The sequence below is a fragment of the Scyliorhinus canicula genome, chromosome 4 (genome assembly GCF_902713615.1).
Source record: "Scyliorhinus canicula chromosome 4, sScyCan1.1, whole genome shotgun sequence".
Lineage (NCBI taxonomy): Eukaryota > Metazoa > Chordata > Chondrichthyes > Carcharhiniformes > Scyliorhinidae > Scyliorhinus > Scyliorhinus canicula.
This window is the reverse complement of record NC_052149.1, coordinates 237,906,196-237,978,284: the sequence shown is the minus strand read 5'-3', so window position 1 is coordinate 237,978,284 and position 72,089 is coordinate 237,906,196. Positions and strand designations below refer to the sequence as shown.

The following is a 72,089-nucleotide window of genomic DNA, read 5'->3' as shown; positions in this document are numbered from 1 at the left end:
GGCGTGTTTGGTTGGGTATATCTCAATGGCTGCAATGGCGACATCACGACCCGTATTTGATGGCATTAGTGCCTGCAAAGAGCCCCCACGAGCTTCTTGTCATTACTGATGTCTCGCCGTCTGATTTGCCAGACTGGTGTCTCAGCATCTTGCCGCTAATGAGGGGGAGCTGCTTTTATACGTTCCCTCCCTGCTCCCTCCCAGTCACCACATTGGATGCTTGTACACCTTGGACCGTCGCTGGTGTCCCCCTCTGGGTTCCTCCTTGGCCTGAGGGGTGGCCGGGTCTTCAGGGTGTATTGCAGCCTCCTGCTCATGGGGTGCCACCTCCAGCCTGCATTGATGCCATTGCAACCTTCTCTGCGTCTGGCCGCCTGGGTTGCCACCAGCACCAAAGGAGCTTCCTCTGTGGGGCTGACTAACCAGCCATATTTTGTACATCTGTAAGGAACTGGAGAAGGAGATAGACCCCAAACCACCTCCACACTTCCGTGTCCTGCCCCACAGAGTGCCATCCACCAAGTTAGTTGTGCTGGAGAACCTCGCTCTGTGCACTGACCCCTGGCCACAGCAGGAGCCCCTAGACCACAGAACTCTGCTGGGAACATTGGAAAGGTTGTTCCCAGGTTCCCACCCCTGATCCACACACCTAGAACACGTCAAGCTTCCAGGTTTGATTGGAATATAATGCAATAATCATTGTCTGAGACGTGGCATGTGTACCCACGTGAATCCACTTGAGAATATTTTGTTTACTAAACGGTCAAAAGTATCTTTATACAAAAAGATAAAAATGAACTACTTAACAGTCCATACATCTCACGAACCATTAACTAGCAGGGAAAAGGCATGGTGTCATAAACATAAGCACCTTTTTGTTACAGAATATTGGTACAAACACAAAGATGCAGCAGTTCGTGGCAGCAAGGGCAGCACGGTAGCACAGTGGTTAGCACAAATGCTTCACAGCTCCAGGGTCCCAGGTTCGATTCCCGGCTTGGGTCACTGCCTGTGCGGAGTCTGCACGTTCTCCCCAAGTCTGCGTGGGTTTCCTCCGGGTGCTCCGGTTTCCTCACAGAGTCCAAAAATATGCAGGTTAGGCGGATTGGCCATGCTAAATTGCCCTTAGTGTCTAAAATTGCCTTTAGTGTTGGGTGGTGTTGCTGGGTTATGGGGATAGGGTGGAGATGTGGGCCTGGGTAGGGTGCTCTTTCCAAGGGTCGGTGCAGACTCGATGGACTGAATGGCCTCCTTCTGTACTGTAAATTCTATGATTCATATAAACATTCAACAGTACGATAGAATCACCAGCAATCTACAAAACCATTTCTTCAACACCTTCATCAACCCACTGTCACTGTCACTCTCTCTCGCTACATCTATCCCCCCCCCCCCCCCCCCCCCCCGCCACAGCTCTCAACAGTAGATTCTCAACAGTGGAAGTCGCTTGGGAGTGTGTAATTACCACGGGAAAGCCACACCCATGCATAGCGCATCAGGAGAGAGAAAGACCTCTCCCCTCCACTTCTCCAGCACTGGCAGCAGGCCATCTTCCATCCTCCCATTCCTTACTCCAGGCCGTAAAGGCAAAGGGGCAGCAGCAAACAAACACACAGCCTCCAGGCAGCTGCAGCTGCACTTGGATCAATTTACATCTTTCTCCAGCTCCCAGCAGTAGACTCTCAACGGTGGAAGCTGCAGCGGAAAGTCACACCAACAGAGAGCACACCAGAGGGGAGAAATAGCACCCCTTCCCCACTCAAGCACACGTGGCAATTCATCTTGCATCCTCTCTTTCCTTACTCCAGGCAACAAAAGCAAAGGTAGTGGCAGCAAACAAACATACAGCCTTCAGGCATTTGCAGCTACCAGAAGGAGAAATTAGCAAACACACTATGCAGCAGCATCTGAGAGCTGTGAGGTGCTCACACAATTAACAAGGCTAATTCCTCATTTGCAATAGCCTTCAGCTGTGAAGCTAGAGGCTGATCACACAATGCTTAAAGATGACTTTACGGCCTCACAGTCGAAATGCCCTTCCCTCCTCCATCAGCCCAGGGACGATCCCTGACCTGGAACTCTTCAGTCACCTGACCAAACCTGACCTGAGTGGTTCCCCACCATCTGCTGCCCCCGAGCACTGGGGCAGCATCTCCTTGCCCTTGAGCTGCATTCCGGACTGGCTACTGACCTCCTCAGGAGCCATTGTGCCAGCTTCACGTCAGTAAAAGGAGTACTAAACCACACCTGCGCAGATTTTCGCTGGGGAGCCCGGCTAATTTCCGGGAACCTGTTGCATTTGACTTGAATCTCGCTAATGAGATGGAAATTTACGCAAATGAGGGTTAATTATATGCGCGCCATGTTTGGGCGTGAACCCATCATCAGGAGCGGGCCAGTTCGACAGCAAACGAATCGTGAGTTTGGCCTTTCCCAGCAGTTAACTGGCACGCTCAGATCCGTGTTGGGCACATCGTGATGGTTAAACCGCACCTACAATGTTTTGGCTTCAACTACTTCCTGCGGTTACGAATTCCACAGGCCGACCACTCTCTGGGTGAAGAAATTTCTCCCCATCTCTGTCCTAAATGGTTTACCCCGAATCCTCTGTCTGTGATCCCTGGTTGTGGACACGCCCACCGTCGGGAACATCCTTCCTGCATCTACCCTGTCCAGTCCTGTTAGAATTTTATCGCTGTTTATCCACCTCATTCTTCTGAGCTTTGTTGAATACAATCCTAACCCGTTCAATCTCTCCTCATACTCCAGTCCTGCCACCACAGGCAGTTTCGAGGAAATTCACTGGGTTGATTCCGGTGGTTGAAGAGGTTGTCTTATGTGGAAAGATTGGGCAGAATTACCATCTATTTGTTGATGTTGAGAAGAACCATTTAATATGGAGATGAGGAGGAAGGAAATTCTTCTCTCAAAGGGACCTTTGGAATCCTCAACCCCAGAGAACAGTGGAGGATGGGTCATTGAATATATTCAAGGTCGTGGTCGACAGATTTCAAAACTATCTGGTAGTCGAGAATCATGGCAACGGGCAGGAAAGCTGAGTTCAGGCCACTATCGGAACAGCCTTGATCTGACTGAATGTTGGAGCAGGCTCGAGTGGCTGAATGGTCTACTCTGCTTCTGTTTCTCATGGGGAGAGTTGGTGGGGGTTGGGATATATGAGTGGGGGGTGCCAGGAATTGGGAGAGGGCTGAGCTTGTGCCTGGTAGAGTCTTTACAGTTGTGCTGGAGGTGGACAAAGTGCCCCTGTTCAATCAGATCTATTCTGCAGCATGTTGCAGCTGTACGAGTCTCCAGTAATACTACAATTGGTTTAATGTCACTGGATGAGAGAGGGAGGGTGACATTTTCCTCCCACTATTTTTGTGAGAAAAGTGAGAAAGGGGCTGGTTTAGCACAATGGGCTAAGACAGCTGGCTTGTAATGCAGAACAAGACCAGCAGTGTGGGTTCAATTCCTGTTCCAGCCTCCCTGAACAGGTGCTGGAATGTGGTGACTCGGGCTTTTCACAGTAACTTCATTGAAGCCTACTTGTGACACTGAGCTATTACTATTGCAATGAATTGGAACAGGATTGATGCAAGTTAACCATATTAATATTAATTATATTATTATTAATGTGGAGGATAACCAGGTGGAGAGTAGCAACTGAATATCAAGCACATATAAAGAAGGAACGACGTTTCCAGCCAGGTGTCCTTGGAGAGGGAATGCACAGTATCCACTGGCATGCGTGATTGGCCTTCCGTGATTGGTGGGCACCTCAGGTGTTGGGAAGCATCATCACCCGGGAATAGCATTTTGGTTGAGTTAGTTAATTTCCTTTGCTGTTCTGTTTCAGCTACAGCGCCTCACCAGGGGTTGTCACCACGTCATTTTTATTTAATGTATTGATATTTTTGTTCTGTTTCAAAAAAAGAATATAAAAAGGGATGGCTGAGAGAGATACTGAATGGGTGAGTAAAAAAAGAGTTGCCATAGTCGCAGATGACCATAGGCTGCTTTCCCCTTTGTCCGGGAGAGCTGACTGGTGGTGATTTAACCTGGGGGTCACCACACCTCAGGCAAGGCCTCAATGAATAATCTCAGCTGGTATGGGAATTGAACCCACGGTGCTGGCCTGCGCGTTTCATCATAAACCGACTGATCTAAACCAGCCCTGAGTCAGTGAGTAGGTGGGAGGCCGATATATGTAACTCCGTGTTCTGCAAATGAGTTAACGATCAAGGTTAAGGGCAGCAGGGTAGCATGGTGGTTAGCATAAATGCTTCACAGCTCCAGGGTCCCAGGTTCGATTCCCGGCTGGGTCACTGTCTGTGTGGAGTCTGCACGTCCTCCCCCTGTGTGCGTGGGTTTCCTCCGGGTGCTCCGGTTTCCTCCCACAGTCCAAAGATGTGCAGGTTAGGTGGATTGGCCATGCTAAATTGCCCGTAGTGTCCTAATAAAAGTAGGGTTAAGGGGGAGGTTGTTGGGTTACGGGTATAGGGTGGATACGTGGGTTTGAGTAGGGTGATCATGGCTCGGCACAACATTGAGGGCCGAAGGGCCTGTTCTGTGCTGTACTGTTCTATGTTGTATGTTTGTGTCTCATTTTGTGTCTCACCAGCTGCCTCGGGATTCATTGATCAAACCAGTCTGTCGACATTTCCTGACTGGGCTGACAAGAGAGGAATGACCACTGTCATATCACGGCTGGAGGAGCAACGCTCGAGTATCCAGGTGAGGGCCTGTCCGGGAGGAGGGCGGGCGAGGGACGATACTCTGCAATGCATGAACAATGCTGGTTTGAATCTAGACACAAACTCAGAGGAGTTGTGATGGACTAGCTCGGGAGAAAGATTTTCCCACGGGTAGGTGGGTTGGCAACCAGAGGATACGGATTTAAGATTGAGTGCAATAGAGTCAAGGGGGAGATGAAGATTATTTTTCAACACGGACTTGTTTCACCCACAAAGCAGGTCTGTGCTCACCTTGCAAATGGAATTGAATAAGTACTCGAAATATTCAAGGCTATGGGAAAAGGCTAGGGATGTTGGACTAATTGGATCGGTCTTTAAATGAGCTGGCAGAGGCACAATGAATGGGCTGATTGGCCTCCTACTGTGCTAAACAATGTTCCAGCTTGCCTTCTCATATCTGGAATCGGAGACTGCAGCGATTCTGATAGCTCTGGGTAGCACTGACAGTGTGAGCTTGTGTGAGCTTGTGTATATTTATTGTGTGTGTGTGTGTGTGTGTGTGTTCCCCAGGGATTAATTTCCTTAAAGAACTTACTCAAGTCCCGTGCTGCTGCTTAGCGAGGAGATAATGACAGCAGAATGGTGACTCTGACAGGCCTCACAATGAAAGCCCAGGGTAATAAATTCACCTGTCAAGGTGCACAGTGTCTCTTTGCATTTCCTCCCCTCCCAGTTGGACCACAGTCACAGCAGAGGCAGCCATCATGAACACTGAGATGGTGTTAGCTGACTTAAGCTTTGCAGGCTAATTGAAGCTAAACTGCTTGCTTCGCAGGTAGCTGAAATTAATTCTGCGCTGCATTTAATTTAACTGAGGCAGGGTATTGTTTATTAAAAAAATAAACACACGGCCAATGCCTCTTCAGAAACTCATCACAATTGGACAAGATTAACAAATAAAGAAAAGGGATTTAAAATAATTTGCATGATATGACAGCACGCACCTCGTGTCTCAGACTTTCTTTTACAATCAGTTCGTTATTGGCGTGTGCTGTCTGCTGCTGCAACAGCTATTTTGCTACAAAGTCAAACATTCACATTGAGCAAGACACAGGATGACCTACCTCCTTTCAGACTCTTCTTTAAAGCCTACCTGTTCGATCACCTGTCATCATTTCCACATGTGGCCTGGGGACAAGCATTGTTTGATAACGCTCAGCAACTTTGGACATTTTAGTATCTTAAAGGCACGGTATAAATATAAGTTGTTGCTTTTCATCCGAACAGGAGGAAAGTGCCTTAGTTTGAAGCCTCATGCGGCAGACAGCAGCCCTCAGAACACTCCCTCATTAAAATAATGGTGGTCTGATGTTGCGGTCAAACTTCATAACATCCTAATCAGCCAAATTGGACCTGCGGCAGGCAGTGAGAGAATCAGATGGGATTACCAACTGTTCTTTAATCTCACCATTTACTTGTCACAGATGTGTCCGTCCGTGATTGTATTGGTTGACGTGACTACCACACAGTGCTTGCTGAGACAATGGGCGGGGTTCTCCGGTCACCCACACCTTCGGTGATCGACCGTAGAATCCACATTGGCACTGAAATCGGGGGCAGCGCCGCCTTTGCGATGCTCCTCTCTCTCCAAAACAGCGTAGGCCATTTTGGAGAGAGCGGAACATTGCATACGTTCCCGAGTTCCCCACGACGTGAGTCTCTCACGCTATTTTATGTCGGGAACTTGGCATGGCGGCGGCGGACTGAGTCCAGCAGCGCCACAGTCGGGGGGGGGGGAGAGCCGATCCGCGGACAGGAGGGGCTTTGGCAGGGGATGGGGGCATTGTTGGGGGGTGGCCCAGGGGTGGCGAGCCTGGCCAAAATGGGCACTGGTGGTGAGCCTGGCCGGCGCCATGTTGCACGGCGTGACTGCTGCAGGCCACTGCCGAGCGCACGTGCAGCCACGGAACCGGCAATTCTCCAGCCGTATCTGCAGCTAGAGCTGCCTGCCAGCCCCCCACCAGAGGGAGGATCGGTGGCTGTTTTGGGCCGTTTTGTTTGGTCGTAAAAGGCCACTGTTCCCACACCAGCGTCAGCACTTAGTCTCAGAATCAGAGAATCCAGCTCAACGCTTTTCCTCCAGTGGACAATGTCATCATGTTGTGCGCTACCATCAAAACGGAATCGATTCGGAACAATCCCGCACAGCCAAGGCGGTTTTGTGAAAGGGAAATTGTGATCCAAAAAGTTTCTTCTTTGAGGAAGCAATGAGGAGAGTGGATTAAAGGGGAACCCGTGGATGTTGTGTATTTGGATTTCAAAAAGGCATTCAGTAGGAAGTCACATTAAAGTTGCCGCACAGGATAAGAGCTCGTGGTATTGGTTATTTTTAGGGAAGGTTCCAGCCTCCCTGATTACAGCTCCACAGGACAAAGAAATTCTTAATCTTTCAAGGTCCCCAGCTGCAGACAGGACATATCCTTGTGTTAGTCTTGAATGCCTTTTGCATGAAGTTAGGGGCGGGTAAGACAACACCAACTTTCACCATATATATGTGATAACTGGGATGCTAAGAAAATTGATTGACTGCATGTAATGAATTGTGACGCGAATATAGTTGATTGATTGTGTGTAAATGAAAATGCAACTAATTCCGCCCCTTGAATCTGTATATTAACCCAATGCGAACCTTAGCTCAAGTGCGAAAGTGTGCTGTCTAAGGCTGCGGAGCTCCAGGCCTTTCTCCCAGAGCTCTGATATAATAAACTGCTTCTTTACTCATCCAAAAAGGCCTACGTGTGAATATTTTCACCTCTAACACAGAAGGAGACAGGAAAGTAATTTTTGAGGAATTTCAAAGGGCAGGATTCACCAGGCCTGACACTGAAAGGCATTGTCAGGGGTGGGTTGGGAAAATTTGGAGATCTGTAAAAAGCCAAAGGCTCTCCGAATATTCCCGTTCTGCCCGAGGCAATGGCCGCTGGTGTCAGGGCCAGTATATCCCACCCAGAGAGTCTGCAAAGAGATACAGATAGGTTGAGTGGGCCAAACTTTGCCAGATGGACTATGATGTAGAAAGATGTGAGGTTGACCACCTTGGTGGAAAGAATAGAAAAGCAGAATACTATTTAAATTGAGAAAGACTGCAGAAGGTTGCAGTACAGGTGAGGGATCTGGGCGTCCTGGTATATGAATCCCAAAATGTTAGCATGCAGGTACGGCAAGAAATCAGGAATGCAAATGGACCGCTGGCCTTTATTGTGAGGAAATGGAATACAAAAGTTGGGAAATCTTGCCATAACTGTACCGGGCTTTAGTGATACCACACGTCGAGTACTGAATCCTGGTTCATCTCATTGCTTCAGCAGAGAAATACTTACAATGGAGGCAATTCAGAAGAGGGTCAGTGGGTTTATTTCTTGCATGCAGGGGTTAACTTATGAGAAAAGTTTGAGCAGGTTTGACCTGTACTTAATGTTGTTTAAAAGAATGAGAGGTAATCTTATTGAAACAAATAGGATTATGAGGGTTAATAGACAGGGTAGATGCTTGAGAGGATTACCCGCACAGAGGAATCTAGAACAAGAGAGCATCATTTCAAATTCAAGGCTTGCCGATTTAAGTTGAAGATGAAGAGTATTGAGGGTTGTCAAACTTTGGAATTCTCTTACACATGGAGGTTGGGTCATTGAGAATATTCAAGCATGAGTTAGATCGGGGCTTCCCACACTGACATGGTTGGACATGCTCATTTTCTTGTCTAATCAAAGGCGGGATAAGCTGGGTGCAGCACAAAACTCAAATCTCAATGTCAGGACAGTGGAGTGATGGGAACAACGGGCATCCAATCGAATCACTGAGTGGGGTTTTGGAGCAGTCCTTGGAGATGGGGAACTGTAGTGGTCTCGCAGCATAGAGCAGATCAAGGGGCCAGGGCGTCCTTGGATCGTGTGTCGGAATGGGAGGTTGGAATGGAGTCAGAGCGGTTCTCAGGCTGGTGTCTGAGTGGGCCTCGGAACGAAGCGCCAGAGCAGACCTTTGTGCAGGCCTCAGAGTGGGTCTTGGAGTTGGGGGTGGCAACAGGACTCAGAGTGAGGGGAGCTGGAGTGGGCCTCGAGCACGCCTCACAACAGGGATAGAGCTAGAGCTGGTCTCAAAGTGGGGGAGCTGGAGCAGGCCTCGGGCTAGGGCACAAAGCTAGTCTCAGAGGCGGGGCGGGAGGTGCGCAACAGGCCTCGGAGTGAGCCTCAGAGAAGGCCTCAGAGTGGGCAGGACTGGAGCGGACATTGTAGCGGGGTGGGGTGGGAGGGGGTGGTGGGAGAGGATTGTGGAGGCTGTAGTGGACCTCTGAGTGTCAGCACAAATAGGCGGGGCCAGAGTGGGCATTGCTGTCAAAGCAGACCGCAGAGCAAGTGCTGCCAGACCGGTCCTTAAAGCAGGCCTCAAAAGCCAAAGCGAGCCCCGGTAGGCCCCAGAGCTTTGGAGAGAGAGATGTGTCTGAGGGAGAAAGAGTCGTGTGTGAGAGGGCTAGAGTTACATTCGTCCAATATGAGTAATAACTTGCCAACATCACTCCTCCCATAAAGGAAAGACAAACATTCTTTGAAATAAGAAAAATTCTTCGGTTACCCTGAAGTTGGTCCTCGGGTTAATGTTAAAGGTGTCTGGGGGGTCTGGGGGGGGGGGGGGGCTGGGGCTGGGGCTGGGGCTGGGCCAGGGCTTAATGTGAGGGGGCCTTGTGGCTGGCGAATATATTTGTGACTCTCTGCCTGTTCCTAATCCCGAATATTTACCTAGATGTAGCTGGAGAAGACTTGTTTACATTCAATTTCTGTGTTTCCCACAAATTTTGGCAAAATAAGGGCGTTGAGATGATGAGAATGCTGCCGTTCCCTGTTGCTCTTGAGAGATCACGCGGGGCTCCGCAGCTTGAAAACTTTGGGAAACCTTGAATTAGACAAAATGGCCGGGATTCTCCCACAGTCGGCGGGGCGGCCCGTACCAGCGCCAAAGAGCGGCGTCAACCACTCCGGCATCAGGCCGCCCGGAAGGTGCGGAATCCTCTGCACTTCCAGAAACTAGGGCGACGCTGGAAGGTTTGGCGCTGCGCCAACCGGCGCCGAAGGGCCTTCACCGGCCGGCGCGAGTTGGCGCATGCGCAGAGCCGCTGGCGCGTTTCCTGCGCATGCGCAGGGGATTTCTTCTCCACGCCGGCCATGGCGGAGCTGTGCAGTGACCGGCACGCAGGGAAAGAGTGCCCCCACGGCACAGGCCTGTACACAGTTCGGTGGGCCCTGATCGCGGGCCAGGCCACCGTGGGGGCCCCCACCCCAGGGCCAGATCTATCCCCGCTCCTCCCCCCCCCTCCGAGGACTCCGTTACCGTCGTCCTAGCCAGGTCCCGCCAGTATGGACCTTGTCAATTTCACGCCGGTGGGACTGGCTGAAAACGGGAAGCCGCTCGGCCCATCTGGGCCCGGTGAATTGCCGGGGTGGGGTCGGGGGGGGGGGGGGCTGCCAATGTCCCCTGACCGGCGCGATTCCTGCCCCCGCCAAAAAAACGGCGCCGGGGTACTCGGCAGACGGCGTCGGAGCGGCGGGGCGGGATTCACACCGCCACCCCCAGCGATTCTCCGACCCGGCGGGGGGAGTCAGAGAATCCCACCCAATATCTATAATACGGCAGATCAAGGGTTTAGCAAACAGGCAAGAAAATAAAGTGAAGGCAATATCAGATTATCCATAGAATCCTTATAGTGCAGAAAGAGGTCGTTTGGACCATTCCCTCGATTCTGGAACTTTCTGTTCTTTCATTTCCGAGGCTTGCTTTGTGTCCTTGTTCTGCTTGTACTGGCAGCGTCTTTGGAAAGTTTATACCCTTTGCGTTGCCTGGTCCTAATTGACTCTAACTACGTCTGATTTCTCAGTGAAGGCCTCTAGTTGCTAAACAACAGCATCGTATTTTTAAAAGTCTGTAATTGCTTTTATGTTGCAAAATGTTAATTACAATGCAGGTTAAAGTTTAAATGAAACTAAATCTACAGACTTCTACACATCTCGGAATAGAATCGTAGAATCCCGACAGTGCAGAAGGAGGCCATTTGGCCCATCAAGGTCTGCATCGACCCTCTGATAGACCTTGCTTGATCTGGCTTGATCCCTTTAACCCCATTTTACCTGCACATCTTTGGACACTAAAATGGAATTTTAGCATGGCCAATCCACATAACCTTCACATCTTTCAACTGTGGGAGGAAACCGGAGGGGATAACATGCAAACTCTAGACAAACAGTAACCCAAGTCCGGGATCGAACTTGGTCTCTGGTGCTGTGAGTCAGCAGTGCTAACCACTGTGCCACCGTGCCACACACCTTTGTATGACATGAAACTAAACTGAAGTTTTAAAATGAAAATCAACATATTCCCTGAGGATTGCCCCTTCTGAGAGAGAGCTGACCAATGGGGATTTGACCTGAGGGTCAACACACCTCAGGCGAGGGGCAAGGTCAAGAAGGCGGGGCCTTCACGAATAATCTCAGCTGGTGCGGGAATTGAAATCCTCCAGTAACCTATTTTTTCGAGATTGGGCATAAATTGCGACATGATTCAGGACCTCACAGAAGTCCTGACACACACATTTACGCTGGAATTGCTTGGGAAGTGTAAACTTCCAATGGGCTGATTTGCCCTGCCCGAGACCCTCCCTGAACATTTGCGTCACTGAGCTGTCAGACATGGGCCAGGCATGGGGGACTGAGCTGTACCCTGACCCAAGAAATGTTACACTGTTAACATCTGGTCTAACTCAATGAGTAGCCAATGTAACTGAACTGAGCACATTGACACCCCTCCACCCAGCCGCCAAATCATCTGCCCCACACCCAAACTGATTACCTTTCCGCAATTCGACCCAATCCAACCCAACTCCGCCCCCCCCAAACAACTAGACCTCTGACCCGCCTAAACTAAGTATCTCCCTGCTGATCCAAGTCAGCGTCCTTCCCCGTCATGACCACCCACTGACCCGACTGAGCTTAACCACCCCCCCCACATGACTAATGCTCCCACCTCCCAACCCAACAAGTCCACCCCCCCCCCCCCCAACCACCAGGTATCCCTCTGGCCCGGATCTCCAGGTTACCCTCACCATCCAACTACCCCTCTGATCCAACCCAACCTATTCGGTCTCCCAATTACTTCCCTGACCAGACCTGATTGCCCTGTGTCTGACTACCTCCCGGTCTGATGCAACCACTCACTCACTCACTCACTCATTCACTAACTCACTCACTCACACTCACTCACTCATTCACTAACTCACTCACTACTCTGCAGGCCCTCTGAGAGGAAGGTTGTCAACATTAATGTGGAAAAGCACAGTAGTCCAAAGGTAGATTTTCCCCACGTCATTGGGATAGAACAGAGGAAGTGTCACACCTAAAGAATCTCCATCTCACCTCTGAGTGTCAGACGCCAAAGTTAAGAACAAGGCAGGGACAGAATATTAGCAAATCATGGAACATTTTGGCAAGCCATTTCCTATCAGTGGTTGAGACAATGTGAGAGGAATGTGTGAAACCTCTACCTCAAGTGTGCGAACAATAAAGATTTGATTCTCTATTCAACCATTTTTTGAAAGTACCTGAGCTCCGCAGATAAAAGAAAATAGGTCGGGTCAGATTTCCAATTGTATGTTCCCAATGGGAAATCAGCATCCAGGAAGCTCATGATTGAAAAACGTAACCATTGTGAACCCGGAGACATCCTTCATTTGGAGATGTTTAACATGCTTCTATCATGTTTTAACGGGTCGCATGGTAGCATGGTGGTTAGCATAAATGCTTCACAGCTCCAGGGTCCCAGGTTCAGTTCCCGGCTGGGTCACTGTCTGTGCGGAGTCTGCACGTCCTCCCCGTGTGTGCGTGGGTTTCCTCCGGGTGCTCCGGTTTCCTCCCACAGTCCAAAGATGTGCGGGTTAGGTGGATTGGCCATGCTAAATTGCCCGTAGTGTCCTAAAAAGTAAGGTTAAGGGGGGTGGGGGTTGTTGGGTTACGGGTATAGGGTGGATACGTGGGTTTGAGTAGGGTGATCATTGCTCGGCACAACATCGAGGGCGGAAGGGCCTGTTCTGTGCTGTACTGTTCTATGTTGTATGTTCTTATGATTTACATTCTAATGGGGCCCATTGAGGAATGGGTAATGAATTCCTGCCTTCTGCCTGTGTTCCATGAATGAATAAGAAAATAATGCTAACCTATTTGTTTTGAATGTAACAAAATGGCTGACAAAGTACTGACTTACCAATATCTAAGCATTTAGGAGCCAACAGCACATTCTAGGCAATGTAATTGTTAGTTGAGGATATTCAGGGATACAGAGCCAAAGAGCCAAAATGTAGATGGAGTGGAAATGCAGACCAACAGTGATCTGAATGATAGAACAGACTCCAGGGGGCTGAATTTCCAATGACTGTTCATATTTCCTGATCAGGCAGAGGTAAGAGTAACCTATCAGGGAGAATTTACATCCTACTGAATTACTCTTTTGCATTGTAAGTCGAGTGAGGCACAGGGAAGAGATATAAACCTTGCAGCCAAACCTACTCAGTTGAGAAATGAAATATGTCAGCATTAATTTGTCCCTGGTGCTTCTTGTCACCGTCCTTTCCATGTCCTGGCTGTCTCTTCCCCAGGTCTCTTTAATCCAGATTTATTTCAATATAATATGAGTTGTTTGCAGGGTCGAAGAATGCATTATTTTCCAGGAAGCCCTTTTTCATCCACGCAGGATTTGGAATGATTCACCGCCAAACCTCTTCAATCCTAAACAACAGCAGCATGAAGAGAATGATATTGAAGCTCAGCGTTTTTCAGGCACAGAAGGGTGCGGTGGTATTAACTGCGAGCAGACTGACTTCTGATCGGGCAACTTCCAGCTGTCAGTGGAGATGGAGAGTGCGAGCTTCATGAAAGAGGAAAATAGAGCATGGTGATGCTCGAGGCAAGTGGGACAAAAGCAGAGCAATGTGAACTGGGTTCATAAGAGGGACAGTAACAACAAAAAAGGCAGGACGGATTGTTTATTGTCACAAGTCGGCTTACATTAACACTGCAGTGAAGTTGCTGTGAAAAGCCCCCAGTCGTCACACTCCAGTGCCTGTTCGGGTACACAGAGGGAGAATTCAGAGTGTCCAAATTACCCAACAGCACGTCTTTCAGGACTTGTGCGGAGCGCCCGGAGGAAGCCCACGCAGACACGGGGGGGAACGTGCAGAGTCCGCATAGACAGTGACCCAAGCCGGGAATCGAACCTGAGACCCTGGCGCTATGAAGCAACAGTGCTAACCACTGTGCTACCGTGCCGCCCGTATTTAAACCACACAACCCCAGCAAGTCCCAAAGCACTTTATAACATCTAGAGTAATTCTGAAGCACATTGAGTAGAGATCAAAGTGACGGCCGATCATGCATCTGAAGCGGAAGATGTCCTGAAAAATTGAAGAATGATTTGAACGTGCTGTTCTGCAACCAACGCAGTGAGCCCAGTAGGAATGAGCTACGCCGTTGGAGAGCTTTAGAAATTAGATTCCACTCTGAAAAGACTGAAAGAAATTGCATTAATATAGCGCCTTTTACAATCTCAGAATGCCCCCAAAGTTCTTTCTGTCTGCTTCATTACTGTTCACGTTGGCAGGCACTGCAGGAAGTACAACTGGTGCATGCCCAGCTCTTCAAAACCAGCAATAAAATAATGGCCAAGTTATCGATTTTAGTGAACAGCAAGCAGAATACTGCGGCTGCAGAAATCCGAAATGGAAACAAACAATAGCTTGAAATCCTCACGGCACAGGACTCTGCAGTAATAGTCAGCTCACCAACACCTTCTCAAGCTCAATTAGGGATAGGCAATAAGTGCCACCGCAGCGAGCGACAGCCAAATCCTGCAGAAGAAAGCATTTGTGGAGAGAAAAATAATACACCTGAGGTCAAAACGACCTTTCATCGGATTTTAATAATGATGATTGATAGATTGAGAGGGGCAGCACAGTAGCATTGTGGAAAGCACAATTGCTTCACAGCTCCAGGGTCCCAGGTTCGATTCTGGCTTGGGTCACTGTCTGTGCGAAGTCTGCACATCCTCCCCGTGTCTGCATGGGTTTCCTCCGGGTGCTCCGGTTTCCTCCCACAGTCCAAAGATGTGCAGGTTAGGTGGATTGGCCATGATAAATTGCCCTTAGTGTCCAAAATTGCCCTTAGTGTTGTGTGGGGTTACTGGGTTATGGGGATAGGGTGGAGGTGTTGACCTTGGGTAGGGTGCTCTTTCCAAGAGCTGGTGCAGACTCGATGGGCCGAATGGCCTCCTTCTGCACTGTAAATTCTATGATTCTATGATATTGGGCAGGATAGCAGGGAAACTTCTCCGCTCTTCTTTGAAACAGGGCCATGAGATCCTTTGCCTGCAGCCCAGAAAGCAGACAGAGCCTCAGTTTAACATAGCTACTCACAGAATGCAATACTTCTTTGAGGAGTGTTAGCCTGAGTTTCTTACTGTCGGCTCTGGGGGACCCACGTCCGTCTGATTCAGAGACAAGAGTACTTGCTACTGAGCTACAGCTGACACCAGATAGTAGATGTGAAAGAGTCAAATGTGTTAAATATGTTCAGGAAATGCAAAGTAGATTCCTCTAATGGCTCACGGGGATCAAGGCTGTCGCATGCAGTACCGGGTTATATAGATGGGGAAAATTCTTAGGTTTTCAGTCTATCCAGGCTGTTTCTTGATCTTCAAACTTTAATTAGTTGCAATTGTCTTCTGGGACCTTGGTGAGAGAGGGAGAGAAATCAAGCTAGTTTCCTGCCTGGCCAGTTTACACACATAGTTGGGCAGCGTGCAGAGATGGTGATCAGACAGCGTAAATCCAGCGTAATTACTCACCAAGCTGTTAAAGTAATGAATAGACAAAGTATTGTTCGATATGAGAAACTGTTCCCTGCAAATACCTTACTCTCTGCATGCTGCCGTTGCCTTACACTCAGGCAGTACAGATCCGGTTCGGCTGCAAGAATATTTTCTTTGGCGATCCCTCGCTAGCGAGTGTGATTGTCCATCTATGAAACTCCGTGTTACTGGTCATGGGTTCTGTCGATCCTCACATGGATGATGAATCCCATCCTAGAGCCGCACTTCCGACTGCACACTCGGCAGGTGTTTCCGGGAGGTGGGATGAATCCTTGGGACCGAGATCGCTGGTATTGCTTTCTCAGCCTCCTTTTCAAGGCCTCTCCCTGTCATCAGTTGTCCTCGAAGAATTGTGTCCCCTCAATAAGGAGATTCCTCCAAGCAAGTAAGTGTCTTGTGAGCAAGGGTCTCCCGGGAATTGATGTCTATGTTTCATTTCTTGAGGTGAGACTATTTTGTGAAGGCTGTATGAAATTGTGAAGGTTATTCAAAATTTAGAATCTCTTTAAAATTATGAAAGATTTTGATGGAGGAGACACAGAGGGAGTATTTCACCCTGTGGGCAATTGCTAAACTGGAGGTGATCATTCTAAGATAGTTTCTACAAAGGTAGAAGATTCAGAAGAAACACTTTTGCTAAGAGCGTGGTTAGAATGTGGAACTTGGTACGGCCTGGAATGATTGAGATAAATGTTGTGGATGCAGGGGAAGCTAGTTAAATACATGAGGGAGATGGGAGTAGAGGGTCACGCTGATAGAGTTAGATGAGAAAGAATGAGGCAAGGCTCAGGGGGTGCAAGGGCACGGGTTGGTTTTAATGGTTTGTCTCTGCGTTGTCTTTTCTACCCTGCCAAATGTGAAATTATCCAGAACAGAGAGCAGGAGAATGTCCTTTACTCGGTGAGCTGCAAAGCTGTGAGATTTGCTTTTGGTGTTCGTAGTTGAAGCAGAAACAATAGCAGGAGTCAAAGTTAGTTTGGAAAGCAGATGAAGGATTAAAGGGGTTAAGGGAACATGGTGGATAAATGCAATTAAATTACATGTGTTGATGGAGGTTGAATGCAGACAGGGATGTGATGGGCTAAATGGCTTAAGTCAATGCATTATTATGTGATGTTGATGTTCTAATCTAGTATGGAAGCCCCATCATTGTAAATTCCTTCAACCCAACAATTACTCCGTTCAAACTCTCTGTTGCACTGATGTGATGATAGAAACATAGGAATATATGAACTAGGAGCAGAAGTAGGCAATTCAGCCCTTCGAGCCTACTCCGCCATTCGATCAGATCATGACTGATTTTTGGAGGTAGTTTTTTAAAATATTTTTTAGGCAACAGTGGAGGCATTCTGTCAAGGAGGCCGTGCGTGTGTGTGTGTGTTTCCCATGATTAATTAAGCTGGGGGAAGGTTAATAGAGACAGCTGGTCTGTGAGAGCTAAGAGATGAATGTGCAAGATGCTAGGTGTATGCTTTCACAATAAGAGGCTCTGGCGGGGTTGGATTTACAAGTAAATATGTCGGGTGAAAATTGTGCATTGGGAGATAGGTGGAATTTGTTTTTACAGCTGTTCGATTTCAACGGGAATTGAGAAGTGTCAAGGGAATTTTACAACATTGTGGAGCTGGAGGTTAGCTGGTCTTTTATCTTTCTACTTAAAATGTAGCATTCAGCGGCACAACTGCCACTAAATAGTTCAATAAAGCGAACACAATTCAGGCTCCACAAATTCCAGTGAGGCCAGGTTTTCTGAGAAGGAGCATTCTGCCACTTACAATTAAATATCTGTCATGGCTTGGGACACTTAAAATCTTGGCGGTTATATAATGAAGGGAAGCCAAAGGATCTCAAAAATAAGATTTCCGATTCCCAGTCACTGCTGAATCATAAATGATCTGCTCCATTATAGTTCGATAATAAATGTTTTGGGTTAATCAAATTCTATTGCATAACTTAATAAATTCCACATTGGTTGGGAATAATAAGTTATCCATGAAGTATTCATTTGAGTTCTTTTTTCTTTGATTATTTTAAGTTCAGGAGAGAATGAGGGATCGGTGATCATTGCCTGCTTTTCAATCTAGCTGTATAATAACTTTAATCCGATCATTATTTGGTTGTCTTAATCCCATTTATGGCATCTTCTCTTATTCATTTCATTGAAATCCAGCATTTCTTGCTGAATGTTCTCCTTTTCTCCTTCACTAGGCTTGTGGCAATATGTCTTTAAAATAATAATAATATCTTTATTATCGTCACAAGTAGGTTTACATTATCACTGCAATGAAGTTGCTGTGAAAATCCCCCAGTCGCCACATTCTGGCACCTGTTCGGGTACACGGAGGGAGAATTCAGAATTTCCAATTCACCTAACAGCACGTCTTTCAGGACTTGTGGGAGGAAATTGGAGCACCTGGAGGAAACCCACGCAGACAAGGGGAGAATGTGCAGACTGCGCACAGACAGTGACCCAAGTGGGGGTCAAACGCAGGATCCTAGAGCTGTGAAGCAACAGTGCTAACCATTGTGCTAGAGGGAAAACAGCATGAAAGAACTGGAAGTGTATCATGTGATACAGTCTGAGTTTCACTTTTGCCTTTGAGAAGAGCACACACACAGCTCTGCTGCTGCTGTCTTCAAGCTTTTTACCTATTTATAATTGCTTTTATGTGTCTAGTCTAAATAAATGAACCTACAACATGTTTGTGCAGTCCCATATGAGCAATTGTGCTTGTTTCATTATAACCACATGTCATGGTGTTCAGCTATGGTCAGACAGCATGGCAGCAAGATTAAGTATAAGTATGTCCATTCTCAAAATCCTCAGATCATGCTACATGGCATAAGGTGAACCTTGATATTTTGATCAGACTGTAATGATGTGCAGCGTTGGAGAACATTGAAAACACAGCGTGATGACTGCGCACACCACCGGGATAGGGCTCAACTAAAGAGCTGGCAAGCAGACAGAACCATGTGAAAAGATTGCAGCTCACATTCTGTCACCAGCCTCCGTCACCACCATTCCCGTACCAGCCTCCCCGGACAGGCACCGGAATGTGGCGACTAGGGGCTTTTCACAGTAACTTCGTTGAAGCCTACTCGTGACAATAAGCGATTTTCATTTTCATTTTCATTTTCTTCATGAAAACCGCCAGCCTGAGTGCAGGTTGGGGAAGGAGAACCTTCGGAGAGTGGAGGAGTGTTGAAATTGTTCTGTAACAAACCTTGTTTGTCAATTTCTCCTGTCGTCTATGCGTTCTGCTTACCACGGATTCAACATATTTGAAAAAAGTTTAAACAGCTGTCATGAAATAAAGCTAGTTTTAAGTAATTTATATTTGTGTTTGTGGATGTTAGAAATGAGGTATAGCTGTAAGAAAGCTTGATTTTGTATTTCGGTATTCCTGTGTTAAGAAAGGGTTAACAGCTTCAGTTTGGTTCAGGTGCCTGCACGATTGTAATTAGAGTTTTAGGACATTAAAGCAAATAGGTTTGAAAGAAACACTCAAAGGTTGCTTTGAAACCACAACAGAAGCATTGTCGTCAGTTGTAAACTGATGCCAAGAGGGGATGGACACAGGACAGGGAACTGTAGAGAGCAGATTCTCCAAAAGAACAATAGGAAGTCTTAGAAGGCAGGGAGTGGAGACAAAAGAATGTCCCAGGAAAAGGTTAAGTCAAAGAACAAGAACCGGAGTCTGAGCAAGGTCTGGTTCAATAAAGTTAAAGAGCAGACAAAAGGGTTCTGAATGAAAGAGACAGCTGCAGGAACCAGATTTAAAGCCAGCTTGCGAAAAGCCAGGTATCAGAGGTAATCAGAAGATTGGTGACTCTTTATTGCGGGCCTGAGAAGCATCGATGTCCTGTTGGCATGGCTGGGTATCTGAGAACCTGTGGGAGGTGAAGCTAAAATGTACGTGGCGATCCAGGCCAAAGGTATACCGGAAGGAGAGTTTGAAACCCTGGAGGTGGATCCTTGGTGAAAAATCTTGGAAAAAGCATCACTTGGGAGAAAATTGCAAGACTCTCTTCCTTTGAGTGTGAAGTTCGGAAACCCTTGTGTTTTCGCCAGAGTTCTAGTGAGACCAGTTGACTCACATCATTACAAGAATCTGGAGGGGATTTGATGAGAAATCCATGGAAGTTGTATTGGCTGGCAACTGCCACTTGGTTTCAGAGTGTGGTGTATCTGACCACATTTCATTGGTTGGTTTATATGGATTGTATACATATTAAGAACATTAGAGTATAAAAGTTTATAACTTGTGTTATCCTTATATACTTATATTATATAAATCTGTAAAAGTATAGCTGGGCTGAAGGATTAGTGTATTGATCTTTTCTAGGTTAATAAATGTTTTATTTGTTACAAGTTTATCGGCAGTCCTGGGGCTCTATTCATCCATATATCTAAGTTTTAAAAATATGTAGTTAGGGTCTATCAAGCCAGGCTCCATCCTGGGAATGTGCTTGTCTAATAGTAACATCAACTGGGATGGTAACACAGTGTACAGGGCTATAGTTTCTTGATTCAATTGTATATGAACCAGCCAAGTAAGCCACAAAACATTGTGTATCAATTGGGATTGAAAGTCTACACAGGCTGAACATGTCAGGATTAACAACGGAAAAGCTAAATGTCTCCAAAATATATGGACTACGTTGGAAAACCAGTTTGGAACTAAGTTAAACTTCCATATTCATCAACTGGAGTTCAAATCATTTCAACACCAGCCCAGAAAATCCACAGACCAGTTTGTCAGCAGATACAAAGGAAATATTATGTACTATTATTTTTCAAACACCGAGCTAGCAGACAGAATTATTGCCTTGGTGAACACATTCACTCGCATTGAAGGATTCCAGAAGAATCTGCTAGGCAAGCCCAACACGTATCGCATTGAAGAACTTCTCATTGATTGACATAAATATGAAGGTCAATGAAGCTTGAGTACAATGCCAATTGTTGATGCATTCACGAGAACACCCAAACCCTGGGGGACATGTGGAATGTGTGGCGCTCTGTCTGCACCAAGGAAATGCTCAGCGATTCATCAATTCTGTAAGGCACGTGGCAGACAGTGTCATTGGCAGAGGCAACGGACCAGAGAAAAGGCAGCATTGAAAATTCGCACACTGATCCTAATTGACTGTACATATTGGTTACTTTCAAGCAATGAGAATGACCATCTGTTATCCCAGCAGAAACATAAAGTAAAGTCGCCATAGTCCCAGATGACTATCGGCTGTTTTCCCCTTTGAAGGGGAGAGCTGACTGGGGGTGATTTAACTTCACGATCACCGCACCTCAGGTGAGGTTGAGAAGGTGGGCCCTTTATGAATTTGAACCTGTGCTGCTGGCCTTGCTCTGCATCGCAAACCAGCTGTCTAGCCAAATGAGCTAAACCGGCCCCTGGTGTCAGAAACGCATTCATGATGTGAAAATGCTGATGGTGTACACAGTGAGAAGAAGAACAGTAAACACCTATTTCACACCATAAATCTTGTGGAAAACCGAGCCACCATTACACAATTTACTTGTGTTGTGACCTAACGCCAGTGACAATCCATGGAACTAGTTGGAAATCACAAGACGGATCAACCTCTGAAGCTATTTCTATCACATCAGTTCAAATCCTAACACTCTGTGTTTCGACAAAATTGATAGTTTCACATGAACTGCATCATTACGCTTGTGGGAGAATGCATGTCCATCGATTAATCTGGTACATTTTGCATAATGCAAATGCCAGAAGGTACAAGAAGAAACGGAGAAAGATTCCAGGACAAAAACCGTGGAAAGCAATTATCGTAGGAGGGCCCGGTTCAGTTCAGCATTCCCAACAACACTTGAGACCATTTCTGCCTTATCAGGATGGACAAGGCATCTATCTCCTGGGGAGTCATGTTTTAAAGGCAGACAGGTTATAATAATAATAATCTTTATTAGTACCACAAGTAGTATTAAACTGCAATGGTGTTACTGGGAAAGTCCCCTACTTGCCACACTCCGGCGCCTGTTCGGGTACACTGAGGAAGAATTCAGAATGTCCAATTCACATAACAAGCACGTCTATCGGGACTTGAGGGCGGAAACCGGAGCACCTGGAGGAAACCCACGCAGACACAGGGAGAACGTGTAGACTCTACACAGACAGTGACCCAAACCGGGAATCGAACTGGGACCCTGGCACTGTGAAGCAACGGTGCTAACCACTGTGCTAACGTGCCGCCGGAACCTTTGCAACCTGATATTCTTCAATAACTGCGTCGCGTCACTTGCACATGGGCATAGATCAGACGAGAAGACTCCCAATAGAGATAGTCTATTGGCAGGGCATGAACAATGACATTGAAGTCATCATCAGGAGTACAAGGCTTGCCGAGAGCATATGTTGAGTTAGCAGAAAGAATTTCCACATGAGGTTCGTACCCATCCTTATTACAAAATCACATCTGACCTTTTGCATGTTCACGGCACTGATTTCACCATTATCATCTTACCAAGTATCCCATTACCTGACAGTTGCAGAACATGTTGAGCACAACTGCTGTGCACATTCGAAGTGCTGTTTTCAGTTTATTTGGTCTGCTGAGCGGGATCATCATGGATAACAGTCCGAGATCTGTTGGTAAAGCATTCCAGGATATGTGAGGGAAGTGGAACATTGATCACACAACTTATTCTCCTCATTACCCGAGGTATAACTGCCTTGCTGAATGAATGATTCACCGTGTGAAATCCCTAAAACTCAAATGTAGACAGACCAAACAAGATCTGCACGTTGCAATGTTATATCTGGGAGTAACACCTTTTAAGTAGAACAATTCCATCAGCAGCAGGGCTCATGTTTGGCAGACCAGTGTGTATCAATTTTCCCACTCTTACCCATTCTCCTCTCTCTGAAATTAGAGAGAAACCTGGATGGGAAATGACCAATGTGCACGATAAAATGTAGGTGCAGAATGGCCATGCTTACAGTTTGGGACAACATCTTCGCATCCAGGATCCCAGAGAAGATACATGGCAACCAGTAGAGGTGACCAGAAATGTCTCGGAACTAAGGTCCTATGAAGCCATTGGACACAAAGGTGCAACAATGAGAGATGACCGAGGACAAAAACCGATCCATTCCAGCTCCTTAACCACTGAACAGCCCTATTGTATCCAAGACAAGATCCCAAAGCCAACAGAAACAACATTCAATAATGGCAACACCGCAGACCACTGTGAATAATTAAAGAAACCTCCAGACAAGGCTACCATCACAAGATCTAGCCAGGAGATTACCTTTACACTTTAGAGACTCCTGGATTTGTCAGTTCTATATACTTACATAATAGTAAATAAACATGACCAGGCATTATACGTTTTGGAAGGGAGTAAGTATCTTTGGAAAGGAAAGGTGGATGCTGTAATATGCCTTTAAGGGATATTAGCATGCCAGCACCAGAAGGGAGGTGTGTCATGTGATCTAGTCTCAGTTGCATTTTTGCCCTTGAGGAGAGCACACGCTCACACAGCTCTGCTGATGATCAGACAATTTACAGTGCAGAAGGAGGCCATTCAGCCCACCGGCTCTTGGAAAGAGCACCCCACCCAAGCCCACACCCCCACCCTATCTCCATAACCCAGCAACCCCACCCAACACTAAGAGCAATTTTGGACGCTAAGGGCAATTTTAGCATGGCCAATCCACCTAACCTGCACATCTTTGGACTATCGGAGGAAACCGGAGCACCCGGAGGAAACCGGCGCACACAGGGAGAATGTGCAGACTCTGCACAGACAGCGACCCAAGCCGGGAATCGAACCCGGGACCCTGGAGCTGTGAAGCAATTGTGCTAACCACTATGCTACCGTGATGTCTTCAAGTTTTCTACCTTTTGTACACATGTTCCCATGTGCCTCTTCTAAACAAATGAACCCACAATGTGTTTACCTTATGAGTGATTGGGGCTTATATCATTATAACAACACATGATGGAGCAGATTCTAATTGCACCCAGAGGCAAACCTGATCACAGATTGTGGGTAATGTCACTTTCTGTGTCAAATTATGGCTATCAAAGAATATATGAGCTGCAGAGAGATGTATATTTTTTAATTGAAAATGTCTTGATGAAAGCTCAAGACAATTGTGTTTGGTGCTAAAACAGAAGAGGGTTGCAAGTGTATAATTTATCAGTGCCTGTAAAGAGAATACAGCAGGTTAATGTTTTAGTGAATCAAATGCCTACATTCGAAATGTTAACCTGCGCTTTTTAAGTTTCCGTAAGACGATACGGGTGAACTGCTGCATATTCCCAGCTCTTGAATTTCCACCATTTTAGAGAAGCATTTTATTTTTAACCTTTTCTTTACATTTGTGGCTTGTTGGAAGACTGCAATAATAGCCCCAGAGCTCTCGTGCAGAACAGCCCAGAATGAGGGAGAAAATGAGGCAGATTGCGAAGTATTAGACTGGTGATATTAAGCTTTAAGCTTGAGTGCGATTGCTCATCTACACAGCGTAGTTGGTGCGATCTGGAATCCACTGACTGAAGGGGTGGAATTCGATTTATACTTTGAAAGAGAAAACATTTGGCAAGGCTATTTGACAAAGGGAAGGAAGGAGTGAAGTAGTCAATATTCCTTTCAAAGGGCCGAACTTCCTCGTTCTGTGCTGTCGGATCTTATTCACCTGAATGGTGGGTGAGACGGGCCCTCGGCCTCTTCTGTTCAATTCCTGGTATGTGCTTCCTTTGCACAAAGTTCAAAGCCACTAATCTGCGAAGTCATAAAATATAGTCAGCACAGTTTTCCTTCAAACAATGATATTTCACAGAATGTTTTCATTTGGTACCTGTAGGCTGATAGTGTGAAATGCTGTTCCTCTGATTGCATAATATTCACAAAGCGATGGATTTTTCTTCATGTGTGACTGGTAATTTTGTGGCCAGCGGGGATTTTCTTTTGAATTAAAAACTTTATTGAATTTTAATAATGAAGAAATATATAGTTCTGTTTCAACACTTACAGCCATCTTATAAACACTGGAAGTGACAATCCCTGTGGAAATATAGATTGCCTTAAATTGTTATCAATATAATTATTTTTTTCTCTTTAATTAAATCCAGCGGAACTAATCTAACTCAAATCTACCCTTACCGTAATTTGACAGGCTGTTCGAGCAGAGAATTTCAGAGCACACTAAACATACACATTGCCGTGACTCCAATTTAAAAAATTTTCTTCATGGGATGTGGGCATCGCTGGATGGGCCAGCATTTATTGCCCATCCTCGAAGAGATTTCAGCATTTATTGCCCATCCTCGAAGAGATTTCAGAGCCAACCACATCGCTGTGGGTCTGGAGTCACATGTAGGCCAGACCGGGTAAGGACGGCAGATTTTCTCGACATTAGTGAACCAGATGGGTTAATACGACAATCGACGATGATTTCATGGTCCCCTTTAGACTTTTAAATCCAGATTTTCTTTTTAATCAAATTCAAATTTCACCATCTGCCCTGGTGGGATTCGAACCTGATTCGAACCATGGGCGCAATTCTCCCAACGGGAGACTAAGTCCTGACTCCGGAGTGAAAACCGGAGTTTCACTCCGGCGTCGGAGGCCGCTCCCTGTCCCCTATTCTCCCACCCCCAGGGGGGTTAGCAGCGGCACCGCGTCATTTAAGCCTGCCTGGCCTTGGCGCCGTGTAAATCACGTCACCCGCGCATGCGCGGTTGCCGTCCTCCCCGCGGCCGCCATGCAAGAAATGTCGGATGGATCTTGCGGGGCGGAGGAGGAAAAGAGGTCATCCTTCAGAGAGGCCGGCCCGCCGATCGGTTGTCACCGATCGCGGGCCAGACCCCTTTTGAGGCCCCCCCCCCCCCCCCCGGTGCAGGATCCCCCCCCCCCCCCCACAGGCCGCCCACCTAACGTTTCCGCGCTGTTCACGCTAGCAGCGACCAGGTGTGGACGGCGCCGGCGGGAACCTGTCGTGTTGGGCAGGCCGCTCGGCCCATCCGGGCTGAAGAATTGCTGCTCGCCTGTTACAATCGGCAAGCGGCGATTCTCCCAGCAGCCAGCCGTGAATCTCCCCGCGCCGTTTTGGGGGGGGGGGGGTGGGAGAATCGCATGCGGTTGCCGGGGTGGTGTGGCGGGACTCACTCGGCGTCCCGGCGACTCTCCCACCCGGCGTGGGGGGGGGGGGGGAGAATTCCGCACATGACTCTGGGTCTCTGGATTATTGTCCAGTGACAATGCCACTACGCTACTGTCCATAAACTCCACCCAGTGCTTCAGGAATGGCTCAGTGAGGAAGACTCTCGAGTCGGTTTCAGACAGTCAGGAGTGCCACTCCACACAGACGGAGCACGTAATCTGGGCTGGCCTAGGGAAGGGGCTGTAACAATATGTATAGTGTAGAGAAGACCAACAGTTAATAATTTGATGTCAATACTTTTCACCACCAGATGGAGAAAAGGAGCAGTCATATAAATATCATGTGACTCCTGGGATTATGGGAGAAGGTGTTTAGCCATGAGATAGATTTGTTGCATAGTTGACAGATCTGTAGTTAGAGACATCATATAGTTTAATTTAATAACTTTAACCTTGGAACTTGTTTGAATCTTATTTAAGTAGTGTAAATAAATCAGCGTTCTTCTTTTACTTAGCTTGATTTTCATTGTTCTACACTACGTACCCAAGGCATCTTGATTAACAAAACAAAACAGAACATCACGGGGTGCGTCATTGTTAGAGGTGCCACCTTTCAGATGCGATGGTGAACCGAATCCGCCCTCTCAGATAGACGGAGAAAAACCCCACAACACTCTATTGAAAAATAATTCTTTCCAGCACCTGGGTCACTACGTACCCCTCAGCAAACATCACCACAGCAGAGTGTCTGGTCCCCATGAGGCGGGACTTTCCGCCCCACCTCCCCACCCCATGGTGTGCTTTGCAGAGGCGGCTGGCCATTTGTCTGTACCAGCCTCCCCGAGTAGGCGCCGGAATGTGGCGACTAGGGGCTTTTCACAGTAACTTCATTGAAGCCTACTCGTGACAATAAGCAATTTTAAAAAAACATTTTTTGTCAGTGCCGCGATCTTCTGGTCCCTACCCTGTCGACGGCTTTTACTGTCGTTCACACCCATTGCTGTGGGGAGACCCGAGATGGGTGGTCGCTCTCGGCGGAACAGGAAGATCCCACCAACAAGAACAGCTGGAAACTTACAGCCATTACTGTTGTGAGAGTTATCTTTGCTCAAATTGGTTACATCCTTAGGTTGTGAAAGGTACAATATAAATGTTCGCCTTGTCAGCTTGGCATCTAATTTTTAACCTGAAGGCCTTTAAGGGGGTTCAAGGCTGTTGCTGATCTGTAGTGAGATTGTTCAAGATATTACAAAGTGGCACCTTCATATCATTGTCCAACTGAAAGATCCCCTTCCATTTCAAACTGCACAACATGTAGCTCCGGTTGCTATGATATCAGTTCAATACATTTGGTCGGATTATTCTTGGTAGTTGATCAGATTCCAAGTTTGACTGAAGCTGATCATTCTCTCTCATCTGTCTGCACTTGACGTTGTTGGCTGCCTTGTTTCCGCACAGACAGGTGTTCAATTTTTATGAGGTTTAAGTTAACTCTTCTCCTATAAAGGTTGAATTGTGAAGAAAATATTGGCAGATTTCCAATAACCGCCCCGCACGTCTCCGTGGAAATCACTGAATACAACACCCCTGGCAGTGCAAACAGCTGGAATTGTGCGACACAACAACAACTGTGGTAAAATGTCTCAGGCATCAGCATAATCAGACACAGGTGGAACCAACGAGGGAGGCAAACGGGCATAATTGGTCAAATAAGTAGGTTTCCAACAGAGTTTGAGAGAAGGTGAAAGGGGGTGGAGAGGCCGAGCAGTTTAAGGAGGAATTTTCAGAACTCGGGGCCGAGTCACCTGAAGGCACAATCGCATCCTAAGGGTCGAAGGAAGTTGGAGATGCGCAAGATGGGGCAGCACGGTAGCATTGTGGATAGCACAATCGCTTCACAGCCCCAGAGTCCCAGGTTCGATTGCCTACTGGGTCACTGTCTGTGCAGAGTCTGCAAATCCTCCCCGTGTGTGCGTGGGTTTCCTCCGGGTGCTCCGGTTTCCTCCAACAGTCCAAAGATGTGCAGGTTAGGTGGATTGGCCATGATAAATTGCCCTTAGTGTCCATAATTGCCCTTCGTGTTGGGTAGGGTTACTGGGTTATGAGGATAGGATGGAGGTGTTAACCTTGGGTAGGGTGCTCTTTCCAGGAGCCGGTACAGACTCGATGGACCGAATGGCCTCCTTCTGCACTGTAAATTCTATGTAAAGAGGCCAGAGCACAAAAGAGAAAATCATCTTCTCGCTTACAAATTTCAGCCGTTCAGTCACGTTGGCTGCACTCTGCAGCCATATCATTCCAAATCTTGTTGACTTCTTCCTTCACCTTTAAACCTTAATCGACACATCTTTCAATGCTCTTGATCTCCTCTCGTCCAATGTTCAGTGTTTCTTCAACAGGTTTAACAACATGAAAGGTCATAAGTATTCATTTCAATTTAGAACCATTCCAGCCACTGTGGCCTGCCCAAGCCGGGATATGTTTTGGGGTGACATTTCATCCCTCCTTGTTTAGGATTTCTCCAAATAACACTTTCCAATAAGCTTCTTTCTGATGGAACACAGCTGTGCAATTTAAGAAATTCAAGGAAATGCGTTTTCTGGATTGAGAAAATACTATTTGAGTTGGTCGAATGAGTATAGAATGTTCCCATTCATGTCAGAATGTTCCCATCCATCGCCTGACCTTACATTAATTGTCCTGTCCATTTCTCATGATTTGAGGCAAAAGGTTCAAAGATCAGATGAGACCTAACAACCTGATGCTCAAGAGTGCAGATAACCCAGGTCATTTTCTGCCGACATTTATTATTTATCACAGTTGCCCAGTTTTAAACCTATGGACTTACAGGTTTAGGCATAGTTATTTGATGCACCATAGCCCATTGGCAGGTGCATTCAATATGATGACAATAAGATCTGTTAATACCCATTGCTTGATATATATGCAAATCAATAGAAAAAATAATTTGATGCGTCTTCCCAGTTCCAGTCCATATTGTACATCAGTGCCACGCTCAAAGATAAAAGCTTCGAATGCTCATTTTAGGGGAATTTTATTTCATCAAAATGTATTTTATTGCTGAATGGAACTCAGATATTAATTGAATTCCAAATGTCAGAATTGTACTCTATTATTTGGGAATAATTCCTTTATTGTATTCGAGGAAATGGCCAGTTTCAATTCTCAACGTGGAAAAGGTTGTTGAAGTAAATCTCTGCTGGTGTCTATCCTTCTGCCAATACGTTGGCCAGGAAAGCAACATTCAAAGAATAGCGTGGCAACGATGGGTTTGAAAATACCCTAAAGCCCATTGATCGCTTACTTCCAGAAATGTTCTAATAACCACAAAAGTAACAACAAATCACATCACTTTTTCGAGTCATCAAGTCACTTTTTCGATGTAATAAAATGTCCCAAAGTGCTTCTCAGGAATGTAATCAGACAAAAATTCAACACCGAGTCATATAAGGAGTTTTTCGGTCAAGTGGCCAAAAGCTTGATGAAAGAAGTCAGTTTTAAGGAGCATCTTAAATGTTAAGAGAGAGATGGGGAGGCCGAGACATACATTTCCAGAATTTGGGACACAGAACAGCTGAAAACGTGGACACCAATGGTGGGGCAAAAGGAAATAGAAATGCACAAGAGACGAGAGTTGGATGAGCGCAGAGATTCTGAGCGTTGTGGAGGGAGGTTGCAGATTTGGGGAGCAGCATGAGGGATTGAACATATGGATGAGAATTTTAAATAAAAGAAGTTGCTGGACTGAGATCCAATGCAGGTGAAAAATCTCAGGAGTGCTGAGTGATATGACTTGGTGCAAATTGGGAGAGTGAGAGGTGCGAAGTGGACCATGGTCCATTGGAATTGTCAAGACTGATGTTGGGGAATTGGGATTCAATGTAGATCAATGGGAATAATAGGAGAGTGGAAGTTTGAGGAGGATACAGGTTTTTAGATGAGCTGAAGACGACAGAAGACGAAAGGTATCCAGGAGAGTATTGGAAAAGCTGAGTCTCCAGAAGATAAGTGGAGGAATGGGTAATGATACAGAGTGAATAGTAGATAGGATATAGGCTCAGAGATCAATGAAGAGTTGTTGCCAGCCTTCTTCTCCCTGAAACAATGGTTGGATAGGAGCCTGGAATTGGTCACAGAGCTACATCAGAGTTTCTGACACAGAGATGAGAATGTAGCAACTGTTTCACTAAATGAATACCAACAAACTGAACCAGTTGACAGTTACGTTTCACGCTATCTAACAGGTGGAGTTAGTCCAAGAATCCCATTCTACTTATATTATTAGAGATTATGCAACTAAACCTGGAGAGTTCACTTGCTCTCTCAGAAAATTATAAAGAATCACCAATTATGTCTTGAAAACATTGATGGCTATTCTCCAAATATCATGCAATGAGGCTTGCAAAATCCTACCAACTGTCCTGGCTTGAGACAATTCACACCTCTTTAACCTGTGATTATCCCTCTCTCCAGTCGCACTGTCTGGATCTGTAAAGAATTAATGACCTGTAAGACTCACATTCAACAAATCATCTTGCATCATTGACTTTATCTATATATGCTGTGTTTGTGTAACCTACCTCTTCATTCACCTGATGAAGGAGCTACGCTCCGAAAGCTAGTAATTCCAAATAAACCTGTTGGACTTTAAACTTGGTGTTGTAAGACTTCTTACTCTGCCCACCCCAGTCCCAAGCCGGCAGGTTGCACAGTGGTTAGCGTTGTTGCTTCACAGCTCCAGGTTCGATTCTCGGCTTGGGTCACTGTCTGTGTGGAGTCTGCACATTCTCCCCATGTCTGCGTGGACTTCTTCCGGGTGCTCCGGTTTCCTCCCACAGTCCAAAGTTGAGCAGGTTAGGTGGATTTCCCAATCTAAACTGCCCTTAGAGTCCAAAAAAAGGTTACATAGGAACAAAAGAACTAGGAGCAGGAGTAGGCCATCTGGCCCTTCGAGCCTGCTCCACCATTCAATGAGATCATGGCTGATCTTTTGTGGACTCAGTTCCACTTTCCTGCCCAAACACCATAACCCTTTATTCTTCAAAAAACTATCTATCTTTATCTTGAAAACATTGAGTGAAGGAGCCTCAACTGCTTCACTGGGCACGGATTGACATAGATTCACAACCCTTTGGGTGAAGAAGTTCCTCCTAAACTCAGTCCTAAATCTACTTCCCCTTATTTTGAGGCTATGCCCCCTAGTTCTGCTTTCACCCACCAGTGGAAACAACCTGCCCGCATCTATCCTATCTATTCCCTTCGTAATTTTACATGTTTCTACAAGATCCCCCCCCCGCATCCTTCTAAATTCCAATGAGTACAGTCCCAGTCTACTCAACTCTCCTCGTAATCAAACCCCTCAACAAAACTCCATTCGCCTTCTTAATCATTTGTTGGTGGGGTTACTGGGTTACTGGGATAGGGTGGCGGTATGGGCCTCAGCTCTTTCCCAGGGCCAGTGCAGACTCGATGGGCTGAATGGCTTCCTTCTGCACTGTAAATTCTATGATTCGATGATCTCCACATCATTGATATTTATTGGAATTTCTGCCATTTTATTTAGTAGTGGGCTATAAAACTCATAAGAAAATCGAGGGCCGAAGGGCCCGTACTGTGCTGTAATGTTCTATGTTCTAAATGCGAGCTGGGATAGTCATTTAGTCCTTCAATTTTCCTCAGCCATTCAACAAGATAGTGGCTGATCTTCTTCCACAATTCCACCTGCCCACCCTGAATCTCTACCCCTTAGTTTTCTAAGTGTTCGAAAATATATTGACCTCTGGCTTGAATACACCCAGTGCCTGACCGTCCACAACTCTCTGGAATAGAAAATCCCAAAGATTCGCAAGCCTGGCAGCTTCTGTGAAGAGCAAAACAGTATTAACATTTCCCATCAATCACCTTTCATCAGAATGAGTTTTCTATTTTGATTTCGGATTCCCAGCATCCACTGTATTTTGCCTTCCTCCAAAGATTCAAAACCCTTTGACTGAAGAAACTTCTCCCCATCTGAGTCCCAATTGCCAACCCCTTTACTCTGAGACCGTGACCCCGTGTTCCAGATTCCCCACCCTGCGGAAACATTTTTGCAGCATCTACTCTGTCAAGACCCTTAGGAATTGTCTGTTTCAATTAAATCACCTCTCATTCTTTTAAACTCCAGGGAAAATAGTCTATCAATGGCTCCTCCGAAGGCAATCCTCCCCTCTCAGGAAATACTCTGAATTAACCTTGTGTCAACCAGGAAAATTTAGGAGAGGGTGGATTAAAAAATAACTAAATAATAAAAGTAATGATGAATAATATACTTACTTGCCTTTAAAAAACTTTGGGTGGTTCAAGGGATGTTCCAATGAAATATTTCACAACAAATAATTTGCTTTTGGAGTCAAGTCTCGAGGAAACATGGCAGTCAAATTGTGCATATCAGGGTACCACGCAGAAAAAATGTGATGCATGATAATTAGCATTTTTTTTGTGGGATTAGTTGAAGAATAAATGTCAACGAGCAGATCTGGAGAACGGCCCCTGACATTTCATACATTTGTGCAATCCTTTACAACTCCCCAAAGAGCCAGACAAAGCTTTGGTTTGATGTCTCCGGATCAAACTCCACTTGGCAAAATGAGGAAAATACTTCCTTGGACAAGTACACCTATCTTTCAGGTGAGGCATTAAAAGCTAAAACCTCATCTCCCCTTTTTAACAGGACTAAAAGATCCTTTGGCACTCGAGAAGGGAATTTCCCCATGGCGTCTTGGCCAATATTTATTCCTTGATTGATGTCAATAAACAGAAAACTATTTGCTCATTTTTTTAATGTTTCTGTTAATGGGATCTTATTATGTGCAAATTACATAGAGTGTGCACCGATCCACTTAAGCCCTCACTTCCACCCTATCCCCGTAACCCAATAATGCCTCCCAACCTTTTTGGTCACTGAGGGCAATTTAACATGGCCAATTTAACCTAACCTGCACGTCCTTGGACTGTGGGAGGAAACCGGAGCACCGGAGGAAACCCACGCAGACACGGGGAGAACGTGCAGACTCCACACAGACAGTGACCCAGCCAGGAACCGAACCTGGGACCCTGGCGCTGTGAAGCCACAGTGCTATCCACTTGTGCTACCGTGCTGCCCAAAATTCACTGCCACTGTCCTACGTTACCCTTCAAAATTGATCGTAAAGCACTTTGGAATGTGCTGTGGCCAAGAAAGGTAATATATAAATGCAGGTCTTCATTTAGTTCTAGACATCTTGCCTAATTATTACTTCCTGTCACGGTGATTTGGCTGTCATCACTGAATTGGCATTCATGTTGAATTTCAGCCCTCTGATCTCCACCCCACCATGTGAAAATAGCACTGGGCCAAAATAGGACTCCAAAGTTCGTGAGTAATATTGGATCCACTTTATGTTTGTTGTGACTGTTAAAGTCCACGCGATGTATACTACCCCTGCAGTCTGGGCTGTGCCCAAAGTATTCAGTCTACTGAGGAAAGGTTCTGAAACGTATACTTTCTCCGTCTCACCAAAGATAAATCAAGCATAGCTCTGAAATAGCTGCCTGTCGAGCTTTGCATCCTCAATTATTTATCCTCAGCTGGTTGGCTTCATTGGCATGACATTTCCATAGCTCTGGTATCTTCGGCAGACCAATTGATCTTCCCTCAGTACTTAGAAGGGAGGATTATTAACTTGTCCTCATTTATCTTGTAGTCACCGCTGCTTAATAATATCCAGGATGAGAAGAACTGATTTACCAATGTCACATGAAGCTAAAGCCACCTGCATAGAGACATTGATGATTGATTAGTCTTGCTATTGAGGGTCATGGACATGTCTGCTTGCTTTGACATCTGCAAAGTACCAGACAAAACTATCGGATTATATATTAAAATTGATTCTTTGGCAGAGGAACTGTGCCGTGTCGGTGTTCCTGCTACACAAGTCCTCCCACCTCTCTTTATCTCACCCTCCCAACATTTCCTTCCTTTCCGTTCAGTCTCTTCTGTTCATCGATTTGCATCCATGTTATTTACCTCAGTTGCTGAATGCGGGGACGAGTCTCACATCCTTATCCACCCTTTGGATTCTGAGGTTCAAATCCCTCACTAATCTCATCCCTCCCAAGCTCTGTAATCCCCTCCCTTCTCCACAATCCTCCGAGATATTAGTGATCCTCTAAATCTAGTCTCTTGCATATTCCCAATTATAATTGCTCCGCCATTGATTTCCGTGTCTTCCTGAGCTCCCAATTCCCTCCGTAGCCCTCGCTGCTTCCCCACATCTATTTTCTCTTTTAAATCAACTCCTTAAGATGCCACTCTTCAACCCAGCTCTTGCTTATCTAACTTCATGTCTTCTTATGGGACCCAGGGATTTAAAATGCTGAACACGTTGGGATGTTTTGTTATGTTAAAGATGGTATATAAATGCAAGGTGTTGTTGTTGCTGATGTTGGATTCCCTATTAGTTTTATTAAATTATATAGTTTTTTTATGCTCAATCTTTCACTTCAAAAGAAAAATAAAATTCCATTTTAGCAGGAAACGACAAAAATGAGACGAGGAGTTAAAATTCAAGTCAATGCCAAATTCTTCCATAGCATTATGACTTAACCCTACCAAATCCTTTCACTGCATCCAAGCAGATAAACGAATGAAGAGAATCTCACTTGTCAAGTTCGGGATGTTCAGAAGGGTTTCACCGTAAACCGTCCTATTATATGTAATAAAAATCTTTATTAGTGTCACAAGTAGGCTTACATTAACACTGCAATTAAGTTACTGTGAAAAGCTCCTAGGCGCCAAATTCCAGCACCTGTTCGGGTACACGGAGGGAGAATTCAGAATGTCCAATTCACCTAACAAGAACGTCTTTCGGAACTTGTGGGAGGAAACCGGAGCACCCGGAGGAAACCCACGCAGACACGGGGAGAACATACAGACTCCGCACAGACAGTGACCCAAGCCGGAATCGAACCTGGGACCCTGGAGCTGTGAGGTAACCGTGCTAACCACTGCGCTACCGTGCCCGCCACTGTGGATCGTTCCAGCTTCAAGAATGGAAAAGAAAGCAATTTCCAGAGAACTTTGTGACGTCTCTCAGAAACATCCCAAAGAACTTCACATTCAGTCAATTAATCTGAAATCCAGTCAATATTATTTCATAATTTTAACATTCCGAATAAAAAACTTTTCATTTGCATTCAGCGGGATGAAAGTCAAATGTTAAATGATGACAATTTATATATAAGGAAGGATAACAACTGTGTTGCAATATTGGGAGGGAGACAAAGACCAGGAGAGGGGTGGCGGTTGTGGGAGGGGGGTGCGGCAGGGAGGGAACGGTGGCAGCAATTGGAGGAGAGGGGCAAGTAATGGAAGGGAAGCTCATAGAATCATAGAATCGTAGAATTTACAGTGCAGAAGGCCCATCGAGTCTGCACCGGCCCTTACAAAGAGCACCCTACTCAACCCAGTGCTGCAAGGCATTGAGTGACCTTAATGAGTTCTCTAACTCAATAAAAAGCATCTTCACATGCCACATTCCAGCAACTGCACAACCAGCCTCACACACCGCTCCCTGCACTCAACTAATCTCCATCAACCACAACTCACCTCACACCCACACACTGAGCACCAATGGAGCTCTCACACCCACACACTTTGGAGGAATACAAGTAGAAAGAGGAGGGTGATTCTTTCTGGCTGTAAGTATACAGAGTGGACAATTCATCTTGTCAGTCTGTGTGTAATGCTGATGTGATGCCGTCACTGCCACTTTTAACCAGAGTGAGTGGTGGGGGGAGTGGGGGGGGGGGGGGGGTTGCTACGATAGCTGTCATGACTGAAAGCAATGGTGTGTTCAAAGCCCTTAGAGTCACAGCCAACATCCTCCTTCCCCACTGGCAGCGTTCTTCAGACTTTACCAACTGCTGTTAACCCTTTCAAAACACCAAGCACTTCCCCAAAGTCAGAGGATAAATGTCCAACTTGTAAATAGCTGCACTATTTTCAGCTGTATGTGATCAAAAATGGATGCCAGCTGGAGTGGCTAAGACAGGACAGCATCAAATCGATGTTACACATTGGTTACCTCCTCAATCTGCCTGCTCTGCACACTGCCGGTGAACAATCATAACGGATGGAGCTGAGGTTTGCTCCAATATTTCAGGCAAAGGTATTCCTTGACTATGGCCTCGGAGGAGTTGGCCTTCCCAACTCTTGACAGGTGACACCATTAACCGAACAACTATTTCACAGCTGCACAACCAGGTGATCGAAACATGTCCTTCAATGTCTCACCGCAGAGAGATCTATGGAAACTCTCGGGGCTGAGTAAGCAAAGGCTGGATGGCCTCCTCTGAACTGCCTTATCAGCTAAAACAATGCATGGCTGGAATCCTCTTTAAGAATGCAACATTGCTAACAGCAGCTCACATTGAAGCTAAATTGAGCATAACGAATTAACCCTTCCCTGACAGCCAAAGTTATTGGGCTGGATTCTCCGCCGATGGGATTCTGCCGACATTGTGGGGCTGCCCCACCGTGGGAAACCCCATTGACCAGCCAGCGAAACGGAGCATCCCGCCCGCGAGTGAAACTGAAATGTGGCGCAGCGGGTCGGAGAATCCTGCCCCTTGTTCTTAACTATCTTGCTGTTCTCTGTTCAAATTTTAATTGTCACTTTTATTTGTGTTTTGCATTTTTTAAAACCCCAGAATGCGCAACATTAATAAGTTTAACAGAAAATGAAAACCCATGCATTCAATTGAACTAAACCAGGGGCTTGTTTAGCTCACTGGGCTAAATCGCTGGCTTTTACAGCAGACCAAGGCGGGCCAGCAGCACGGTTCGATTCCCGTCCCAGCCTCCCCGGACAGGCGCCGGAATGTGGCGACTAGGGGCTTTTCACAGTAACTTCATTGAAGCCTACTCGTGACAATAAGCGATTTTCATTTCATTTTCATTATTGCTTTCTGAAGAAAAAAAATGACTTCCCCATATATATCAAGCAAATTCCTTCTTAAGGGTATTTTTATTTGTGTTTAGTGTAACACAATTTCTTACATATTCTATTGTCTTGACTTTGCACTGAGCGATCGCACAGGCACTGCTGTGTCAGGTCTATGTTAACTAATTTCACTAATCCAACTTCCTAATGCTTCTGCGTTCCCCCCCCCCCCCCACCCCCCACTCCATGACGCATCAGGAAGTCCTTGAAAATGTTGATCACTCACTGTGTAGTTGGCAGTCAATGTGTAATGTTGATATGATGCGATCCTGCCACTTCTGTCTTGTTCACTCCAGCTAACGTGCATTTTTGATCACACACAGCTGAAATTATTGTCATGTGAGTGTCCCTTTAAGAAAAGTTTGGTCTTACCACATGACCTTGTAGCATGGCTTCAGTGATGTCATTTGTGGGTGGAGCTGGGCTGTGGCTGTCAGGTGAGAGGGGGTTTAGTCTTTGGGTTTCAGTTTTGGTTTGTTGCTTTGGACTGCAGAAGAAGAAAGCAGTGTTTCCCTGTTTTCATTTTAAAACTGTTCCAGTGAACTGAAAGCACATTGTGTGGGGCAACCTGCCGTGGTAACCTTAAAGATAGAGCTGCTTTCAGGGAGGAGTTTTGAATCTGCTGATTGGAACCAGATCAAAATCTCAGGAAAAGGACCAGTCCCATTCCAGTGAGATTACAAGTGTGCTGTGCCACACCCTTGAAAGGGGTTTTGGTTTATTGGATTTTGTATTGAATTGGAACAGTTACTAAGGGGGGATTCTTTAAGGGTTATATACATAGATTGGTGTAGCTGTTGTATGTTTTTTCATGTTTGTAACTGATAACAAATTCTTGCTGTGTTTTATATATGTTAACTACATTCTTATGATAAACTTTGTTTTGATAAAAGCACCTAGGACGTCTGATGAATCACACCTGAAGCGTAGGCTCTTATGATCATCCGCGCCAAATTCAACATAAAAGTTATGGGTGAGCTTCATAATACACTTTGGAGTTTCTAAGCCCTGGCTCATAACAACATGAAGACATTCTTCCTTGACATTTCCTTGACGAAATCTGATCTCCTCTGTTCTGAAATGGGAGCAACTTTACATATCCTTGCAAGTATCACGATCCAGGTTTCGAAAGACTTTCTGGTTGTATCTCCAATCCATGACTGTAGAAGTGAACCTTTTAGCTCTTCTCTACATTATCTCCAGGGTTGGAAAATTTTCCCTCACTCCCTGCCAGTCTAAATTCACTGCAGCACTCGAGGCATAATCTGGCCAACCCCTGTGCTATTTAGGAAGGGAGGGAGAGACAGAATGGAGAATTAAAGACCTGTTTGTTTGACGTCAGTGGCCCAGAAAATGTTAGATTCTATTATAAAGGATGTGTGGAAAATAAAGACCTTACAGAACAGAGCCAACATGGATTGATGAACGAGTAATTATACTTGACAATACTAATGGATTTTTTTGAGGATGTTACTTGTTGCACAGATAAAGGAGAACCAGTGGATGTGGTACATTTGGATTTCCAGATGATTTTCGATAAGGACCCACGCAAGAGGTTAGTAATCAAAATTAGAGTACATGGGATTGGGGATTATATACTGGTATGGATTGAGAATTGATTAAAAGGTAGAAAGCAGAGTAGGAATAAATGGGTCATTCTCAGGCTCGCAGGCTGTTGCTAGTGGGGTATCGTAACCTTCATTGCTGGGGCCACAACTGTTCAAAATCTATATCAATGGTTTGGATATGGGGAGCAATTTACTGAATATGTAAAACTGGCTGAGAAGGGGGTGTAGGGAGGCTTCAAGGTGATTTGGATAGACTAACTGAATGGCAAGATCGTGGCAGGTGGACGAGAATATGAATAAGTGTGAAGTTATCCACATTGATGGAAAAAGCAGAAAGGCAGGGGACTTTTAAAATGGTTAGCGATTGGGAAGTATTGATATCCTCATTCATCATTCACCAAACACCAGTGTGCAGCTGCAGCAAGCAGTTAGGAAGGTCATTGGTATTCTGGCCGACATCAAAGGGAATCGAGAATACACGAGTAAAGATGCCTCACTGTATAATAATACTCTTTATTATTGTCACAAGTAGGCTTACAATAACACTGCAATGAGGTTACTGTGAAAAACCCCTAGTCACCACACTCCGGCACCTGTTCGGGTACACATAGGAAGAATTCAGAATGTCCTATTCACCTATCAGCATGGCTTACGGGACTTGTGCAAGGAAACTGGAGCACCCGGAGGAAACCCACGGCAACACAGGGTGAACGTGCAGACTCCGCACAGACAGTGACCAAGCCGGGAATCGAACCCGGGTCCCTGGCTCTGTGATGCAACAGTGCTAACCACTACCATGCCGCCCCATACTGTTACAGTTATACACATACTGACACACGTGCCTGCTCTCACCTTGTCACAGGATGGCAGGTGATCAGAGCAGCCAGATGTGCTGGGAAAGAGCTGCTCCATGGGTCTCTGAGCAGGACCTGCAACAGGATGGAGGCTCACGAGAATGTCCCATTCCTCCGAGGACCCAGGAGGCCTCCCAGCCTGGCTCAGCCTGCATGGTCAGTGCCCTGGGGACATCACCAGAAATGTTGGACACAGGGCCTTAAGCTCTTCATTGACCTCTTACACTCAGGTCAGGCGAGTGGACCCAAAATGTGCCCCCATAGCCAGATGAAAATTCAACCCAAAGACTCAGCACTCATCTGACACCTCACATCCCTTTGTTCGCATTTTTTAATAAAGTCTTATTGCCTTCAGTAAAATAAGAAAAATATTATGTGGAAGTGTTAAAGCATTTGTTACAGATATTGCAGAATTTCATTTCACTGCATCTGTTTTTTTTAATCAAACTGTCCATTGTTGATTGAACGGAGCAATAGGATTCCGAAGCATATCATTCTTTGTACTAATTTCACCATAGACAAAACTCTGAGACAGAAGTATGGGTGGAAAAATAACAAGGGAAAGAGCACAATTATTGCAGCAATTATTTGAAAGAACATTTGATCAAGAGCTCGGTGTCTGTTGATGGTCAGTGGGTGATGAGATTTTGTAGATATTACAGGGCTGAAATAAAGGATAATGATTTTTGACTGTGCTCTTTTGAAAATATCAAGTCTATTGGTAAAAGTAATTGGTCTCATTAAAGACTGAATCCGATGAATTTTAATCTGTCCCTTTTACTAAGTATGCTGTCACAGCCATTGACGCTGAATACTGTAATTAGAAAACATCACCTCACAATTATGTGATAAAATGCTCCTCTTTTCACAGATGCTGCACATCCAAATGTATAATACAGTAAACAATTTACTGAGATAATTTAAATCCTTTTAAAACACTCAGGCTGCAGTAGATTGTTCAAAGAAGCTATCAGTTTACCCTCTGGGACTGGGGTTTGAATGAACCTGTGACGCTACAGAAGTAAATCGGGAAAGGGAGCGGGATTCAGCACAGCATCACATTGGTCGTAGAACTCCACATTTTCAGAAGGATTGCATGTCGTGCATGAGAGAACTTATAGTTTCTGGAGGTTCAACAGGGAGAATTTCAACTGAAGGCAGTGTTTAAATTGAAATCTGGCAAATTACAGGTAGCTGCAAACTTCACTTTGTGCCCATCAATATTATCATTCTTATTATTCACGAGAGATTTGGGACTTTCAGATGCACACCATAGTGCCACCTGGTGCATATCTACGCAAGCTCAGGCATCTGAATTTCTACAGAGTACGTTCCTGTTGTTTATCTCTGATCCTGTCTCAGTCGCTAATTCCTCAGGCACTAAACTGCCTCTGGGTCTCCCAGGCATTTATCAACATGAATGGTTCAAACTGTTGGACTGTGAAGAATGTCAGCATTGACCTTGATCCGATTGTGAAGTCACTCAGACAGGTTTACCAGGACAAGCCGATGGGCAGCTTTCAGGACCGGGAACCCTGAAATACAATTAAGGAAAACTGCTGGGAGAGTCATCCCGACTCGGAAGGTTAGCTCCCTTCTCTCTCCACAGATGGTGTCAGGCCTGCTGCGATTGTCCAGGACCTTCTGTTTTTGTGGTGGAAAATACTCAGCAGGTCAGGCAGCGTCGGTGGAGGAGATGTTGAGTGACGATGATGAGATGATGGACAGTGACGATGAGAGTTTCAGGTCGAGATGACCCTTCATCAAAACAAGGATCCCTCTCCCTGTTTCCTGAGCTTGATAGATGTGAGGAGGAACTTTAGTGCCCCTCCCACTGGCAGAATCTTTGGGTCCCGTCATAGCCAATGGACTGTTGGATGTCTGGCTGCATTTTCCAGCCCTGCCCCCACCATGACTGGGCCCTAAAATTCCGCCCATGAAGCTACGTCACAGGTTGACCACGATGGCATTGAATGCCGGAACAGGCTCAAGGGATTAAATGGCCTCCCCTTGTTCCTGCATTCCTCTATCTGAGGTAAATTATACTCTGGCACCCTGAAACCCTCTCACGTGGCTGGACATTCCTTGTTTTTATGGTTGGATTACACACCGCGAAGGTGCCGAGGCATTTTTTGACCCAATTCCCCATTCACCTGTGTAGCCAGCCGTGGCTGAGTGGGTAACATAGTTGCCTCTATGTCAAAGGGTTGTGGGTTCAAGGGCCACTCCTGACTATAAAAATCGAGTAAGAAATCTTACGACACCAGGTTAAAGTCCAACAGGTTTGTTTCAAACATGAGCTTTCGGAGCACTGCTCCTTCCTCAGGTGAATGGAGAGGTATGTTCCAGAAACATTTATATAGACAAAGTCAGAGATGCTGGACAATGCTTGGAATGCGAGCATTTGCAGGTAATCAAATCATTACAGATCCAGGGAGAGGGATAATCACAGGTTAAAGAGGTGTGAATTGTCTCAAGCCAGGTGGGATTTTGCAAGTCCAGGCCAGATGGTGGGGGATGAATGTAATGCGACATGAATCCCAGGTCCCAGTTGAGGATGCACTCATGTGTGCGAAACTTGGCTATAAGTTTTTGCTTGGCAATTCTGCGTTGCCGCGCGTCCTGAAGGCCGCCTTGGAGAACGCTTACCCGGAGATCAGAGGCTGAATGCCCTTGACTGCTGAAGTGTTCCCCGACTGGAAGGGAACATTCCTGCCTGGTGATTGTTGCACGATGCCCATTCATTCGTTGTCGCAGTGTCTGCATGGTCTCGCCAATGTACCACGCTTCGGGACATCCTTTCCTGCAGCGTAAGAGGTAGACTACATTGGTCGAGTCGCACGAATATGTGCCGCTTGCCTGGTGGGTGGTGTTACCATGTGTAATGGTGGTATCCAAGTTGATGATCTGGCACGTCTTGCAGAGATTGCCCCGGCAGGGTTGTGTGGTGCCATGTTCGCTGTTCTGAAGGCTGGGTAATTTGCTGCAAACAATGGTTTGTTTGAGGTTGCACGGTTGCTTGAAGGCAAGTAGTGGGGGTGTGGGGATGACCTTGGCAAGATGTTCATCTTCATTGATGATGTGGTCAAGGCTGCGAAGAAGATGTCGTAGTTTCATACCTCGGTTACATACCTCGCCATTCACCTGAGGAAGGAGCTGCGCTCCGAAAGCTCGTGTTTGAAACAAACCTGTTGGACTTTAACCTGGTGTTGTAAGACTTCTTACTGTGCTCACCCCAGTCCAACGCCGGCATCTCCACATCATGGCTACCATCGACACCGCAAACTGCCGACTCAAAGTGGAGAGGATCTCCAGGAAGATCGCGCATATAGACACTGACATTAAGTTTCTACAAAGATACAAAAAAGCAGACAAGATCCCGAAAAGGCTACAGATCACAAACCCACTCAAGTCGACCTACAACACAGACTACGCTGAAAGACTCTGCCGCCGCACCTCTGTCACACTCCTCAAACACCTCATACACCAGCTCTACAGCAGTCAACGCAACCTGGAAACCAAGATAGAGGCCATGTTCTCAAATTGCGCTCAGGACACAGCAGACCAGCTGCGTAACACCGCCAAACAGATGAGACAACGATACTATGCCACCTATATGCACACAAAGAACAGGAAGCTTGAGAAACTCGGCATCACCACCAGCAGCAACCAAGCCTCCCCCAGTACCACAGTCGAAAGAAATACAGGGAAATCTATTGTCAACTTGTCGGACTACACCCTTCAACCAGATGAAATCGAAGTCCTCAGCAGAGGGCTCAATTTCTGCACCACCACCAAAATGGACCCCATCAGTCTCGCGGCAGACACGGAGGAATTCATCAGGCGAATGAGGCTCTGGGAATTCTTCCACAGACCCCAAGAGGCCGACAGCGAACCCAAGGAGACGACCAATGAGCCAGAACAGCAGACCGAGAGATCTGCGGTGCAGCAAACGAAAAGGAAAGAGTCAAATTGGACCCCTCCGGAAGGCCGCTGCCCTAGACTCGACATGTATGCTGAAGCCGTCAGAAGTCGTGTCAATGCCAGATTCATCAGTCACATTCACAAGGCAGCCCCGAACGTCACCCAAGTACAACGCAATGCCATCCGCGCTCTCAAAACCAACCGCAACATCGTCATCAAACCAGCATACTGAATAGAACGGACTACTGCAAAGAAGTATACCGACAACTCAACAACCAGGAACACTACAGACAGTTACCCGCAGATCCAACCAAGGAACGCGTCCGCCAACTCAACAGACTGATCAGGATCTTGGATCCAGACCTTCAGAGCACCCTACGTGCTCTCATCCCACGTAATCCCCGCATTGGAGATCTCTACTGCCTCCCGAAAATACACAAGGCCAACACACCAGGCCGTCCTATCGTTTCAGGCAATGGGACCCTGTGTGAGAACCTCTCTGGCCACATCGAGGGCATCTTGAAACCCATCGTACAAGGTACACCCAGCTTCTGTCGCGACACGACGGACTTCCTACAGAAACTCAGCACCCATGGACCAGTTGAACCAGGAAGAACATTCCTCGTCACAATGGATGTCTCGGCACTCTACACCAGCATCCCCCATGATGACGGCATTGCTGCAACAGCCTCAGTACTCAACACCGACAACTGCCAGTCTCCAGACGCAATTCTTCAACTCATCCGCTTCATTCTAGATCACAACGTCTTCACCTTCGACAACAAATTCTTCATCCAGACGCATGGAACAGCCATGGGGACCAAGTTTGCACCTCAATATGCCAACATCTTCATGCACAAGTTTGAACAAGACTTCCTCACCACACAGGACCTGCAACCGATGTTATATACCAGATACATCAATGACATTTTTTTCCTTTGGACCCACAGCGAAGAATAACTGAAACGACAACACAATGCGATAGGGTACTGGGACAGTAGCAGCAGCAACCCGGGGGGGGAGGGGGGGGGGGGGGGGGGCGTTGATTATGTTTGCTTATTTTGTTTAAATTTGATTTATTTAATTTTAATTTATGGTTAAGTTCTCTTGTTGGGGGTGGGGGTGGGGGGAGTGTGATACATGTGATGTTACGGTATGGGGGGAATTGTGGGTGTTATGGGGCTGTTAGTTGCATATTACTGCTTGTTGCTATACTTGTTGTTATATTTTTATATTTTCTGTAAAAGATTCCAATAAAAATTATTTAAAAAAATAAATAAATTCCATCCCACCATCAGACTCACCATGGACTATTCTCCAAATTCAGTTGCATTCTTGGACACACTCATCTCCATCAAGGATGGTCACCTCAGCGCTTCGCTTTACCGCAAGCCCACGGATAACCTCACGATGCTCCACTTCTCCAGCTTCCACCCTAAACACATTAAAGAAGCCATCCCCTATGGACAAGCCCTCCGTATGCACAGGATTTGCTCAGACGAGGAGGAGCGTAACAGACACCTACATATGCTGAAAGATGCTCTCGTACGAACGGGATATGGCGCTCGACTCATCGATCGACAGTTCCAACGCGCAACAGCAAAAAACCGCACCGACCTCCTCAGAAGACAAACACGGGACACCACTGACAGAGTACCCTTCATCGTCCAGTACTTTCCTGGGGCGGTGAAACTACGACATCTTCTTCGCAGCCTTCAACACATCATCAATGAAGATGAACATCTTGCCAAGGTCATCCCCACACCCCCACTACTGGCCTTCAAACAACCGCGTAACCTCAAACAAACCATTGTTTGCAGCAAATTACCCAGCGACCACGACACCACACAACCCTGCCAGGGCAATCTCTGCAAGACATGTCAGATCATCGACTTGGATACCACCATTACACATGGTAACACCACCCACCAGGTACTCGGCACATATTCGTGCGACTCGACCAATGTTGTCTACCTCTTACGCTGCAGGAAAGGATGCCCCGAAGCGTGGTACATTGGCGAGACCATGCAGACACTGCGACAACGAATGAACGGACATCGTGCGACAATCACCAGGCAGGAATGTTCCCTTCCAGTCGGGGAACACTTCAGCAGTCAAGGGCATTCAGCCTCTGATCTCCGGGTAAGCGTTCTCCAAGGCGGCCTTCAGGATACGCGACAACGCAGAATTGCTGAGCAAAAACTTATAGCTAAGTTCCGCACGCATGAGTGCGGCCTCAACAGGGACCTGGGATTCATGTCGCATTACATCCACCCCCCACCATCTGGCCTGGACTTGCAAAATCCTACCAACTGTCCTGGCTTGAGACAATTCACACCACTTTAACCTGTGATTATCCCTCTCCCTGGATCTGTAATGATTTGATTACCTGCAAATGCCAAATGCTCGCATTCCAAGCATTGTCCAGCATCTCTGACTTTGTCTATATAAATGTTTCTGGAACATACCTCGCCATTTACCTGAGGAAGGAGCTGCGCTCCGAAAGCTCGTGTTTGAAACAAACCTGTTAGACTTTAACCTGGCGTTGTAAGACTTCTTACTGTGCTCACCCCAGTCCAACGCCGGCATCTCCACATTATAAAAATTTAGGCTGACACTTTCAGATTAAGGGAGTGCTGCACTTTTGGAGGTGGGATCATCTGGGTGTGCCCTTAAATTGAAGCCCCATCTACCCTCTCAGGTGGACATTACAGACCTTTGCTTTGAAGTCAGATGGGGGAGTTCTCTTGAGCGTTCATAGAATTAGAATTTACAGTGCAGAAGGAGGGCATTCGGCCCGTTGAGTCTGCACTAGCCCTTGGAAAGAGCACTCTACTCAAATCCACACCTCCACCTCCACCCTATCCCACAACCCCACCGTTTTTGGACACTAGGGGGCAATTTAGCACAGCCAATTCACCTAACCTGCACATCGTTGGACTATGGGAGGAAACTGGAGCAACTGGAGGAAACCCACGCAGACACGGGGAGAACGTGCAGACTTCGAACAGACAGTGACCCAGCGGGGAATCGAACCTGGGACGCTGGAGCTGTGCAGCAACTGTGCTGACCACTGTGCTACCGTACTGCCCTACCTGTTCTGGTCAATATTTACCCCACAATCAGTATGAACTATTGGATTATTTGCTCACGATCACATTGTCGTTGGTGGGACCTTACTGTGTGCAGATTAACTGGCCTGTTTCCCACGTTGCAACATTGACTTCACTTCAATAGTAATTAGTTGGCTTTCATGAGACTTTGGATGTCCTGTGGTCATGCAAGGCGCAATAAAAATGCAAGCGTTTCTTCCGACCGGAAGCAAATGTGTTCTCGTCAATGATGTACTTGGCTTGGAGAAGGTGCAACAAAGATTCACTGGATTGATTGGTGAGATCTGAGGGTTGGCATTGAATCAGTGAACAAAAAACATCAATTTATACCATTGCAAAAGGCAGAGATTAAGAGGAATTGTTTTGCGCAGCAAATCGTTAGATTATAGAATGTTTAATAACAGTGAAGAGTAGAAGTGTAATATCCCGCACGAGACTTACGGGACGAGAGTGATTATCTTCCCCCTGGTTCCCGGTGGAGCACGAGCCCCCCACACCCCATCCCCCCCCCTGCGCTGAGGGGAGGGGTAACTCAATTTGGCATTGCATAAAAGATCGGCTAGTGAGGCACCAACCAGAGGGAGACTAGTTGGGTCCTACCTGGAAGCGTATGTCCCGTTATTGTAAATAAATCCAAGGATTTTATTTCACTCTGTGTGGACTCTGTGTAGAATTCTGTGTGGTACGATAGTTACGTTGAAGGGGCATCTTGACAAATACATGAATAGGGTGGGAATACAGGGATACAGACCCCGGAAGTGTAGAAGATTTTAGTTCAGACAGGCAGCATGGTCGGCACAGGCTTGGAGGGCCGAAGGGCCTGTTCCTGTGCTGTACTTTTCTTTGTTCTTTCTTGTTCTTTGACTCCCCGTGTCCTTATTAAAAGAAGCGCAATCCTTTCCAAACAAACCTTTTCTGAGCCAAGTAGACACACATTTGAGAAAGGAAATGGATACTGCAAGAGGACAGGCTCTTCAGACGGAGACAGCAGGCCGAATTAGAACAAACTGCCTCCTCTCGCTATGTACAGGTCTACACGTCTATAAACTCACTGGCCTGTTTGTTGTTATTGAAGGGGTGATAAAGGATTTGCCAACCCTCTACATCCAGTTTCTTGCACTCTGCAATGGCTGACATTGATAAATACTGGCTTCCCTTCATTAGTTAACAACAGTGGAGCTCCTTATGATGTCAGCTTGGGTCAGTGACAGTACTCTTAACCTTGCACGACAAAGCTGGGGATTCTAAGTTGCTTTCCGGAAATTGTAACCAAGAAAGATACTTCAGTGTGGTACTGGGAGTGTCCTGCATCCTTGACAATGCTGTGTTTCAAAAGGCAATAAACTGAAGGCCCTTAGTCAGCTTGCCTTGATGTAAAATATCCCAGAGCTCGATGTGAAGAAGGTCAAAGCGAAGGACCATTTTTCTGGCATCCCATCCACCTTCATCCTTTAACCAACGCGACTGAGAACAAATCATCTGGCGGCAAGTTGGCACAGTAGTTAGGCACTGCTGCCTCACAGCGCCGGGAACCTGAGTTCAATTCTGGCCTTGGGTCACTGACTGTGCGGAGTCTGCACGTTCTCCCTGTGACTGCGTGGGTTTCCTCTGCGTGCTCCAGTTTCCTCCCACAGTCCAAAGATGTGCAGGTTAAGTGGGTTGGCCGTGATAAATTGCCCCTGAGTGTCCAAAGATGTGCAGGTTAGATTACGGGGATAGGGTGGGGTAGATGGGGGAGTGGACCTGGGTGGGTGCAGACACGATGGCTTAAACAGCTCCTGTTTAATATTCTAAGATCTGTTTGCTCAGTGCTGATTGTGGGAGTTTGCTGTGAATAAATTATCCGTTGTGTTTCCCTGCATCACGACAGTATCTATTCTTAAACATTGCTTCAGTCAAACAGGTTGGCAAGCTCTCCAGCTGTGTAAGGTGCTGGATAATAGTAAATCCTCTCTTTTAACTCTTGTGTTGTCTGAATGAATTTGGGCAATGCGCAGGCCTGTTTTATAAATTATTCCTGAAGTTAATTTCCCAAACTCTGCTGCAATCCATTTGGGCAAAGTAATTTTTCATATTTTTAATTCTCCTCCCAGCGGTGTTCAGTTCTTACAGCTGGAATGAGCAGTTTTGCTGATGGAAAGAGCAAGGGAGGCGGGAGCCAGCAAATTGGCCAGATGCAATTTTGTCAATAAATTGTCTTCCCTCAGCCTGCGGGTCCCGCACAATGGGAAGACCAAGGATTCAAGATTGGCAGAATATTTAGGAATTCATCTTACTGTCCCCACTAACGTGATTCTCATTTGATCAGACTCGAAAGGAACTTAGTAGTGGGGTGGCTGGCGGTGGGGGTATTGTTACTGGACTAACAAACCAAAGCCCCAGGGTGATCCTCTGGGGACCTGAATTCGAATCTCACCAGGGCAGATGTTGGCGTTTGAATTCAATTAAAAATCTGGAAATAATGATGGCCATGGGACCGTTGTCGATTGTCATAAAAATAAATTTAGACCCAAGGATCCTTTGGGGAAGGAAATCCACCACCCTTCCCTGGTCTGGCCTCCATGTGACACCAGACTCACAGCAACGTGGTTGACTCTTAACTGCCCCTCTGTAATGGCTACTCGATTCAAGGGCATCTAGGGATGGGCAACGAACTCTGGCCTTGCCAGAAATTCTCAAATCCCATGAAAGAATCAAAAGAAAAGCCTTGTTAGCCCAAATCCCACAGGCACCAGGCAATGACTGAACAATTCCACCCGGGCCTCAGTCCTCAGCCGTCTCATTTAAACTCATTACAATGTCATGTGTTTGTACCTTTAAGAAATGGGTGTTTATCGAATAGCTGTAGTGGGTGTACGTTTAAGAAATGGGTGTTTGTCAGATAGCTGCAGTGATGTCAGAGAGTGGGTGGAGCTGGGCTGTCTATCACTTTCGTTTTGGAGCAGGCAGCTACAGTGTGTTTTAGTTTCATTTTGAGAGCTGAATAGCTGCAGGCAAAGAAAACAGCTGTATAAGGATCTCTCTCTGCAATCTAAAGACTGTCTCCAGATCACTTGAGGATTTCAAATTGATAACTGCTCTCAGCAGTGAATTTAAACCTGATCTATGTGTTTAAAAGGGCCTTTTGTCTTATGGATGTTGTAAGGAAAGATTAAGGGTTCCTGATAGAGTACTGTATTTTGTGGGGGGAGTATTTTGGTTGATGGTTGCTAAGATGTTTACTGTGTGTGTTTAAAAATGTTAATGGGATTCATAGAATTAACTTTGTTTTTGGGTAAAAATACTTTTAGTTCTCTGTTGCACCACATAACCAAAATCCCTTAAACGTGATACACTTTGGGGTTCTCTAAACCCTGGCCCATAACAACAACATCTCTGCTTTAAATCCTTCCTGAGACCAAAAGCCATGTGTTTGCTGAAAACAAAACTGAAAATCCTGGAGAGACCCAGCAGGTCTGGCAACGTCTGTAGATAAAGAGAAACAGAGGTAATGTTCCCGACCAGAATCTCTAACATCAACTGTGTTCTCAGCTGCTGCCAGAGCTGCTGAGCACTTCCAGCATTTTCAATTATGGCTATTTGTTTACTAATATCAGACTAATATTTACCTGCACAGTGCTTATAAATATTTAAACCCCCTTGTCCTTTGTTTGGTCGCTGAGAATACAGCGCTCATTTTGACTCTGCTATTCACATGAATGGGGAAAAACCAAATCAACCATTTGCTAATAAATCTCTTCCAATTTTCGTTTCAACCAACGTCAGTGGAAACAAAGTTCAGGCGAAGTATCTTCTTCGGCGATCACTCGCTCGGGAGTATTATTGTCCACCGAAGAAATTCCACATCGCTGGTCATGGGTCCTGTGGGTCCTTGCGTGGCTGGTGAGCTTGATCCTAGAGCAACATCTCCAACCGCAACATGGCAGGTGTTGCTGGGAGGTGGGATCGGTCCTTGGACTCGAGATCCCTGGAATTCCTTTCTCGGGCTCCTTTTCCGGGCCTTCTCTTGCTGTTGAGTGTTCTCGAAGAATTGTGTCCCTCCAATCAGGAGGTTCCCACAAGTAGATCCCTTCTGAGCAAGGGCCTCCCAGGCATTGACGTCTATGTTGCATTTCTTGAGGTAAGCATTCATGGTGTCTTTGATGCGCTTCCTTCGTCCTCCACTCATTCGGGAGCTTTCCTGGAGCTGGTCGAAGATGATTTTCTTTGGCAGTCAGGACTCTGGAATCCTAAGCACATGTCCAGCCCAACATAGTTGGTTTCGGATAATCAGTGCTCTTGGCTCCTACAAGGACGCTGGTGTTAGTATGCCCATCCTCCCAGCTGATGGGGAGAATCTGTCTCATACAGCATTGCTTGGACCTCTCCAAGGCCTTGAATGAAGGGCATCTGTACATAGTCCAAGTTTCTGAGGAGAGTTTTGGGGGAGGGCTGCCTTGTACATGAGGATCTTGGTGTCAGCACGGATGTCACGGTCATCGATGTCTCTCGTCCTTAGGCTTCCAGAGGCGGCCCTCAGGGATTGAATCCCATGTTGGATCAAGGATTGAATCCCATGTTGGATCAGGGATTGAATCCCATGTTGGATCAGGGATTGAATCCCATGTTGGATCAGGGATTGAATCCCATGTTGGATCTCTGCATCAATGTCAGTCTTTTACAGCCATGATGTGGAGATGCCGGCGTTGGACTGGGGTGAGCACAGTAAGAAGTCTTACAGCACCAGGTTAAAGTCCAACAGGTTTGTTTCAAACACGAGCTTTCGGAGCACTGCTCCTTCCTCAGGTGACCACCTGAAGAAGGAGCCGTGCTCCGAAAGCTCGTGTTTGAAACAAACCTGTTGGACTTTAACCTGGTGTTGTAAGACTTCTTACAGTCTTTTACAGATGCACCATAGAAAGCATCCTATCTGTCTGCATCACAGCCTGGTATGGCAACTGCTCGGCCCAAGACTGTGAGAAACTACTGAGCTGTAAACACAGCCCCGTCCATCACACGAACCTGCCTCCCATCCATTGACTCCATTTACACCTTCCGGTGCCTGGGGAAAGCGGGCAGCATAATAAAAGACCCCTCCCACCCCGGCTTACTCACTCTTCCAACTTCTTCCATCGGGCAGGAGATACAAAATTCTGAGAACACACAAAAACAGACTCAAAAACAGTTTCTTCCCCTCTGTTACCAGCCTCCTAAATGACCCTCTTATGGACTGACCTGATTAATACTACACCCCTGTATGCTTCACCCGATGCCGGTGTCTAGGTATTTACAATGCGTGCCTTGTGTTGCCCTATTGTGTATTTTCTTTTCTTGCACTGAATGATCTGCTTGAGCTGCTCACAGAAAAATAATTTTCACTGTAACGCAGTACATGTGACAATAAACAAATCCAATCCAATCCAGCCTTAGATGAGAGGTGGCTCCCCATGAAGGAGAAATATTCCACATTTGGGAGGGTTTCTCCGTTGACCACGATGAAGGGACAGATCGGATCTTGCCCTGGGGTGCATTGATAAAGGATTTGAACCTTGTTGTGGTTGAAGCTGAAACTGATTTTAGGGTGTGCTTCCGCGAAGGTGTCAAGCATGGCTTGGAGATTCTCTTCTGAGGGAGTGGAGATGGCGATGTCAACCAAATACTGAAATTCCACGAACAATTTCAGTGGGCGGCACGATATTCCCGGATTGGGTCACTGTCTGTGTGGAGTCTGCACGTTCTCCCCGTGTCAGCGAGGGTTTCCTCCGGGTGCTCCAATTTCCTCCCACAAGTCCTGAAAGGTGTGCTTGTTAGGCAAATTGGACATTCTGAATTCTGTTGCTTTCGTCCTGGATTTCAACCAGTTGAGGTTGAAAGGTTTTCCTTCCATCCTCTAGATGATGTCCACTGCACTGGGAAGCTTGTTCTTGACAAGAACAAGGATGGCGGCGGTAAAGATGTAGAAAAGGATGGGGGCAACGATGCATCTATGCTAGACTCCAGTCTTGACATCAAAGACTTTATTTCCAATGGCAAGGACTGTCGCTGATATCTTGTTGTGGAGGAGTCAGAGGATGTTGATGAATTTCTCTGGGCAGCCGGCCTTTAACATGGTTTTCCATAGCATTTCCCAATTGATTGAGTCAAAAGCCTTGGTCAGATTGATGAAGGCTATGTAGAGTAGTTGATGCTGCTCCTGGCATTTCTCTTGAAGATTCCGAGCAGTGAAAAACATGTCCGCTGTTCCATGGTTTGGTCTGAAACCATACTGGCTTGCTGGATGGATTTCTTCAGAGACTGGGAGAAGGTGGCTGGCAATAATTCGGGCAATGATCTTCCCAATAATGTAGACCAGAGAGATTCCTCGGTAGTTCCTATTGTCCGCTTTGTCTTCTTTCTTGAAGATGATGGCAATAATACCATCCCTGAGCTCGGCAGGGATTTCATCTTCATCCCATATTTTGAGGAACAGCTGGTGGAGATGATGGGTGATTTCTTCTCCAAGTTTGAAAATTTCCGCGGGACCCCGTCCACTCCTGCGGATTTTCCATTCTTCATGTGTTTAATGGTGGCTTCGACTTTGTCCACTCTTGGTGGTACTCCTAGACCATCTTTGATGGAGAGTTGGAGGATTTCCTCAAACACGTCCTCATCTATAATTGTATTATAGTTTGGGAGTTCTTTGAAGTGTTCTATCCACCGAAGGCCGATGCTTTCTCTGTCTCTCAAAAGGGTTCTATCCTCACTCCACACCAATTTGAGGCCTTGGGTATTGGGTCCATATATTGCTTTGGTGGCACTGAAGAAGCCACAGGTCTTCTGCTTGTCAGCGAGGAATTTAATCTCCTTAGCTTTCTCAGTGCATCATTAGTTCTTTCTTTACGAGTTCTTCTTTGCTGTTTTATTAGCGCTCCTCCTTGTCTTGCTGGTGGTGTCATTTTTCCAGGTGCAGAAAGTTTTCTCTTCTTGTTCATAGAATCCCTCAATGCAGAAGGTGGCCATTTGGCCCATTAAGTCTGCATCGGCCTTTAGAAAGAGCACGCTACTTAAGCCCATGCCTCCACCCTATCCCCGTAGGCCAGTAACCCCAACGAAACTGGACACTGAGCGGCAATTTATCATGGCCAATCCACCTATCTGCACACCTTTGGACTGTGGGAAGAAATCGGAGCACCCGGAGGAAACTCACGCAGTCACAGGGAGAAAGTGCAAACTCCACACAGACAGTTACCCAAGGCCGGTATTGAACCCGGGTCCCTGGAGCGGTGAGGCAGTAGTGCTAACCACTGTGCCACTGTGCCACATCAAAATATACCTCTTCACTGAGAGTGGTGAGACTGTGGAACTCGCTCCCACACAGAGTGCTTGAGGTGGACAGTACAGATGTATGTAAGGTAAAGTTGCCATCGTCCCAGATGACCATTGACTGCGTTCCCCCTGGAGGAGAGCTCAACCACAGGCAAGGGGCAAGGTTGGGAAAGTGGGCTTTCATGAATAACTTCAACCAGTAGAGAAATTGAACCTGTGCTGCGGGCCTTGTTCTGCATCACAAATCAGCTGTCTAGTCAAGTGAGCTGAACTTTGTTCTTCTTTGCCCAACTTTGTTGATGAGGTCTTGAATGGTGTGGCCGTTCTCATTGAACCGGTTTGGTATTTGCTGGTCCAGTAGCCAATGGTTTCTTCACAGCTTGAGATGATGGCTGTCTCCAGTTCTTTCCAGTTTTCCTCCACTCCGGAGATAATATAATGGGTGAATGAACCGCACTATCTCCCAAAGTCTATGGGCGGGATTCTCCCTCCTGCCAGCCCTGTTTTCCGGTGTGGCATGCCCCTGCCGGCAACGGGATCCTCCCTTCCAGCAGCTGGCCAATGGGGTTTCCCATTGTGGCCACCTCTATGCCGTCGGGAAACCCGTGGGCGTCGGTGCGCTACCGGCTCAGTGGAGGATCCCGCTGACAGAGAATCCTGCAGTATCCATGCCGGGTGGCACAGTAGCACAGTGGTTAGCACTGTTTCTTCACAGCGCCAGGGACCTGAGTTCTATTCCCGCTTGGGTCGCTGTCTGTGCAGAGTCTGCACGCTCTCCCTGTGTCTGCGTGGGTTTCCCCCGGGTGCTCCGGTTTCCTCCCATAAGTCCCCAAAGACGTGCTTGTTAGGTGAATTGGACATTCTGAATTCTCCCTCAGTGTACCCAAACAGGTGCCAGAGGGGAGGTGTGGCGACTAGGGGATTTTCACAGTAATTTCATTGCAGTGTTAATGTAAGCCTACTTGTGACACTAATAAAGATTGTTATTATATTACCAACTATGAATTTCAGCTTATTATTGGGAAGAAGCCAGCAATTTAAATAGAAACTAGGAGCTGCTTAATTGAAACATTTAGCATGGAGTACACTGAATCCCTCCTTTGCTATCCGAGAGCACATGTTCGCCCTGCAGGGAAAAAGTGACAACCCCCAGATGGATTTTAGTCCAAACATTCATTTGTGACTAGCTGCTAGTCAGAATATTTACTTCAGTGTTAATCAATTTTACACTGAATTTCATAGAAATGGGCTGGTTGGCCAACAGGTCTATGCCGATGTTTTATGCATCAATTGAGCCTCCTCCTGCACTATTTTGTCTTATCCTATCAATTCCTTCTCCTTTGTGGTTATCCAGCTTTCCCTTAAATACATCTGTACCATTCACCTCAACTACTTCTTCAGGCAGCAGCTTCCACATTTTCAATCCCGTCTTGGTAATTAAGTTTCCCTTGAAATCCCGACTGGTCATTTTAGTCATCAAGGTGATCAGAATACAAGATTATTTGGAGCCTGCAGCTTCTGACGCACACTCAACAGCACAGGCAGTATCCTATAGACAGAACAAAGTTATCTCACAACCAATAGATCAGACAAAGCAGAGTCGCCACATGCAGTCATGAATGGCAGTGGCTAAGTCATCAACGATCAGGAAGAGGCGGGTCAAAGGTTATCCATACTGAAAATGATGGAGGAGCCCAACACATCAATGCAAAGGGCAAGGCTGAAGCAAAGGCTGCCATCATCAAACAGAAATGGATGATCCATCTCAGTCTCCTCCAGAGGTCCCTGTTATCGTTTATTAACAAAATGAACACGTGCAAAGATAACAAACGAACTATGATACAATCGGTAACAAATAAGTGAATTCAATGAATTCTCCTGGAGCTACTTCCAGTGAGACTTGCCTGTAGTACGACTTACTACCAACTGCCAAATCTCTGGAGTCACATGGTGGATCTCTATCGCCACCTGCTGGTCGGATTTACATTAATAGATAACTATATACATTACTGTGCACATGCACATCACCACAGTCCCCAGCATCAGCATGAAGATGCCGATCTTCAGCCAACTTGATTTGACGTGATATCAAGAAATGGCTGAAGGCACAGGATATCTCAAAGGCTATTGGCCCTGAAAATATTCCAGAAATAGTGCTGAGTATTTGTGCTCCAAAACTTGTCACTCCCCTGGCCAAGCTGTTCCAGTGCACTGGCACCTACCCGGCAATGTGAAAAAATACCTGTCCACAAAAGGCAGGACAAATCCAACCCATCCAATTATGGCCCCATCAGCCTTCACTCAATCATCAGCAAAATGATGGATGGTCATGTTTCCAGTGCTGTCAGGCAGCACTTACTGAGCAATAGCCACTTGCGGAGGAGATGGCCCATCAGTGGATCTTCTGGTCCCGTCACTGTCAATGGGGTTTCCCGCTTTATGTACCTGGGGAACCCGGAACATGTGGCCATGAAATGAGAGTGATTGCCCTTGACATCAAGGCAGCATTTGACCAAGTGTGGTATCAAGGAACCCAAGCAAAATTGGAGTCAATTGGAATCGTGGGAAACCTTCCACTGGTTGGAGTCATATTTAGCACAAAGGAAGACGGTTGTGGTTATTCTTTGAGGTCAATGTATGATTGTTAAGTTTCTAAATGGAATAACAATTGTTAAAATCTGACTGTTGTTAAAAACTAACATTTAACTTTAAGAGCAATGTTTCTTGGTAGCATAATTAAGTGAGAAAAGCATGTCAAGCTGTGATAATGCTCACTCGCAGAAAAACACTGTGACCTTGAGGCTGCCTTTGAGAATGTGTGCGAGAATAGAATGTCGATTCCTCACTTTGTGGGATAAGAAAGCACGGAGATCTCGGAGTACATACCAAGGGCATTAATAACCTAAATATGCCAATTTAGCAACAGATACATAACATATTCCTGTTGGTCAAGGATGCCATGCTCAAACATGGGGAGAAGGGGATTGGGGAAGGGGACATGTTAATTAGATAGCAGCCAGGATAAAAGGTGCCCTAAAGTATCCCTGCCAGCAGAAACCATCCAAGGTGAGAGAGAAAAACCGAGAAGAACCTGAAGATCAGGAGCAGCGAGAGGACAAGCCATTGCGCGTCCCTTATCCATTCATGATGGATAGTAGGTACACATACATGAATTAAAATTCAATGCCTAAGTCTAGTCGCAGAGAGTCATAGAGATTCACAGCACAGAAAGAGGCCCTTCGGCCCACCATGTCTGCGCTGGCCATCAAGCACCATATTATAACCCCATTTTCCAGCACTTGCTCCGTAGCCGTGTATGCTGTGTCATTTCAAGTGCTCGTCTGAATGCTTCTTAAATGTTGCTTATCTGGGAACTTAATAAAATTGCTCTGACTCTATCTCATTGAGGTAGCCGCATGGCAGGATGTTTTGCTGGTCCATTCTCATAGAAATCAGAGGTTCAGAACCTCCTTAAAACCAACAACAATCACGTCCCGGGGCAGGAGTTCCTCAGGGTAGTGTCCTAGCCCCAACCATCTTCAGCTGCTTCATCAATGACCTCCCTTCCATCGTTAGGTTAGAAATGGGGGATGTTCACTGATTGTGCAATGTTCAGTGCCATTTGGGACTGCCCAGATTCTGGAGCAATCCATTCCCATATGCAGCACGATCTGCACAGGCTGGGACTGATAAGTTGGAACTAACATTTGTACCACATAGGACAGGAACCATCTCCAAAAAGAGAGAATATAACCACTTCCCCTTGGCATTCGATGACATGACCATTCACTGCCTCCTCAACCATCAACATCCTGCAGGTTACCATTGACCAGAAACTTAACTGGACCAACTATATCTATCCTGTAGCTACAAAAGCAGATCAGATTCTCAGAATTCTGCAGTGGGTAGCTCACCTCCTGACTCCCCCAGACCTGTCCACCATCTACAAGGCACATGTCAGGAGTGTGATGGAATACTCTCCACTTGCCTGGATGAGTGCAGCTCCAACAACACTCAAGAAGCTCAACACCATCCAGGTCAAAGCAGCCCACTTGATCAAAACCCCTTAAACATTTACTCTCTCCACTACCAATGCACCGTGGCAGCATTGGGTACCATCTACAAGATGCATTTCGGCAACGCTCCAAGGTTGCCTTGACAGCACATTCCAAAACCGCAGCTTGTAACACAAGCTTAGCAGATGCCTGGGAACACCATGAACCGTAAGTTCCCCTCCAAGGCACACAGCACCTTGGCCTGGAACTACATCACCGTTGTTATGGGCCAGGCTTTAGAGAAGCCCAAAATGTATCATGGAGTTCACCTGACCCACAACTTTTAATAGATTGTGGCATGGGGAGCACATGGGCCTACTCTGTAGGTGCAAACAGAAATCTACAGTACTTTTAAATTAAAACAATGTTTATTTATGAAACCAGTTAACACTTTATAACCTCACAGTAAACATCTTAACAACTATCAACATCAATAAATCCCCAAAGAATACAGTACTCGACAAATAACTCTTAATAAATTCCCAAACAACATCCATAAGGCAACAGACCCTTTTTAAACACAGACATCAGGTTTAAATTCACTATTGAGAGCAGTGAGCACTTTGAAATCAACCAATTGATTTGGAGACAGTTATTAGTTTGCAGAGAGAGACCCTCAGAATGTCCAATGCACCTAACAAGCATGTCTTTCGGGACTTGTGGGAGGAAACTGGAGTAAGCCAGGTGGGAGGGGTCTTTGATTATGCTGTCCGCTTTCCCCAAACAGCGGGAGGTATAGATGGAGTCAATGGATGAAAGGCAGGTTCGTGTGATGGACTGGGCAGTGTTCACAACTCTCTGAAGTTTCTTGCGGTCCTGGGCTGAGCAGTTGCCATACCAGGCTGTGATGCAGCCCGATAGGATGCTTTCTATGTTGCATCGGTAAACGTTGGTAAGGGTTAATGTGGACATGCTGAATTTCCTTAGTTTCCTGAGGAAGTATAGGCGCTGTTGTGCGTTCTTGGTGGTAGCATCAACGTGGGTGGACCAAGACAGATTTTAGGAGATGTCCACCTCTAGGAATTTGAAACTGCTAACCATCTCCACCTCGGCCCCGTTGATGCTGACAGGGGTGTGTACAGTACTTTGCTTCCTGAAGTCAATGACCAGCTCTTTAGTTTTGCTGACATTGAGGGAGAGATTGTTGTCACTGCACCACTCCACTAAGTTCTCTATCTCCCTCCTCTATTCTGACTCGTCGGAAGGCAGTTGAGGGTCCTGTCAACAACTGTAGGGTGTCCGGCAATAGACGATCTACTAATAGCCACAACAAGCTCACTGACTCCCACATCTATCTGGACTACAGCTCTTCGCACCCTACACCCTGTAACGACTCCATTCCTTTCTCTCAACTCCTTTGCCTACATCGAATTTGTTCCGATGATGCCACTTACCTAAGTGGTGCTTCGAAAATGTGTTCCTACTTCAACAACTCTGATTTCCCATCTGCAGTTGTGGACAGGGCCCTCAACAGTGTGCGGTCCATCTCCCACGCCACTACACTCGCCCCCACCCCTCCTTCCCAGAACAAGGATAGAGTCCCCCTCGTTCTCACATTTCATCCCACCAGCCTCCGTATGCAAAGCATAATCCTCCGTCATTTTCACCAACTCCAGCGTGGTGTCACCACCAAACACATCTTCCCTTCACTCCCTCTGTCAGCATTCTGCAGAGACCGTTCCCTCCGAGACAATCTAGTCCACTCCTCCACTATACCCAGTACCTCTCCCATCACCCATGGTACCTTCCCATGCAATCTCAGAATGTGTAACACCTGCCCCTTTACCTCTTCCATGCTGAACATCACAGACCCAAAACACTCATTCCAGGTTAAGCAGCGTTTCACTTGCATCTCTTCCAATTTGGTCTACTGCATTCGCTGCTCCCAATGTGGTCTCCTCTATGTGGTGTTATTGGGCCCACAATTGTTCACAATTTACATAGATGATTTGAAGTTGGGGACCAAGGGCAATGTGTCCAAGTTTGCAGACGACACTAAGATGAGTGGTAAAGCAAAAAGTGCAGAGGATACTGGAAGTCTGCAGAGGGATTTGGATAGGTTAAGTGAATGGGCTCGGGTCTGGCAGATGGAATACAATGTTGACAAATGTGAGGTTATCCATTTTGGTATGAATAACAGCAAAAGGGATTATTATTTAAATGTTAAAATATTAAAACATGCTGCTGTGCAGAGAGACCTGGGTGTGCTAGCGCATGAGTCGCAAAGAGTTGCTTTACAGGTGCAACAGGTGATTAAGAAGCAAATGGAGTTTTGTCCTTCATTGCTAGAGGGATGGAGTTTAAGATGCGGGAGGTTATGCTGCAATTGTATAAGATGTTAGTGAGGCCACACCTGGAGTATTGTGTACGGTTTTGGTCTCCTTACCTGAGAAAGGACGTACTGGTGCTGGAGGGTGTGCAGAGGAGATTCACTAGGTTAATCCCAGATTTGAGGGGGTTGGATTACGAGGAGAGGTTGAGTAGACTGGGACTGTACTCGTTGGAATTTAGAAGGATGAGGCGAGCTCCTATAGAAACATATAAAATTATGAAGGGAATAGATAGGATAGATGCGGGCAGGTTGTTTCCACTGGCGGGTGAAAGCAGAACTAGAGGGCATAGCTTCAAAATAAGAGGAAGTAGATTTAGGACTGAGTTTAGGATGAATTTCTTCACCCAAATGATTGTGAATCTATGGAATTCCTTGCCCAGTTAAGCAGTTGAAGCTCCTTCATTAAATGTTTTTAAGTTAAAGATAGATGGTTTTTTGAAGAATAAAGGAATAAAGGGTTATGGTGTTCGGGCCGGAAAGTGGAGCTGAGTCCACAAAAGATCAGCCATGATCTCATTGAATGGCGGAGCAGGCACGAGGGGCCAGATGGCCTACTCCTGCTCCTAGTTCTTATGTTCTTATGTACTTATATCAGAGAGACCAAACGTAGACTGGTTGATCGCTTTGCTGAGTATCTTCGGTCTGTGCACATTCAGGATCCTGACCTTCCTGTTGCTTGCCATTTTAACAAAAGACCCTGCTCCCATGCCCACATGTCTGTTCTTGGCCTGTTGCAATGTTCCAGTGAAGCTCAACGCAAACTGGAGGAACAACATCTCATCTTCCGGTTAGGCACGCTACAGCCTTCCAGTCTCAACATCCAATTCAACAACTTCAGATGATTAGCTCTTCCTCTCCTCGATCCCTTTGTTTTTATTCCATTTCATTTTAACTGTCTTTTACCTTTTATTTCTTTCTTGTCTTTCTTTATATGTATTCCCCCCCCCCCACTCATTCCCCCTATCTTATCCCACTTTTCCTTACTGTTTCTGCCCTTTGCTTCCCCTTTCCCACTTTTTCTCATTTTACCTCTCTCCCACCCATGTTCCCCTCTCCCCCACATCTACATCTGTCACAGTTTACCCTCTGATTTTAGTTTCTTTGCCGTTTGGCCTTTCACACCTTTTATTCTCCCTGGGGACTGCCATTAATACTCTTTCCCCTTGGTTCCTGTGGCTATGACTCATCATTCATTCCCTCACCCCACAGTATAAATATCTCCCACTTTCTATGCATTTTAGCTTTGACAAAGGGTCATCTGTACTCGAAGCATTAGATCTTTTCTCTCCCTACAGATGCAGCCAGACCTGCTGAGATTTTCCAGCATTTCTCTTTTGGTTCCCTCACTACTGCTCTTCCAACAGTACAGCACTCCCCCGCTACTGCCCTCCGACAGTACAGCACTCCCCCGCTACTGCCCCCCGACAGTGCAGCACTCCCTCATTACTGCTCTTCCAACCGTACAGCACACCCCTGCTACTGCCCTCCGACAGTACAGCACTCCCTCACTACTGCCGTCCGACAGTGCAGCACTCCCTCACTACTGCCCTCCGACAGTACAACACTCCCTCACTACTGCCCTCCGACAGTGCAGCACTCCCTCACTACTGCCCTCCGACAGTACAGCACTCCCCCGCTACTGCCCTCCGACAGTGCAGCACTCCCTCACTACAGCCCTCCGACAGTACAGCACTCCCTCACTACTGCCCTCCGACAGTGCAGCACTCCCTCAGTACTGACCCTCTGACAGTGCAGCACACCCTCAGTACTGACCCTCTGACAGTGCAGCACTCCCTCACTACTGCCCTCCGACAGTACAGCACTCCCTCAGTACTGACCCTCTGACAGTGCAGCACTCCCTCAGCACTGACCCTCTGACAGTGCAGCACTCCCTCACTACTGCCCTCCGACAGTACAGCACTCCCTCACTACTGCCCTCCGACAGTGCAGCACACCCTCACTACTGCCCTCCGACAGTACAACACTCCCTCACTACTGCCCTCCGACAGTACAGCACTCCCTCACTACTGCCCTCCGACAGTGCAGCACTCCCTCACTACTGCCCTCCGACAGTACAGCACTCCCTCACTACTGCCCTCCAACAGTACAGCACTCCCTCACTACTGCCCTCCGACAGTACAGCACTCCCTCACTACTGCTCTCCGACAGTGCAGCACTCCCTCACTACTGCCCTCCGACAGTACAGCACTCCCCCGCTACTGCCCTCCGACAGTACAGCACTCCCTCACTACTGCCCTCCGACAGTGCAGCACTCCCTCACTACTGCCCTCCGACAGTACAGCACTCCCCCGCTACTGCCCTCCGACAGTGCAGCACTCCCTCACTACTGCCCTCCGACAGTACAGCACTCCCCCGCTACTGCCCTCCGACAGTGCAGCACTCCCTCACTACTGCCCTCCGACAGTACAACACTCCCTCACTACTGCCCTCCGACAGTGCAGCACTCCCTCACTACTGCCCTCCGACAGTTCAGGACTGGAATGTCAGTCTGGAATTTTGTGCTCAAGTCCTCCCGTGTGAATTGAACCTGTGATCTTTGACTCCAATAGAAAGAGTGCAAACAGCGGAGCCACAAGTGACCCACCACCCAGTAGATTGCAGATGTCTGGCATCTATACTTGGGGAAAATGAATGTGGCGTTGCAGCAATAAAACTAATCGGAGTACTAAAACTAGTCAAAGGTGCTTCACTTGCGATCGATTCTTACCTGCCGCACCCTTAAGGGTTAAAGAGTTTCCATTAGGATGCAATTGATATTTGCTCGCTCACTGATGAGTCGCACCATTGCTTTCTGGAAGAGAGTAAACATGTAAATATCAAATTCCAATTATGCTTGGAAGTAGAATGCAAATTTTATTTGGAAACCTTTCCTGTGAAGCGCGAAAGAAATTGGATTTGCGACTCAAACCTGCAGCAAATTGGAACTTGCTTAAGATTTGTTTATTGGGAGTCTTTGACAGAAATTTGCTTATAGTTTTTTGTTTGCATCAGCTGCAGTTTTTATTTAAATGCTTGTCACCCCAATGACCTTCAAACGTTTTCTTTCCATCACAAGCCTGTGTCCTGTCAATTCATCAAATCCCGTTTTGGGTCATTTCTCCACTCATCTGTTGACAGAAAGACTTGCATTTCAATAGTACCTCTCATGATCCCAGCATGTTCCGAAGTGCTTTACAGTCAATGACGTACTTTCAAATTGGAATTACTGCTATAATGTTGCAAATGCAGCAATCAACTTGTGCTCAAGAATTTCCCACAAACAGCAATATGGTCATGGCCAGATTAATGTTTTTTAGACTTTGGCCGAGGGATGAACATTGATTGACCAGTACACCAGTGGCTGGTTTAGCACAGGGCTAAATCGCTGGCTTTGAAAGCAGACCAAGGCAGGCCAGCAGCACGGTTCGATTCCCATACCAGCCACCAACGAACAGGCGCCGGAATGTGGCGACTAGGGGCTTTTCACAGTAACTTCATTTGAAGCCTACTCGTAACAATAAGCGATTTTCATTTCATTTCACCAGGAAGTACTCCGCCACTTCTATTCAGATCTTCTTCATGATCTGAAGATCTTAGATCCACCTGAGAGGGTAGATGGGACCTCTATGTATTGTCTTATTCAAACAAACAGCACCTATGTCAGTGTGGTACTCCCTCAATAGCACACTGGAGTGTCAGCCGATATTTTGCACTCAATCTTTTTAAACTGGGATTGGAACACAAAGAGCTTCCCTCTGTTATACAAAATGATATTATTTTATGATTTGAACTTTAAATCATTTATAGATTACATATTTTAGCATCTTTTAAATTAGCCACGTTCCTTTATTAGGAGTGCAATATAACCTCTGCATTGTGCCCAGTGTGGATCTGGACGTGCGGTTAAATAGCGGGGAAGGCTATAATCGCGTTTCGTGACAGGCGCGATTAAGGTTGCTATCTATCCGGCCCGCTCCAGATGGCAAGTTCTGGATCTCGCCCAAATATGGCGAGCTTGTCATTAACCCTAATTTGCATTCATTTCAATCTCATTAGCGAGATTGAAGTCAAATGTAACGCCCTCCCGGGAACTAACGGGCTCCTCAGCGAGAAATCACCCGGGCGTAGTTTAGTACTCCTTTTTAAAAACGTGAAGCTGGAGCAATGTGTGGTGAATGTAATATATGTTAATATATACGTTAATTCACACTGTTGTTGTAAGCGCAGTAGCGCTGTCCTACCACTAGGGGGAGTAGCGCTGGGAGCACCTAGGAACTTGTACTGGGCCCCACCCTTGGTTCCGCCCACGACTCCTCCCCCTAGTGCAGCTGTATAAGTACCCGTGTCCAGAGTCAGCCTGGGTCACTACGAGTTCATTGACAGGTAACAGGCTGGCTCTGAAGTAAGTCGATTAAAGCCTAGATTCACATCGGAAACACGTGTCTGGTGAATTGATGCTTCCATCACAATGGCTGCTGAGGGGTAATGTGGAGGGGAGTAGCCATTTACATTTTCCCGCTTGCAGCTCACGGTCAATGGAACTGCAGCCCCAGCGCTCGGGATTCGGGGGGGGGGGGGGTTTGGCTTTGTCAGGGGGCTGAAGCGTTTCCGGTCGGGGGTCGCTCCTGCGATGGTGCAAGAGGAGTTGGCTTCAAGCCGTCTTTAAATATTGTGGATACCCTTAACGGGGGCAACTACAGCTGCCACCTGCCAGTCTGTCGTACCCAAAATTTCCAGGACAGAGCCCTGTTCTTGGTTATATGATGTGGAGATGCCGGCGTTGGACTGGGGTGAGCACAGTAAGAAGTCTAACAACACCAGGTTAAAGTCCAACAGGTTTCACCTGAGGAAGGAGCAGTGCTCCGAAAGCTAGTGTTTGAAACAAACCTGTTGGACTTTAACCTGGTGTTGTAAGACTTCTTACTTGGTTACACGCTAACGGTTTTTTAATCTCCCTTTTACTGTGAGCCGCCTCTAGCTTCACAGCTGAAGGCCATTGTTGATAAAGAATTAGCCTTGGCAGTTGTGAGAGCACTTCAAAGCTCTCGAGTGGGGCTGCAGGTTGTGTTTGCTGCTGATTCCTGCTTGTGACTGAAACTGCCTGGAGGCTGCTGCTTTCTTTCCTTTGATTTTCTGAAGCTTGAAGTAAGGAAGGGACGGATGGGAAGGATGGGAAGATGACGTACTGCCAGGGCTGGATAAGGGGAAGGGGAGCTCTTTCTCTCTTCTGGCGTGCTCTGCGTCAGTGTGATTTTCCCCTGCTGAGGAGTCTGCTGCATGGAGCTGCAGGGGGGAGAGAGAGAGGTGGATTGATCCGAATGAGCAACTTGATGAAGATGTTGAAGAAATGCTTTTGTGGATTGCTGGTGATTTTATCGTAAGTGTGGCAGGTGCTGCATGTCGACCAGCACATCACCGCGAGTCAAACACGCTGGGCGTCTAGTCTGTTTTACTGCACCTTGAACACCAGTGGGACATGTGGATACCGATGGACAGAGACGGATACGCAAAACACTGCACAGCAAGGATGCTCCGTTCTGTTGAGGACCTGTGAGGCGTGATACAGTGTGTTTGGTTATTAGCTGCTGTAATGCCTGTCCTGCCGGCGTGAATCAAACCACCTCCCTTACCAGCGGGACTGGCAGCGCGGGAGGGCTCTGTGGTCCTAGGGGGGGCACGGGCCGATCTGGCCCCGGGGGGTGCCCCTACGGTGGCCTGGCCCACGATCGGGGCCTACCGATCAGCGGGCGGGCCTGTGCCGTGGGGGCACTCTTTTCCTTCCGCGTCGGACATAGCCTCCGCGATGGCCAACGCGGGAGTGGCCCCTTCCCCTGTGCATGCGCGGGGATGAAGTCAGCAGCCGCTGACGCTCCTGCGCATGTGTGGAATTCCGCCGGCCGGCGAAGTCCCTTCGGCCCCGGCTGGCCTGGCGCCAAAGGCCTTCCACGCCAGCCGGCGGGACGGGAACCACTCCGGCGCGGGCCTAGACCCTCAAGGTGAGGGCTTGGCCCCCAAAGGTGTGGAGAAATCCGCACCTTTGGGGCGGCCCGACACCGGAGTGGTTCACGCCACTCCATCCCGCCAGGACCCTTCGCCCCACCGGGTAGGGGAGAATCCAGCCCCTGATGTGTGTTCACCATCACAAGATCATGAATGTGTGTGCATGACAGCTACATCGTAGGGACACTCGGAGATCCTGGCTTCTTGGAGGACCACCCGCGGATGATGGGTTGGCTCTTGGGAGTAAGGGGTACCCACGGAGGTCCTGGCAGATGATGCCAGTGTGGAGGCCAGAGACAGAGGCGGAGACCCGATAAACAAGGTTCCTGTTGCGACCCATGCTGTCATTGAGCGGTGCATTGGGCTGCTCTGGTGCTGCACTGCTGTGCACCCCACATTTGGGTCTGCTGTGCCCTTTGCAACCTGACACAGCAGGAAGGCCGCATGCTGGAGGAAGAGGGCCATGCGACTTTGTCTGAGGAAGAGGAGCTGGACCAGGAGGGGAGGGTGGATGAGCACGGGGAGGAGCTACAGGAAGTGCCAGAGGACAGCTGGACAGCAAGGTTCTGGAACGCCCGGAGGACAAGGGAAGCCCTCATCCTCCAGCACTCCCAGCCCCTCCCCCTCGCTCTCCCATTCCACCCTTCCAGGGTCTGTGTAACATCATCCCAGGTGACGTCTGCAATGTTAGCGGATCAAGGCAGGAGAGTGGTGATAACACGATGTGAGGTAAACTCTTGTGTTGCTCTGTTTGTGCCCATTATAACCCTACAGAAGGTGGAGGGACCTGCAACACCCCTGTGCCTCACCTGAACACGACCTACACAGATAAAGGAGAGGGATGAACCCCCCTTTCCCGAAGACGGCTGGGACATAAATACCCCATCCTGGGAGTGAGCCGGGGGGCAGGAGACCCTTCGGGGAGCAGGAAGAGCGTATAGTTCTCCCAAGTGGTCGCTTGCCTGAGACTGTACACTGGCGATGAGGATGGAATTGGCAAGGCCGGCCATGGTCCCGGCTCTATGTGGATTTCGTGGGGCCTTTCCAGTGGGCAATGTGCCTACTGAAAGTGGACGTGCATTGTGGCGGATGGTTGTCACTGGATGATGACGACTACATGGCATGCCACAACTGAACGACTCTGGCAGACGTGTAGCATTCACAGACTCCCGCACATCCTCGAGTTGGATGATGGCACGACATTCACGAGTTCAGAGTTTGCGGATTTTGTGAAGCAAAATGGAGTCCGTCATGTCTGCACCTCAGAGTCATAGAATTTACAGTGTAGAAGAAGGCCATTCAGCCCATCGAGTCTGCACCGGCCCTTGGAAAGAGCACCCTCCTTAAGTCCACACCTCCACTCTAGTCCCGTAACCCAGTAACCCCACCTAACCATTTTGGACATTAAGGAGCAATTTATCGTGGCCAAGCCACCTAATCTGCACATCTTTGGACTGTGGGAGGAAACTGGAGCACCCGGAGGAAACCTACACAGACACGGGGAGAACGTGCAGACTCCACACAGACAGTGACCCAGCGGGGAATCGAACCTGGGACCCTGGCGCTGTGAAGCAACAGTGCTAACCACTGTGCTACCATGCCAGGAGAGAGGTGGTAACGTACCCTTGCAGCTCGGTGGAGGTTGTTGGTCGTCTTCCGACACTGGACGTTGGTCCTCCTGGTCACGCTGCCTGCACTGACAGCCGCTGCCACTGACTCCCGGGCGGTATTGGTGACCCTGCTGCTGGTCCTCTGAACCCCTCAGGGGAACAGGACGGCCCCGTCGCGCATCCACAGCGTCGAGAAGCCAGGCCAGGTCGGCATTGCTAAAGCGAAGAGCAGGTTTGCGTGCTGCCATGCGTGTGTGCGTGGGCTGCGAGTCAGTGGTGAGGGAGCGTTTAAAAGCAGCTCCCCCTCATTAGCAGCGAGAGACTGAGACGCGAGTCCAGCAAATTGGGCGGCGAGACAGTAGTAACGGCGAGAGGCTCCTGGGGGCTCATTTCTGACACTAAGTGCTGTTAAATTCGGTTCGCGATCTCGCCAACACGGCTGTCGAGAAACACCACATCCAAAACGACACTGAGAGAGCGCGATTTAACGGAAACATTTCTGCTTCTTTCTGTATTTCTGTGGTTCTCTAACTGGGAAAAGTGATGGGGTTGTCTGGGTAGAGTTAAGGCTGGGGATGTGTGGGAGCTGAATTATCATGAGCATAATTAATAACAATGAGTTAGAGAAAAGTTAAGAAGAAATTGTCCTTTTCAACTGTGATTCATCTCTGAAAGACAAGGTCGAAGAGGTTGTTTTATGCAATTATACAAGGTAGTTAAGGTTATGCAAATATTAAATCCATAAACCCACATTTGAAGCATATTCTGTGAGGAGCAGACTGGTTCAAAATCAGGAAGCACTTTGTTTCTGGAAGGATGAAGGCTTGGAAAGAAATTCCTTACAATGCAATCAGGATCAAAATTAGTTAGAGAAATAAAATTATATGGAATTCACAGCAAGGTATTTGTGTGCCGCATTGTCTCCCCTCCCATACATACATAAGAACATAAGAACTAGGAGCAGGAGGAGGCAATTCAGCCCCTCGAGTGTGTTTCGCTATTCAGTACCGACCTCCTCTCAACCTTATCTCCACCTTCCTGCCCACTCCTCATAAGCCTTCATCCCACCGCTCATTAAAAATCTATCCCCTCCTCAAATTTGTTCCACTGCACTCTGGGCTAGGGAGTTCCACAGATTCCCCGACTCATTGCGGTTTTAAATCAGCCCCCCTTATGCTAAAACTATGGCTTCTTGTTCCAGAGTGCCCAACAAGGGGAAACATCCACTCTACGTCGACCCGGTCAATCCCCTATAGCACCTTATAACCCTCAATTAGATCTCCTCTCATTCTTCTGAGCACAGGCCTTAACTGCTCAATCTCTCTTCGTAAGACAAGCCCTTCAGCCCTGGAATCAATCTAGTGAACCTTCTCTAAACCGCCTCTAATGCATCCACATTCTTCCCAAATGAGGGGGCCAAAGCTGGCCGCGGCAATCCAGATGCAGTCTCGCCAATGCCCAGAATGTTGCCCCAGAGCATCTCCCAACTTTTAAACCATTCCATTAAGTCAAAGGTAAAAGTGGGAACTGCTATTTCATCCGCTTGATCTGAAAAACTCATACTCCCTCACATGATTGTCTCACGTCCCGTTAAATACATCTGTGCAAATACGCCGTGTGGGAAGGAATTCCTCACCCTCAGCATTTTCTGGATAAATATGTTTCCCCTACTTTCCATATTGAATATATGAAATGAAAAAATGAAATGAAAATGGCTTATTGTCACGAGTAGGCTTCAATGAAGCTACTGTGAAAAGCCCCTAGTCGCCACATTCTGGCGCCTGTACGGGGAGGCTGTTACGGGAATCGAACCGTGCTGCTGGCCTGTCTTGGTCTGCTTTGAAAGCCAGCGATTTAGCCCAGTGAGCTAAACCAGCCCCTGAATCAGTGACTGTCTCATAAATATGTTACAAAATACAAGATAATGGGCGCGATTGAATAGCCGCATTGTGCTTAAGCGAGGTTGCAACGAGGCAATTAAATCGCAGGGGGAGGCCAAAATGGAGAAGCTGGCCGATCAGTTTGTGATCTAACCTGCCCGCTCTCGTTGGCAAAATCAGGGACCCACCTTAGCATGACAAGAAATCAATAATCACCACTTAAACCCAATCTCCATCCGATTAACGGAAGCGACGCGCTATCTAACAGGGCGCCTGTGACCTAACGGCCTCCCCAGCTGTGGCCACGCCGGTGCCGATTAGTATGCCTTTTTTAAAACGTGAAGCTGGCGGAAGCTGCTGTGGGATCCCGCGGAGGTGAGGGTAGCCATCTTTGCTCCCGAGCAACGGGATCAGGGGCACTAGGCTGCTGCCCCGGTGTTTGTAGGGGGGTGGGGGACTCCCAGGCGGTCAGTCTCGGTCGGGGTGGGTTGCCATTGGTGGGTGGGCAGTTACGGAGCAGGATTGTTGGCCACCCATGGCCTGGGTTGGGGGGAGATGGGTGTCTCAGTACCTGTGGGTCCACCATGCCAACCCCTGGATCATGTGGTCTGTTCCAGGGGCAACCCCAGCCCCAGCCCCCCTGCCCGCCTGCTCCGCTGACCACTCATATCTCCCACGGACCGCGGAGGCCTCTGGCTGCAGGACTGAAGGCAATTACTATTTGGGAATTGCACAGTAAGAAGTCTAACAACACCAGGTTAAAGTCCAACAGGTTTGTTTCAAACACGAGCTTTCGGAGCACTGCTCCTTCCTCAGGTGAATGTTCCTCATTCCTGAAGCTCGTGTTTGAAACAAACCTGTTGGACTTTAACCTGGTGTTGTAAGACTTCTTACTGTGCTCACCGCAGTCCAACGCCGGCATCTCCACTATTTGTGAATTGGCAATCTTGGTTAAGAGAGCACTTCACACATCCCGAGTGGATCCTGCAGTGTAGCATGGGGGTTATTGCCTCGCATCCCAATTGAACCGTGATGCCTGGGCACTGTCCCTGAAAACTGCGCAAGGCAACACCACACACACAGCGGCCAACATCCGAACACCCAGGGCCTGGGCCCCTGCACCGGGAACATCTCCGCGGAATGTGTGCACTGGGGGAAGGGTCCAGCACCCGGTCCAGATAACGTTACGAGTGGGTGTCTGGGGTACAGGGAGTGGGGTCTGATGAGCATGAGCACCTGCTGCAACCTCGGTCATCCAGTGACCCCCCAGGGCCCATTCTCCTCGGGGGGTGAGGATTCTGATGTCCAGCACCCTATCGTCCATCTGGGCCCTTTCCCGCCTGTTGTGGGCCAGGTTCTCCTGCGGGGCACAGAGAGGGCGTCATTAGCCACATGTGTCGTTCAACGTGGGAGTGGGGATGCTCCAGGCTCAGGGGTGCAGGGGTGGGTTTGGTGGAGGTGGGGGAGCAGGTTGAGGAGACGGCACATAAGGGAATGGGGAATATGGGTCCTGGACACGGGTAAGCCGGGCCATTGATTGGTGCCAGGCGCTTACTCGTGATGGGGGAGGGGCTGGGGTGGGGGTCCGGGGGGTTGGGGGGGGGGGGGGGGTGGTTCGGTGCCAACCCATCCGAGCGGCTCGGTGGAGGTTGTTGACCTTGCGGCACTAGGTGTTTGTCCTCCTGGTCAGGCTCCCCGAGCTGACGGCCGCTGCCACTTCCTCCCCGGCATCACCGGCTGCCCTGTGGCTGACCCTCCGAGACCCTCGGGGAAACAGGACACCCTGTCTGGCCTCTGCTGTATCCAGTGATCTGCCGGGTTGACATCCCCGAATCGTGGGGCTGGTCTTTTCGGCGACATGGCTGCGAGCGGTGCGGGGCTGGCTCTGCAAGAGCTCTATAAGTGCTGCTCTCCCTTGACAGCGGTGGGCCAGCGAGCGCTGTCCTGGCCAATCAGCCGGCGGGACCATCGTTTGTGGCATGAAGACCCTGGAACCAAACGGACCAATTAACGTTTGATAGTGGTGACGGTCTCGCCGGGCTGAGCAACAGGAAGCTAGTGGCAGTTCCGCACTGCACTCGCTACCGCACTGAGAAACGTTTCGGTTAAATCACACCCTTTATATTTGTGGCTTCACGTTTTGGACCCCTCACAATTTGGTGACATTGGAGAGAATTTAATGTCCTTCCCGGTGAGTCTGTCTGTCGATGAGGCATTTAATCTGGCAGGTAGGTATCCTGTTCCATTGCGTCTCTATCCCAGTTAGATCCAGGGTCGGAAGGCCCAATTGAGGCCCTCAAGTGGGAATTAACGCTGATTGACATATACCATCCTCCATCGGATTTCATCATATTCCCGCTGGTGCAGTTTCGAGTGCTCTTGCTGAAAGACTCAGATAAACATTGAGCTGCATTTTCACTCTCCAGTCAGGAGTGCAATGTTGGGAAAGCTCCCTATCTAGGCCCACTCCCCCACCCTATCCCCGTAACCCCATAATCCCCATACTAATGGGCAATTTAGCATGGCCAATCCACCCAACCTGCACATCTTTGGACTGTGGGAGGAAACCGGAGGACTCGGAGGAAACCCACGCAGACACGGGGAGAACGGGCAAACTC

General features: G+C 47.3%; 1 long non-coding RNA gene across 1 annotated transcript; it reads right to left on the bottom strand.

Moving 5' to 3' along the window:
* Positions 1 to 24,085: 24,085 nt before the first annotated feature.
* On the bottom strand, positions 24,086 to 62,774 carry LOC119964205. The gene is made up of 3 exons (XR_005460283.1): positions 62,710 to 62,774; positions 24,506 to 24,612; positions 24,086 to 24,429 (listed from the first exon to the last, which is right to left on the bottom strand). It is a non-coding gene; the product is annotated as an uncharacterized LOC119964205 (long non-coding RNA).
* Between the last annotated feature and the right edge of the window lie 9,315 nt (positions 62,775 to 72,089).